Below are 72,089 nucleotides of genomic sequence, written 5' to 3'. Positions count from 1 at the left end.
TCTCACTCCATGAGTGAGGGTCGAGAGCAAGAAAATTTACTGAACCGAAATGCCTGTGGTTGCAGCTATCTCTGAAAGGAACAAAGGGTTTGAAAGTCAGTCCATGAGGATGGACTCTGACTCTGAATTTTGATTGAAGGAGATGAAGAAGCCAGACTTGTAGAAGCATTCATTGAGTGGAGCAGCAGTTAACAGACGCTGTCTCTCTCTTTCTTCTTCTCAATGACGGCCTTGGTTTCCTCAGATTGCCTTCACACTGCCATTCCAGTGTGAGGAAATGCAGGCTAAGATGTAGGCACAGTTTGCTTCTAGACCTTTCTCTAGCCAAGCGGAAGGGGTCTCTCGCTCACTGAGTTTCTCTGCTGGGGTCAGGGCCAAAGCCACTGCTGGCTGTGGTAGAGAGCTCCTTGTCTAAAGAGAACGCGGCTCTGGAAGCAGACACAGCAAAACACCATTGTAGTTGCATAACCACTTAGCCGGATTCGCAATATGCACAGTCAGTCTTGGCGCATTCCTGCCGGTGTAAGCAACTAACACATGCCATAAAAGCCCTAAGAGTTCACCTGTTTCCTCGGCTAAGACTAGGGGTTTGTGTGTCAGAGACAACTCTCAAAATACGCAATCTAGATGGTCATTGCCACCCTCCCAACATCTGAGGAGGCTGGAATTTCTCTCCATTGACCATAGGTCCTATCTGTCTGGGCGAAAGAAACTTTGTCTCTGGGGATCTCTTCACTGGGGTATCAGTATGTCGCCAGTGAAATGCACTGCCTTCATCTATGTCATGCTAACGTTTCCAAGAGCCCAAACATGTTAGGATTGTTGCCTCATTCATGTTCTTTTCTGCGATGACTGCAGAGCAGCTCACGCCTGGCTGGGAGTGCGAGGCTTCGTCTTACACCTTGCAACAGTACGTGCCACAGATACAGGGTGATTGCCGACCCCGCTGAGCTGCTGAGACCTGCTGGGATCAGAGCAGAAGGGGACATGGCTGGGAGCTTAATGAAAGGAATGGTTCTGTCCAATCCAGGCTCATCTTCTCCCCCTTCTCCCAGCGATGCTCACACATGCCAAGAAAATCACATCGAGGGTGAGATTATGACCTGGTGATCTCATTCGGGATGTGACATTATCTCATTTCAACTGCCTGGGAAGGGCAATGTCATTGTCAGCTCTGGGAGAAATTTGACCAGTGACAGAGCAAAATCTAGCCCAGATTTTTCTCTTTCCTGTTGATCTCCTAAGCAAGGGATCCCCAGCCAGTTGTGTCAGGGAATCCAATCTCTAGCAAATAAATCTAATAAATCTTCCTAATCTCTAATAAACAGCTTGCTGGCAATGGAGCTTTCCCCCATCTCCCTCTTCCCACAAGTTAGTGGAATCGCGTGTGTCCTAGACGTGAGACATACACAATCAGGAAAGGAGAAAATTCTGTAGTCTTCCCAGTCTGATATCTTTTCTTCCCTCCCCCTAAACAAGGAAAGCATTTCTGCCTTCTTCACAAAAAGGTAGCGATTTCAATCCCTTAAACCTATTACTCAATATTAAAAGGATTTGGCTTCTGAATAGCCTCCTTAAAAATACTTTCCTCAGCTTTCTATTCCGATCTGCTTTGGGTCAGTTTCATTCATCTGCTCATGGCTGGCTGCCTGGATTAATTTTCCGGACTGAATACATTTCCTTGCATTACCAACATATGTGACAAATAACTAATCGGACTCATCAAAATGCATTAGAATGCAGTGTTCCAGTTCCTGAAGGACGTTTGAAATTCAGCAAGTTGTCTTCTCACTCTTACTGCCAGAGATAGTCAGAAGTTACGAAGGGGCAGAGATGGCGCTGGAGCCCACCTTGCGCCCAGAATTTCTATCAGAGTCTCTGTCATCGCTGCTCCAGCAATCCAAGAAAACTTGACCCACCTCTGTTTGTTTTGTACTTCTTAAATTATTTTTCAAATCAAAATTTGAAGTATAACCGGACTCATTTCTAGGAAGCATAGCATAGCCCAGACTGTAAATCACCCAAAACAACATCTAGTGGATGTGCTAAATATGCCTAATACTATTCAAAGCATCCAACATATATCATTCCTTTTCTAGAACCATTTCCATATTCTCCATTTCAATACAGACCTAAATCAGGTGATATTTGGGCCATATGAGTAATAAGTCTGAATGAGATGCAAAAGATACATTGCAAAGAATGTAGTATAAGTCCCAGGGTTTAATTGGATGGAATGGGCATCTTTCAAGAATCTCCTAATATTTCCAAGAAAGACTTGGGAAACAGATTTACCCAGTGTCTCTTTGAAAGAAAAAAAGAGTGATTTTTACATCTCTGCTTTAACTGTATTAGCACAAAGAGCTGCTGTGGGGTCAGAATTCCAAGAATATTAAACGTGATTGCCGTAATTAAAACATTTTTACCAACGTACTGGTAATGACTTGAATTTCTTCTCCATCATTATTATGTTGTTCTTTTTTTTTAATTGAGATTTTCATTTTATTTTTTATTTTATGTATTTATTTATTTTTGGAGGAAGATTACCCTGAGCTAACATCTACTACCAATCCTCTTCTTTTTGCTGAGGAAGACCGGCCCTGAGCTAACATCTGTGCCCACCTTCCTCTACTTGGTATGTCGGTTGCTGCCATACCATGGCTTGACAAGCAGGGCCATGTCCTCACCTGGCATCCGAAATGCCAAACCCTGGGCCACCAAAGTGGAATGTGAGAACTTAACCGCTAAGCCACTGGGCCGGCCACTATTACCTTGTTCTTTTTTTTCCTCATGGTTTTATCTCATTTCTTTTGGGGGCCTCATACCCCTATGTTTTCACCATTACATGACTAGGGGGCTTTTTTGAGGTGAATAAAAGCCTGGATTAAGACTGCTGAGAACCAGGGGGTGCAGGGGCGAATCTTGGCTTTCCCTCTTACTTTCTCCCTAGACTCTTCTTTCTCTGCCTTTTATTTATCTATAAAAGTAAGATTGTGAGTGATTTGCCTCCATGGATGACTGCGAGAGAAAAAAGCATATCTCACAAAAGTACCACAGAGCCAGCGCATTTCCAAGAGAACGTGTGAGACTGATGTAGCCTGACATTCAGCCGGTTGCACAGGGAGGCTGCAGATGTTCATGATCGCATCACACGAGCTCATTGTTGACGCCTCGCAAGCGTTCTTGGGGAGAAGGCTTCTCCTTCCACAAGCAGCATCGTGTGCCTGGGGCTCCGGTCAGCTCAGCCGCAGAGCGAGGCAGAAGACACGCGGCCTGGTGCTTCAGCCTGTGGGTTCTGGGGTCTGACTGCCTGGGCTCAAATCCTCAAGTTACCACTTTTTGACTTTCTGCCTTGGTGCAATTATTTTAACCTTTCTAAGCCTCAGTTTTCACATCTCCAAGGATAATTGTAAGGAATAAATGCAGTAATGCCTGTAAATTACTCAGCAGAGCGCCTGGCAAATAGTAAATACTCATTTACGTCCTTACCACTAAGAAATGTATGCTGAGAGTTTGGGGGTGCTTAGGAAGAGAGGAGTGTACAAAGGAATAAAAGAATGGAATCTTCCATCTCAGGGACCTGCAATCTAATTGGAGAAAAAGCACCTATATCCAATGCATAGAAATCACTGGAGGATTTGTGTAGGCAGAAGAGCAGTTTCTGGTTCTTGATTAAACTTCTGGGATTGTCTTATTCAGGGGCTTACGAGGATGAGAACATTGGCCACGTGTTGGATAGACCTAAATTGGATTTGGACTAACCAAGACTAGTGTTAGGTTAGGTCAAATTTCCTATTGTGTGGGGTCAGGTGTCAGAAATTCTTAAAAGGAAAAAGTCCCTTTAGAGAAAATTCATTTAAGACGGGGTCAATTTGTGCGCTTTCCCTGAGCACTTTAATGTATACAGTGTTAGAATCTTTTAAAAAATGTTCTTCACAATTAAGGTTAAGCCTTTCAGAAGAGGAGGGTGAATTTCCCACTGGAAATGGCTTTCAATCCTCTTGCAAACTCTCAGGGCTGAGCCACACCTTCCTTTCTCTGTGTGTCTAATTGTACCTGGGACAGTTTGAGTTGGAACTCAACAAATTTTAAGGCAATTGAATTAAATTGGGTTTCCTAATTTGGAGATTTTGGTTATTGTTGTCGTTGTTTTGAGGTTGCCTTAATGAAGGTAAAATAGGCACGCATGACGGCCGTGATCCCTCTGTCTCTCCTCGTCACCTTTGTGCCGGGACAGGGATCCCTGAGCACAGAAAGTGGCTGGTCAGATTTCACATCCTCTGACAACCAGAGCTGCCCAAGCAAACCTTAGCCTCCCGCAGACCTCATCCCTAGTCCTTGCCTTTGATTCATCTATGAAGGGCTTTTCATTTAGAGGGGAGTATATCAGAACTGAGGTGCATCAGAATCTTTGGGGGGCCATGGAGAGTTTGCAAAGTACCTGGGTGGTCCCCACATCTCTTCTACCCACACCCCTCGAAACACACACCAATTGGAAACGACTGCTCCAAAATAACATGACTTCTTTGTCAAAAACCCTGCTGCTGTGTGACTGGGGACAGTGAGAGCATCTTTAGTTCTATCGAAGAAACATCACTATCCCAGACCCTTATTGTGCCCAAAACACTTGGCGGAAAAAAATTCTGGGGATTGGATGAGAGAAAGACCAATGGAGGATGGAATAGACAACAACATGTAGATTAGAATGAATGTGTCACTGCCTGTTAGACTGAGATGTGTTTCAGACGTGGTTTGAGATTATGGGATAGAGAAATATGCAAGTGTATATTGTTCATAGGGAAAGCCAAGAATTCCCCCAGGGGCAGGGTCCTGGAGAAAGGAGGTCTGGAGGAATGAATGGAGGGGCTCACACTGCCTTCATTCTCCTCTGGCATGTTCACCTCTGTGACATAACCTGACTTAGGTAAAACTTAGGCTGGGTGTGCTTTCCCCTAGGATGACTCTCAGGTTGGGAGGGCAAAGCAGACCAGAGTGGCACCAGAGGAAAGAAAACACAGTGGTTGCTCAGTGGGGATGTGAACTTAAGGGAGAAGTTCGATGGGGCCATGGAGGCTTCCTCACGGTGCAGGAGAGCAGACCGGAAGCCAGGCAGAAATCAAGCAGGACCAAGCAGGGAGTCTGAGTCTGGTACCCACGTGGCCTGCAGAGACCCTGCATGTGGCCGAGCAGTGCCTGACCTACACAGCCACACCCAATGATCGCCCCGCTCATGTCCTCAAGAAGCTTAGGTCAAAGTAATAGGCAGCTGGATAGGAATACGGCTCCAGTAGAGGTGAGGGGACCCCAAGCTCTGCTTGATATGGGTGAGCACACTGCAGCAGAGCCGGAGAATTCAGGTTGAGAGAGTAGCTTCGATGTGAAGAGAAAGGATAGAACTGAAACCTACAGCAAGAAGAACGTTCAACAAGTCCTTAAGGGAGGAAGAGAAAAGAAAGATCAACTTGGGGCAAGAGATGAAATTACGGAAACAAGTAAGAAAGGACGAAGACTCAAGATAGAAAAGGAGCCTGACAACAGCCATATTAGCTGCTAATATTTATCGAGCATTTCTCTGTGCTGGACACTGTGACCCTCGGTTGACCCTTGTTGACCCCCGCCCCCACCCCCGCCGAGACCTCCCCGACAACAAGGGTTGGCAAACTTTTCCTGTAAGGAGCTGGATAGTCTTGTGGACCACGTGGTCTCCGTCCCCTCGGCTCTGCCTTTGTGGCCCCAACACTGCCATAGACAGTACGTAAACGCGCTGCGTGGCTGGATCTGCCCCACAGCTTGTGGTTTGCCAGCTCCTGTAAACGGTGGGGTGGGTGTGTGACGACTTACGTTGTAGACGTGAAGAATGAGGGCTAGAGGGGCTGAGAGAGAGTGAGTGGTGTGCTGTCCCCGTGGTGGGAACACCCACAAGGGGCGAGCAAGAGTTCACGCGGAGGGGCCTGGTGGAATGCCAGGCTAACTGTGCGGGTAAGCAGCATGCACCTAGCACTCTCCACATGGCCTTCACATCACTACTGAAAAACCCAAAACAAAAAACACACTGACCCATTCAACAGACTTCCCGAGTGCTGTGTTTCAGGAATGTGGTGGGGCTGAAGATGTTGGAGAAAATGGAGCACAGCCTGTCGACCCCCTTAGTTGCATTCTTTGGGGGAGCAGACTCTTGAGTCTGTGGCCCTTCCAACACTGGCAACACAATGTCATTCAGGGGAAGACACGCCCGGCTGGTGTCTTCAGAGCCAGGCAGCCCTGCCTTCAGGCTCCTGCTTGGCCCGCTAACGAGGGTACCATCTTGGGCAGTGGACAGATGGGCCTCTGCCTTGTAGGAGCTTGAAATTAAGAACAGAAGGCATGTAACAGATTTCACATCATCATGGTGTGATAGGAGCGATTCCTGAAGTGGTCGCGTGCTTTTGTACCTTCGAGAAAGACACACTGGATCACCCGTTTGCTACTGAGGTCTCGTGTTTGACACTCCTTGAAGGTGACGGTCTTCTGATCCATCACTTAGCGTATTTACAGCTCTGACCCTGATAAAATAAATATCACAGTGACAGGAATAGGGTCTGTATTTTAATTGCCAAAGGACTGCAAACCTTCACCAACAGAAAAGAAAATGCGGGAGAGAGCAAAGTCGTGACACGGCATGTACTTACGTCTGTTTCAGGAGAAACCTAAAATCACAACGATTTGACACTTTTTAGCTATTTTGTATGGCTGTGGGAATTTGCAGACACGTTCTGTGATCCAGAGAGACTCCTCTTTACCTTCTTCAGGCCCCGTATTATATTTGCTTCTTCAGGAAAAATAGGAAGTGACTTGCAAATTAAGACAGTGCAGGGAAGCCTGCTAATTTTCCTGAGAACTCAGCTCTGTGCAGGGGGGAGGAGGCAGGCACTGAAGACGGGGTGGGTGAGCAGGGAGACCAATGCTCTGGCCTGCACCCGAGCCAAGGGCTTTGCTTGAGGACAAAAAGGAGCCACTGCGGAAGCTTATTAAAGTGTCTGTTAATTAGGCTTTTCCAACCCCAGCCTTCGGTGATGTTTCTGTTATCCCTGGGGGGAGGGGGAGGGGTGACGTGTACTCATCTTTAACCTGCGGTTTCTGCTCATGTAATTTGCTGTGTAGACCCTGTGTGGGCCAATACAGCAGCCATTAGCCACATTTAAATTATTTAAATTTAAATATTTAAATTAATCAAGATTAAATAAAATTAAAACCTCATTTCCTCAGTGGCACTAGCCACATTTAAAGTGCTCAACAGCCACATGTGGTTAGTAGCTAGTGTATGGACAGTCGCAGAAAGTTTTCTCGGACAGTAGTGTCACCAAAGAAGGGCATCTGCAGAGTGTGAGCAGGCACTGCACACGTGCCCGCCTGGGAGCCCGCCTGCAAGGGCTGTGGGAGATATGTCAGCACACTGGGCACTTCCTGTGAGGAAGCTAAGGAAGATATGTCTCGTCTTCATCACACCTTCCAGGGTGCAATAACTAGCTCGGTTTAAAATTTACATATGAACAAGGGAAAATGCACGTGAAAAAGGGACAGGAAGAAAATACACCAAAATATCAAGCATGATTGTTTTGAGTGATGGGAAATAGGCTACCACTTTGTTTCTGGCTATTTGTTTTGTGTGTGTGTGTGAGGAAGATTGTGGCTGAGATATCATCTGTGCCGATCTTCATCTAGTTTATTTGGGACGCCACCACAGTGTGGCTTGATGAGTGGTGCTAGGTCTGCACCCGGGATCCAAACCTGCGAACCCCAGGCTGCTAAAGCAGAGTGCGTGAACTTAACCACTATGCCAGCAGGCGGGCCCCCATGTTTCTGGCTATTTGTAGTGGACTATGCAGCCAGAGTTTTTGTCTGCCTCTCTGACAACATACAACACAGGAGACATAGCTTGAATTCCTGGAACCAACCATGCCTGAAGTTATCCACTCCAGTTGGGTTTCATCCTTATATGAGTTAGTTAAGCTGATTTGAGTTGGGTTTTTGTTACTCCCAAATAATGACTAATTTTGCTGCTTTTATAAATTTATCTGTCTTCTACAATGTCTATTTCCCCTAATAGTGGAAAAAAATAACTTATGAAAAGTGCACGTGATAAACAGTGTTCTATTTTGTTTATCATCCATGTATTACTATTCATGAGCCCTTACAAAGCGGTTGATCTAAATAAGCTAGAATTGATTTCCAAAAATCCACGAGGAACACAGCATAAACATGCCAAAGTAACTTTGTTTATTAAAAGGAAATTTGAGGCAACTGTTATTGCTAAACCGTTTGGGGTCCTGGCAGAAACACTCCCCCAGTACATGTTTGGAACATCTTCAGTAACTCCTGTTGTCAGACTTGGTCGCAAAATACAGAGTAACATATCACTTGACCAATGAAACCCAAATTAGCACAATTTATCGTTAGAAAGCATTCTCATTTGCTGATCTGGCTAGTTCGGAGGCCACTAAATCACAATTTTCCATTTCAACAAAGGAGCATATTTGCAATCCTCTGACACCGTAGGTTCGGCTGATGGCAGCGTCTCCCAGACTCGGCTCTGACAGAGGCCAGAGGGAATCCGCCCTGAGACGGTGTTTCAGCTTGCGACGCTGCTGCAAAGATCTCGAACTACCCCTTCTGCCGATCCTCTTCCCCTCCTAACTGAGTGGCCGGCAATGGAGCCTCACAGGTGTCTATATCGCCCCTTCTGCCGCTCCACTAAGCATTGACCGTCAGTGTCTCCTTGACTCTAATTGTTGAGACACCTGGTGAAAGGCCAAAAGAATGTGCTCCTTGCTGAGGCCGCGCATCATGGGTTCTCTTTGAGCCATTCCTCTGTGTTCTCTCGGCTCTTTTTCAAGTCTTCTGGTGGTGGGCTCGACTGGGCCTTTAAACACATTAATCCCCTTCTTGAAGCCACACATGCCACGGTTTGCTTAGAGGTGGCCCCAGTGGCAGGATAACCTTGGTTGGAATGTCCTGCCTGCTGACCTTACCCCCCCAGAGATTTCTCACTTGCCTGCTGGAGCAGCCGCCCTTGTAGTGGTGCTCTCCTTCCAGGGGAAGGCCCAGCAGCCCGGCCGGCCACTTGAGGACAGGTCCGTCGGCAGCTGTGCGGGAGGAAGTCATGGCACAAACGCACCGGGCCCTCGGTACCTGCTACCTACGCAGTCGCTTCCCTTCCAACTATTGTTATTACACGGATTTTCCCTTTCGGTCTCCAAAAGAGCACAACTTCTCTTCTTCCCTCCCCCAAACTGGCTCCCTTCTGTCAGCAGCCTCTCGTTTCATGTCTGAGGCTCCCAGCACAGCGTGCGGTGCCTACAGCGTCCGTGACCTGTATAAACCTGGGAATTTCTCTGGGCTTGTCTCATACAGATGCTGCTGGGGTTGGGTGCACGTTTTTCAAAGGGTCTGCGTGCTTCCTGTCTCATTCAAGCTGCATCCCCTCTCCAAGAACTAGACGAGGTGGGATTATCATCTGTACTTTAGAGATGAAGAGGCCACTACATTTTTTTCCTACTTAAAATCTAATAGAACTTCCTCATTCTTTTTCATTTGACTTTTTTGGCTCGGAGGCTTGCCATGAATGAGCATTCCAAAGGAGAGAAATGGTTGCAATGCTCCACAGTCCCAGGGAGAATGGCGGATAATAGAGAGAGTTTATCAACATTCCTCCTCATCAGAAAAAGGTTTTATTAACTACCCTTGGCTGGGCACTGTCGTACAACTGTGTTAGGGAAGATAAAATATGTCCTTCTCATTCTGCTTACCACTGGGAAAAAGTAATGCAGCCTGAATATCGTTATGATGAATGATAACAGGAACCGACATTTACCGTGGTGTTTCACCGTGTGCCAGGAACTGGGCTAAGTTCACAGAGTGTATCGTGAATCCTAACAACAGCCCTATGAAACATTCATTAAGAATAAAGACTGAAATGACAATATTAAAGGCTATATCAGAAGCAATTTAGCATCCTGACTAAGAGGATAGAATTTGGGAGCCAGCCCCGATGACCTAGTGGTTAAAGTTCAGCATGCTCTGCTTTGGTGGACTGGGTTTGGTTCCCGGGTGTGGAAGCACACCACTCATCTGTCAGTAGCCATGCTGTGGTGGCAGCTCACGTAGAAGAACTAGAATAATTTACAACTATATACAACTATGTACTGGGGCTTTGGCAAGGAGAAAACAGGAGGAAGATTGGTCACTGATGTTAGTGAAGGGCAAATCTTCCCCTGCAAAAAAAAAAAGTATAGAATTTGGAACCAGACTGTCTAGGTTCAAATCTCTGCCTCACACTTTGGGCATGTGGCAACTCTGTGCCTCAATTTTCTCATCGGTGAAATGAGATAACAATAGTACCCACCTCCAGGATTGCTGTGAGAATGAGTAAGTTAACATATTTATTCACATGAAGTGCTTTCCAGCACTCAGAACAGTGCCTGGCCCAAAGTAAATGCTATATGAATGTTGCTATGATTACCACACAGCTGTGTGATGCTCTACAAGTTAGTAAACCTCTCTGTGCCCTCACTTCTTAGTTTCTTCACTTGTAAAATGGAGATCACAGCACTGCCTACCTGATAGGGCTGGTCTGAGAACGAGGGAGACACCCTCGGGCTCCTGGTGGCTGGCGCACTGTAAATGCTCAATGAATGTTAGTCATCGTCACCCTAGAGCCTAACTTGTTGGATTTGGGGCTTAAGTTGTCCCAAAGATTCCATACTCCACAGCACAGTTGCGGGGGCCAGACTCGTGGTAATTAGAACTAAATTGCTGGGTCCATTCGATTTTAGATATAGTTGCCCTCAGACTGAATTTTAGAAAAAGTGAACAACACCGTTTATAAAAATTACTTGTGAACGAAAAGAGGTGGAAATCACCCTGAATATGCTCACTGTCCTTTAGATCAGTCCTGTTGCTTCTCCTCCACGAGGCAGCTCAGCCCACCTAGTTTATCTTCTAGGGACGGAAGGCGGTCCTCAAAGCTGCTGCCTGATGGGGTCCTGGGGCTCTCTGAAAGGTCACAGCCTTCGCAGAAGTGACAGGACAGCATAGAGAGCATCTCAGGGATTTTGAGAACTTAGGTACCAAATGAAAGCAAAGATGCCACGTCAACCTCCTATCAGAAGACGCGACTGTGGGAGCAGAATACGGGCGTGGAGAACAGAGGGGAATCGGAACAGCCACAGAACTCCAAGCCGCCCCTGGGTGGAGAGGCTCCGTGCGTGGCAAAGCGGCTGCGTGTGGGCGGCCGACCAGCAGCAGCAGCAGCAGCCTCGAGCCGAGGCAGCAGGTGTCTGGCGCTGCCGGATCTGGAGCCGGTTTCTACCTCGGCTGACATTTCGAAGGCATAATGGCAGCCCGTGTGCCTGCCAAGGATTGCGGGATGAGATTTACACAGCCTCTGCCACCTCCTTGCTCCATGTGAAAATGTGCGCTCCCGCCCATCTAATTAAGAAGCTAGGGTACAGCACCCAGAGGACAGATTGTTCCTCAACTGTGGCTAGTTTGGGTCACAAAGTTTGTTTTGTAGCAGAATTCTGGATTGCCACCCTCCTGGAAAACAAAACAAAAACCACCTCAGCACGAATCCTCAGCCTTCTTTCCCTCCAAAGCTTCATGAATCAGGACTCTTCACTGACCCCACCTACAAAGTCACCGGAGTGACCTCTGGCTGGTCAGAAATCCAGTGCCATGACAGCCGCAACAAAGGAGATGGGTCCGTGCTCTTTCTTGAGATCCGGTGCGAATGAATCAGTCGGAGGCAGAGACTGGCTCTTCTGTTGAAAGCCGTGTCAGGGCACGCTCTGACAGGGCCCGGCTTCCCGCTTGACGGAGTTTGCTCCGAGCCCCGGCTCTAGGATGGTTTGGTACTCGCCGGCCTGCGTGGAATTTCATTACTGAAATTCTTCAGGTCATTTCCCACGGAAGCCATCGCCCTAACACTGTGCACCATTCACACTGTAGGGAGCCGCTTTCCCCCTCCCCGGGGGTTCCAGCAGCTCTTCCCAGGCTGCAGTGGGGAGCATCTGCTGGAAGGGAAGAGGTGCGATTCTTCCTGAAATAGGATTTGTCCCCCTGGAGATGCGAGTGCCAGCCGCCTGCGTGGGTCCCACGCCTGGAACATAATTCCCATCAACAAAGACTCCGTGGGACATAATGGGGACACCCAAATGTGTCCCCGAAGTTGAGGTTTAGAAGAGCCCTTGGTTCTTTTCACCCCGCTTAGCAAGTCCTGCGGCCTCTTCACTGCCACAAGGAAAGTTCACGGAAAACACGCTGGCAGAACCACTTCCTGAAAGCATCATGGAGTCACAGGGCAGCAACATTTCTAAATACATACAGAACGCTTCCGTAACTTACACTTAACAGGGGCACAGAAGTCGCTGCGTCCAAAAGCTTCGTCCTCTAAGCGCAGTGGCGCCACCATGCTTCCCGATGGGCGCGGCCCGGGCTGCAGTTTTTGGCGTTCACCCCCAGACACGTAATTGGCTTTACTTCAGTTTTTACTGCTTTAGTGAATTCAGTAGCTTTTGCACTAACAGAACCATTAATAAGTCAGCCTCCGAAGGCCCGAGCAAATGAACCCAGGCCGAGTGGGCAGGCTCCTGACACCTCCGCCCGGCAGCCCTAGTCTGCTTGTTTTCTCACCATCGGAGAGAGTGACTTGGGATTTGGTGCCGGTGGTTGACTTTTCAAACCAATTTAACATTCAGAAGTAACCGTGGCTTTTTAGGGGCAGAAGTGCATCCACCAGAGCTGGCATTTGGGTTTGAGCTGTGACTTCAAAGCTCCTTTGATCCAAGCCCTCACCAGGCCCTGCCGTCCGCGACCGGCATGCTGAGGCTCAGCCGTGCTGTTTGTCCACAGAAGACATGTGCGGCACAGGCCCCAGGACAGTCCCCATGGTGATAAAAATGTCCCGTGCTTAAAAGCCTGGATCAGTTAATGTGGCTGCAATTAAGAAATCACTTTGTGATTTTTGCGAGTCTTAATGGAGAAAAATTAAGAGAAGCAAAGAAAGCTTCAGATGGATCTAAAAGGGAAGCATGTTTTAAGGCTTCCAGTAAGTAATTTTTGCGCCGCTTCTTGTAAAATTATACAGAGACCGTGAGCTCCTTGAGAACAAGAGTGGTAGTGCCCTGCTCCCTGAGGCCTAACACAGTCCTGCAGCTGCCGGGGCTGTGTTCACGACGTATTTGCTGAATGCGGAATTCGCGCCTTAAAAGTCTCATGCTGTGAAGTCCTAAGACCTGGGGTCTTTTCGACGCATGTTTAAGACCTCTGGGTGTCTCGTCTTGTTGGCGACCTGTTTAAGTCACTGAGTAAACTTCAGCATACGAAGGCAGCATTTTGCTCAGACAGACCCCTGGTCCCTCTTCTGAACCCCTCGAGGCGTGTATGTGTTGAAATCCAGGACTTCTCAGATTTTAGAAAGGGAATAAAGAAGGCGAGTATGCCACCTCTTACCTGCACCCCAGGGGCATCTGCAGCGCCCTGTGATCAGACATGAGTATCCCCATGGAAGAGTATGAATAGCCGGGATAAACGCAAACAAAGGCTCTGAGCAGCCCTGGTCCGTTCCAGTCGGGTTTCCTGCCAGAGGAGTTATGACAAACTTGTGTGTATCACACACTTCCATCCTGGAATTGCGAGTAAGGAACTGTGGACCTGCACTCTACATGGGGTCTGCCTTCCCCTCCAAAGGCAGGACTGCCCAAGTCAGGAATGCTTTGCTGTGCTAGTTTCGCTTATGACCCTCTGTTGAAATATTTTAAAGCACGAGTTAAATCAAAATCCCCTTTATCAGTTCCTCAGAGGAAGTGAGGTGGCACTTTAGGAAGTTATGTTTTAAGCTGCTTTCTTTCATCTGCAAATAGGTGAAACCAAATTGCTATTTTCTAAGGCAGAACAACACTTCTATTCATTCATTCATTTATCCATCCGTCCACTCATTCATTCATTCACAGCAAAATATTTATTTAACATTTGATGTTTGCAAAATAGCATGCTAGGCTCTGACACAATCTCTGAGTGGTATGGAAGTGGTGGTGACTAAAAAACACTAGAATGCATGAATTTAAACTGTCAAGCATAATATTCACAAAAAAATAATACTTATGAGGCAACCGCTTTGAATCAAGGAAGCCAATGTAACTGACACAGAACAAGGGTACCCGGCCTCTTGCGTCCCCCACATCACAAGCTGGAAGCTGCTGGTGATTCTAGCCATGGTCAGAGGCGGCAGTATTCCTGAGGGGCAGCCTGCGCCGCCCTGAAGAGGAAGCAAGAGAGAGAGACTTCAATGCCATCCTCTCGTGGAGGCTCAGTGCTGGAGGAGTTGACGCCAGTGTACACCAGCAGCTGTTATTTGGGGAGAGAAAGGGATAAAAACCAGCAGGAAAAAATCGCTCATCTCTAACACCTGGGAAGCTTTGCAAGCCGCTCAGAGTAGCCAGAAAGCTCAGGTCCTGTCTTTGGGAGATAAAATCCTCTCAGCCATTCATTCTTGCCTGATCTTCGCCTCCAATATATCATAAATAATATCTATGTCTTCTTGAAAATTCATTGAAAGAGAGAAGGAGAGAGAGAAAGAAAGCTTACTTTCCCTGAGGTTAAAAAAAAATAATGGTGAAATAAAGATTTCACAGATAGCATGTGTGACAAAGAAAACTCTGGAAAGATCGGAGGAAAACATAAGAAAAGGCTGCTGGGGTGAGAAGAAATAAATGTTGACCTTGAGTGGACACGCTCACCAAAAGATGAGTTAAGCACGCCCACGTCCTGGCTCTTCCAGCAATGTCCCGGTCACCAACGTGCCACAGGACACAGAGGCTTGTCCTCAGGCCCTGGAGGTCGCACAGAAGCGAGCAGAAATGGCCACAAGGGGGGCTGGCTGTGGGAGGAACTCTTCGATCCCCCTTTCAGGAGCCACACAGTTCTCTGGGTTTTATTTTCAATTAAATTTCCACTAATCCTAAACTAGAGAAAAACAGAGCTGCTGGCAGAAGCTATACAGTCCACAGAGAAGCTGTCACGGGACCAGGTCCGCCTTGCACAGGCTATAAGGGACAGACGCAGGTGCCACCAGTCCACCCACGAGTGCTGTGAAAAGGCGCTTTCCGGCCTCACCCACTGCCCAGCGGCTGGATGCGCCTGGTCAGGGGGCGGCTTCAGCGTTACCACCGCCCAGTAAAGAAGACTCTACGCAAGGTGGGGGGAGATGGTCACCTTAAATTGCCTACTCTTTATTTGGTCCAAAAGGGGCCTTTTTAGGCTATGAGTAACGGAGCAGAGCACCTGCTTCAGCTTATTTGGATTCTAACTTTCCCTCCTCGCGAGGTGCTGAGGTTTAGTGCATGGAAATACTCAGAGCGTCCAGGGCCGTCCCACCCCGAACGTGCCTGATCCCCTCTAAATACCTGGAGCGACGTGACCATCAGATTTTATTAACATTTAAAAAAGTAACATTTTACACGAATGCTTCCCCGATCTGTCTGGAATGAGGTCTAAAGGGAAGCCGCCTTTCTCCTCACCAACAGACCCTCCAAGCTCTGCATTCCGTGGCGTTGAGGAGAGGTTTGGTCACATTTAAGGAACTTCGGGGAGAAAACTGTAGCACCAGAGACAGAAAATGTGGTCCAGCTCAGCACTGACATCACGTGATAAAGAGCTGACAGCTCTGGGAATTTCTGATTGTTCTGGAAACATAGAAAAATGAGAATGAACAGGAAGAAATCAGAGGATGGGAAAGCCCCCCCACCCTCCTAATACATAGCTAGGGGTCAGGAATGGTCACTTCTGGGGAATGAGAATAAAAGCAGCGTGGAGGTTAATAAAACGGGGACATATTCCTCTCTCCAGATACAGGGAGGCGAAAATTACTTATCACCTGCTGGAGTGGATGTGAGAACGGGCCAGGGACCAAGTGTGTGGCAGGGAGCATTCTGGGCCAGGTCACAATCTACAAGAGGCCCTGCAACAGGCTTCCTCCGGCTTCCCAGCCGAGAGCATCTTGCGGCTCTGTCTCCTCATTAGAGGACAGCAGCTGTTTCTTGCTATAATTAGCTCACAGGCCGATAGTTAGCTCCAGTCTCTTACACCTGTACCGCACGCAACATGGAAATTACAGAAGCACGTGTTGTTTTCTTCTTAAATCACCTCCACTTACACACATTGTTAAGCATCTAATAGAAAACAACAGTACCTTCCCTAGCTCCCTTCCTTCTCGGAATGCTTTTGAAAAGCAAGTTGGGAAAGTCTTTGTTTTTATGGGTCCCAGTTCCCATTTGTAGTCTTACCTCCATGCTCCATGGCCCCCTCGAATTAAAGAAGGTCTCCAGCGCTGTCAACCAACCCACCACGCGTCAGGCCATAAAATCTTATTTTCAGCCACCTGCAGGATGATGGAGGGAAGAGGAAACTGAGCTGAGAAAGGGGTGGGGGGAGAGCTCCAGCTGGCTGCTGAAGATGGTTTCCACAGAATTCTTTTGGGGGTGGAAGGGTGCAGAGTCTCGGGTCATTTCCTGCCAGGTCTGTGCTGCGAGGGGGGAGAATCCATAATCACACTGTCTCGCAGTTCCATTAGTGTCAAAGCTCATTATGAGCCACATCCACTCGGCAGCCGTGGGCACACAAAAGGACCAGCCGAAGGCTGTGGAGTGCAGAGTCCTCGGTCCAACTTGGGGGCGGGCGGGAAGGAGGGATGTGCGATTCCCGGCTGGGTAATTAGAGTCAGCAGGGAGGCAGCTTGGCCCTAGCAGGCCCCTCATTTCTCTGCCGGCTGTTTTAAAGGATTGGCAGGGACTGCTTTCTTCCAGGGGTGAGGCGATGTGCCTGTGTCATAATTCACAAAGAAAAATGATCATCAGTTTGTGCCCTGTTCCTGGGTTAAGCCGAGGAGGCGGACTGGGGCTCCTATTGTTATTAGCGTTGGGCAGGGCAAGGAGAGGATGGCATGAAGGGGTGGCCTTGGGTGCAGTTAACCAAGGAAGCTTAGGTAATTGACTAGCTGACTTCTAGTAGGTTAGTATGAACAGGTTCCCATTCCCGACTCACTGGGTAAGGAAACTTATCAGGGCTGTGGAGGCATGACAAAAATATGGTGGTATTATTACCTAGACCTACTTGCTTTGCCCTTATGGTGCGCCATTCTGATTTTCTCCAACTTCAACCACAGCAACAAAGCTCACGTGATTTAGGCAAAACGGACACACACCAGCTCACTCTTTTGGTTTTTGTGACTGTGCGCAATGTGCTTAAGTCTGAAATCAGTGAAAGAAAGCGCCTGTAAGTTGCAAAACCATAATGCTCCATTAAGCACACAACTTTCTTTTGGTGGCTTATAATCTAGAAAGTCTAGCAGTTATAAGATGAAACATGATATCCAACAGAAGTACAAACAATGAGGAGAAACAAATCCAAAGTACTTCCCTGGTGCCTCATTAAAGAAAACCCTGGCAGTGGCCTGCTGTACACCGATTAGAAAGCACGGAGATGAGGACCGCGTTCAAGTCAAAGTACAGGATGGTCCGTACTTGTCTTCCGTTTGCTGTCAAAATACAACAGCAAACTGCCCTGCTTAGCTGAACTTGACTCTTAAAAGTCAAATGATGTTCTCGAGGCTTCGCACAGCAGCCAGGTGAAGAACTGGACCGTCACTGTGACGCACGAAGTCACTGTGCCAGGGAGGAGAAGGGAAGACTTCTTTCCTGTCCTCCTCTGCTCTGGGCTGGCCCACTAGGTGGCCATCATACAAACTGCCTTTTTGCCAACAGAAATAATTTCCTTCATTCCCAAAAAGAGCAGAAGTGTACTGAAATAAGAAACCATTTTAAGCATCAGTTTTTAAGCTGAGGCTTCGTTTTCAAGAACACCTGAAACCACAATGACTCTGATTGCGTCCGTTTTCCTAGCTCCTTTGCGGAGGGCCTGACCTTAACTTTGCTATTATGCATTTTGGGATTTCTGGAGCCCAGCTTTACCCTGAGGGAAAATAAGGAAACAAATAAGCTTAAAAAAAATTTTTTTTGACCTAACCCTACATCCTAAGGTCACCATTGAAATACATCAGATTCAAAATCTGCAAGGTCTTAAGGCCAAGCTCACAGGAAAGTCAGGAAAACTAGAAGCTGTGAAGGATGTGGATCTGCTGAATATATTAAGCTTGCATATGTGTGTTTGTGTGTTTTCCAATCCTCCAGGGTGAATTTATACCGTCCATACAGATGTACTCTTTTCTGTTTATTATTCCCAATCGCGTAATGGAGGTTAATGTCGTGCAAAGGAAAAAACTCTCGAGTTTGACAGCATTCCACCTATTTTATTTTAAGGCAAAACAAAGAAAATGAAAGCTTGTTCCTTCAGCCAGCATTTCTCGCTCCCTAATTCTACCCAGACTGGATCGTCTTAAATCTGATTTGGGATTTGAGCATTATTTGGATTAGCTCATTAGTGGGGCACTGTTCTGACAAGCCACTAATCTGGGGCACTGGTGCACAACGCCATGACAGTATTATGCTGAAAATGAGAAATCTAATGAGATTAGACAGATCCTGGTGACATGGTCTGAAGGTGCTCTGTGTGGAGATCCATGAGCTCGGGAATGCAGGAGGAGGACAGGTTGGGGAGCGTCAGACTCAGCTGAGCTGGAACTCAGGCGCTCGGGCGTCCAGAGCGGTTTCACTGAGAAAGGCAGCAACCTCCCACCTTTTTGAAGTAGGTGCTGTGGAATGTTAAGCTATGACCCAGATTAAAAAGTCATAATAATAAAAGGTAATTACTTGGGGCGACGGAGTGTCGGAGGGAGGGACTGTGAGCAGAGATGAAGTTTTAAGGTAACACTGACTCAATTTCAAGTCTCTGTCTTAGAGGCAGAACAAGTTACAGGTGAGGATCAATTGGCACGTGGAGCCAGGAGCCTGCTATGTTCTAAAGTGACTTGCCCAGGACTGGCTCCAAATAAACTGCACTGATGTTTACCCCTCTGTTAGAATGCTCTTATTTCTCCCCTTTACTTGTGGTTTTCGTTGTTTTTAAGCTAAACAGAACACACTGGTTCCTTTTTGCTTAGAATGGGGCTGTTGCTAAGATCAGAAAATGCTGGACCCCAACCGTGCGTGATTTATAATGTCCAGATGTGGCTATGGGGCAGCACACAGCACTCAGTGGAAGGGGGCTTCGTTCCTCCCCAGCCCTTCCCCTCCTCCTCCACCTGAAGAGGAAAACAAAAGTTTCCATGGCATTTTCTTGCTTGTAAGTGGAAAATCAAGCCATTAACAGAGGCTAGGAGTCGGCCCCCTGGGACGGCATCCCTTTTTCAGATTATGCTGCTGTGCCACCTGGCGGTGACGTTTAGGACTCTGTGAAAGACCTGCTGGTTAAGATAGCTGACCCCAACTTAGCATCCTTCCTTAAGCCTAGAAAAAAGTTCAGTGTCAATCCATTCTGTGAATCATCGTTAAAATGAGTGCGTGCAAGACAAAAGCAAGTGTATTTTCAGCACGTTAATAACACATGAAACCCGCACAGCACGTGCCTTCTTTTGAATTCTTCCTTGCCAAGCAATGAATAACCCTTTTGACTTACACGTCAGGAATTATTGTTTAAGTATTTAGAACTGAACATATGACAGAACTGGTTCCACTTTCTTATTTTACCTTTCCAAAAGTATTTAGGAGAACTTGGAGGAGAAAGTCAGCCAGAAACTAGTGGATGACACATTTTCATGGAGTACCTCTGTTTGTTTTAAATATCCTAATGAAATGTGGATGAGGACTTTAGGTATATAAGAAGAAATCTAGAATTCTGGTCCCAACACAAAAGGGTAAAGAGGAGATACAGACAAATTGGTGGTTTCGTAGCATTATAAGAACTTTCTAAGGCTGAACAAAGGATTCCAAAGGAGAAAAAGAAAAAAATATTACCTGAGAAATATATCTTCAAAAGCACATTTTAACCTTTCCTGCCAGAAAACAAAAAGGCACAGTCCAAAATAGTTGTCAGAATCTCAAAAAGCAGAGCTCTCAGTATCTCTGGGAGATGACACCGGACGCTGTGACATGCTACTCTGTGAGCCAAGCGTGGGCTGTGTTTGTACAGTTTCAAGTATTCTAAGCAGAAAAAAAAGCTGGAAAGTGTGGATTACCCCAAAGTCTTGGTGAGATAACGGGAATGGTTCATCATTCAAAAGATCACTTTTCTAAACATAATTGTTTATACAAGAAAGCAGGCAGCAAGAAAAAGAGAGGTTTTTAAGTTTTTCCTTTTCAACAAAATCATTGTGGTTTTTTTTTTTTTTGTCTTTTCTTCTTGAGAGTCATCAAAAGCCTCTGTCATTCAACTGCAGTTGAGCAGTAATCTATTATTTCACTTAAACACACACTGAAAGATGTGATGTTGATTAATCAGAGCAGGAGGAGATGCTCTCTGGAAAGAAAAACCGTTACAGCTTCAGAAGAAGCATCCCCTGGCCATCGGGCCTCTGTCACCAGGGAGACGGTTACCAGGCACAGGTGCGTTGTGGCAGCCCCCGATAGCTTGTTTGATCCCCTTTGGACTGATGTCATCAGTGAAGGGTTTTCAAATATTTAATTTTTCCTGTGTGTCTTAGAAAGAAGGGACTGTGCTGCTTTACAAGGGCAAAATGAGGAAAGGAGGAGTGGTGAGATGGGAGAAGGGATCAGAGAGCCGTGCTGCGTGGAGGAGTGTGGGGAGGCGTGGACATGCACTGAGCCCAGAGACAAGCCACCCTGGTCTTCACTGACTGAGGCCTGAGCCGGTAGCAAGGCTGACCCACGAGGACAAAGACGCCGACATGATGTGACTTGTACTAACCATATTCTATTGAGGGTGACCATGTGCCAGCCACTCTGCCTGCTCCTTACACACTGCATCCTATTAATTCCCACACCCCCGATGCAAGGCCTTATTATCACCATTTAACATGCAAGAATACTGTGTGTCAGAATGGCTACAGGACCTGCCAAATGCTAATGCCCTCTTTTTATTTATTTATTTTTTTGGTCTGATTTCAAATTCCTGTCTGCCTCCAAATATCTCGTTCCAGGGGCTCTCATAGGACTTGGAATTGCTAAGATTTAATAGCAAAAATTTACAAAACACCAGCTCAGCGCAGTGAATCATTTTGGACGGAGTGTGTGTGTGTGTGTGTGTGTGTGTTTGTGTGTGTGTATGTGCGTGCATTCAGTGTAACAGCAGACCGAGGTCTTGCCTTCAGCGAAGCTTAGAACCTGGCTGGGAAAAATAAGCAGATGGAAAAATAAGAAAACATTTTTGTCTGAAAAATTGAAAAGTGAAGAAGTATTGAGGGCAGGTGCTGGGGGGTGGCTCCCCCAGGCTAGAGCACGGGAGATCGAGTCTGGACGGATTTCAGGCGGCTGGACACAGAGTCTTTCCTGGTCTCGGGGTTGGAAAGCAGATATAACCAAAGAGGTGGTTGAGTTGACTTTTAGTGGGTGAGAAAAATCGAGTGAAGTCTCTCTGTGTTGTCCTGGAAAGGTGGGCAGACCTCAGTGAGCTAATAGAGGGGACCGTTTTATGAAAGCAGTAATGGGTGATGGACAGGGGTGCGGGGGGGGGGAAGTGGTTGTTTGCCAGCATGCGTATGTGTGTATATGTATGTGTGCACACGAAGGGGTGAGCCTGGATTGGACGTAAGGAGAGAGCAGAACGGAAGGTAAAAAAGACAGAGGGAAAAGCAATTGATCATCAATTTAGCATTTCTCACTATTTTGCCCAGAACCAGTTCAGGTTAATACGTAGTGCATATATTCTGTTGTGGAAGTTTCTGTCCTTTAACTAAGAAAGGAAAACAAAAGCTGTAGCATATTTGCATGTTATTATTAACTCATGAGAAAGAAAGTCCCTGTAGGTATTTGGAGGCATCACAGATGGAAAGAATATACATCTATATTTCAAGGTCCAGGAGGAGGCAAATGTCATCAGAGCTGGTCAAGCCCTTCTTCAGCCCACAGTGCAAGCCAAGCTGCACAGCCTCCGCAGAGGCCACGCAGCTGCAGCTGCAGAGGGTAGACAGGCAAGCACCAGCCGTGAACCCCATTAGGAAAAGATGAGGCAGTGAATTATTTTTATAGCCTGGAAATGACATCTCTCATTCATTCAGTGAGTTATTTACCCTCTGGATTGAGTTCATGGACCTATGAGTCATAGGAACACGTTTGTTTCTTTATCTTGGGGACAGGAGGAGGGGAGAAGGTTGTGCCCTGAGCAGAGAGGGAGGCGAAGGTGTGGGATGGGTGGATAGACGTTGCAGGGCACACGGAGCAGGTCTGGGTCAAGGCTGGGCTACCGCATCCTGGTAGGTTCTACCTGACATGAGGCTCAGAAGCCAGGCCTGCTTCCTCTCGGTTGTGAACACCTGCCAATTGCCAAAACCCAGGATGAGGTGAATTCCAGAAGAGAGAAATTTCCTCCTCTGCAACGTGACCATTCTTCCATCTGAGGAAGGTGGGTGTGTGACAGAGAGGGAGGGAGAGAGGAAGAGGAAAAGGAAGAGACCATCTGTTGGCGATGACATGACTCTTGTACTTTTATCCAAATCACACAAACTGGACAAGTACTTTCCTGGCCACCATAAGGTGCCTGCCTCTCTGACAGCTATCTCCTGGCCATCTCGCTGTGTAAAACCATCTAGGGAAGGTAATGGCTTACATGCCAATACTTCCCTGCTCTGCTTTGGTATCTCAGTGAAAAATCAAACCTCTGCCTTCAGTCCCATTTAAATAAACACATCACTTGCCTCCAACCAGTAGAATACATTTTCCCAGCTGATTGATGCTTTTCTATTTATTTTATAATGTATTTTTTCCTCAGCAAGGGATTGTTCTCCGGAATGTCAAGGACGAAATATTTCCCAAATCCTGGGCTGTGATTGGCTGGCTAGAGTCTAATCAGATGGGAGGGGGGTGGGGAGAGAGCAGGGGTGACTCATGGGGCTCCAGGTCTGGATAAAGAGCTACTTTGTAAGGCCAGCCCCCCTAATCTCAAGGCCACAGTTAAATTATCCTCCCCTTTCTTCCCACTCTCCTCCCGCCATCTCTCCCTCTCTCCCTCTTACACCCACACACCCTACCTCTTCTGATCTATCACTGACAAAACAGTTATTAAACAAAATCTCAGCCCAGGGAATTAATAATGTCAAGGATTCATTTCTTTATCAAATGTTGTGGCCTGAAGGAAGAGTGCTCTGTGCTCGCAGAAAGGCCGAAGTCCATTCATCACCCGAGGGGAAGGGATGGGTTTGTGATTTTAATACTCCTCAATCGAGCAGCACAGAGAGGGAGAGAGATCTCTGGAAATGTTTGCAAACACAGTGTGGTGACAAACCTGTTTTGTGAAGGATTCGTAGTCCCATCGGGGCTAAAGAGGTTTTCTAGGGAGGTGGAGGTATAGATGGGGAATGAGGTGGGGGTGTAGATGGGGAGTGAGGTGGGAGCATAGACGGGGAGTGAGGTGGGGGTATAGATGAGGACTGAGGTGTGGGTGTAGATGGGGACTGATGTGGGGGTGTAGATGGGGAGTGAGGTGGGGTGTAGATGGGGACTGATGTGGGGGTGTAGATGGGGAGTGAGGTGGGGTGTAGATGGAGACTGATGTGGGGGTGTAGATGGGGACTGGTGTGGGGGTGTAGAGGGGGAGTGAGGTGGGGTGTAGATGGGGAGTGAGGTGGGGTGTAGATGGGGACTGGTGTTGGGGTGTAGATGGGGAGTGAGGTGGGGTGTAGATGGGGAGCGGAGTGGGGTGTAGATGGGGAGTGAGGTGGGGTGTAGATGGGGAGTGAGGTGGGGTGTAGATGGGGACTGGTGTTGGGGTGTAGATGGGGAGTGAGGTGGGGTGTAGATGGGGACTGGTGTGGGGGTGTAGATGGGGAGTGAGGTGGGGTGTAGATGGGGAGTGAGGTGGGGTGTAGATGGGGAGCGAGGTGGGGTGTGGATGGGGAGCGAGGTGGGGTGTAGATGGGGAGTGAGGTGGGGTGTAGATGGGGAGTGAGGTGGGGTGTAGATGGGGACTGATGTGGGGGTGTAGATGGGGAGTGAGGTGGGGTGTAGATGGGGAGTGAGGTGGGGTGTAGATGGGGAGCGGAGTGGGGTGTAGATGGGGAGTGAGGTGGGGTGTAGATGGGGAGTGAGGTGGGGTGTAGATGGGGACTGGTGTTGGGGTGTAGATGGGGAGTGAGGTGGGGTGTAGATGGGGACTGGTGTGGGGGTGTAGATGGGGAGTGAGGTGGGGTGTAGATGGGGACTGGTGTGGGGGTGTAGATGGGGAGTGAGGTGGGGTGTAGATGGGGAGCGAGGTGGGGTGTGGATGGGGAGTGAGGTGGGGTGTAGATGGGGAGTGAGGTGGGGTGTAGATGGGGACTGATGTGGGGGTGTAGATGGGGAGTGAGGTGGGGTGTAGATGGGGAGCGAGGTGGGGTGTAGATGGGGAGTGAGGTGGGGTGTAGATGGGGAGTGAGGTGGGGTGTAGATGGGGACTGGTGTGGGGGTGTAGATGGGGAGTGAGGTGGGGTGAAGATGGGGACTGATGTGGGGGTGTAGATGGGGAGCGAGGTGGGGTGTAGATGGGGAGCGAGGTGGGGTGTAGATGGGGAGTGAGGTGGGGTGTAGATGAGGACTGGTGTGGGGGTGTGGATGGGGAGTGAGTGTGGTGATCGCACTTACGGGTGGTGGCCAGCTTAGCCACAGATTAAAAGGAAGGACCTGGAAGTGTCAGCAGCAGTTCTTTAAATCTGAGAGCTGTGGAGTTGTGCTGCCCTCGCGTTAGACAGTGAGGAGACAGTGGTGCGAGGAGGGCGCGGGAGGAGCAGCTGCAGATGTGAGCAATAGGGCGTTCAACCACATTACAAGCTGTGTGATTCTTAAAGCTCAGGTCCCTGCTTGCATACGTTTTGGCAGTAGCTGTCATCCAGCCGCGTGCAATCGCACATAAAGGATATGAAGTTTGGGCAGGAAATAGCCTCTCTTTTTTCCTCTTGACCTCATTCACTGGACGTTTGTGATTGTCACTCCCCTTGATACAGGCGGAAAAAGAAGTCAAGAGGCTCATGGGAGAACTAAAATCAATGCATCCTGGGGAGAAATGCAGGACAGCCTGCTCTGTAGTTATCAGCATCGCCAACTTAAATTGTCAATTTGAGCAAAACCATGATCATCATCACAGACAAAGAGTGTCTTCATCTAGTGTCTGCATTTCCTCTGCTGACTTTCTGATTATTGTATGAAACGTGCTGCCCCGGAAGTCTCCTTCCTGGTGGCTGGGCTGCAATTACAAATCAGAGCCACTTGTTCACCACCACTCCCATTACCATCTCGTTGTACGTCTGTGGGTGGCACTCGGGTTGATGTCTGAGAAGTTGTTCAGCCTGGAAGTGCAGGGGAGTTAATGCCCATGGGGTGGCTCTTAACCAGGAGAGGAGGGGAGCCCATGGATAAATGCCCTGGTCTCCGTCTTTTGATAGATGTTTCTGGGAGGCTCTTCATACTTCCCAGAAGTCCCATGGAACCCCAATTATTATAGCAATGACCTTGATGATGCATCTTTATGTTGGCTTTTCCTTCTTCCTTGTCTTACTCTGCGTGCCCCTTGCTCCTACTTCTGTGGTTATCTCCCAAAGAAACTACTTTCACTCAAGTGCCTGTCTTGGGCTCTGCTTTTAGGGGAAAACCGACTAAGGCAGCACCTATTGAGCTAGTGTATTTTTCCAGAGCGCTCATGCATTCGTGAAGTCAGCTTTCCTTTCTCCAATCCCAAAGACCCAAGCTGCCAAAGTTGACTCTTGTCTTGCCACCTCAATCCATGGCATGAGGAGTAGGAGGAAGCCGGCCCTGAAGGTGGCACAGTAGCCAGCCAACATCCAGGGACCCGTGAGAGTCTGCAAATGCCTCCTCAGGTATCATGGGAGGGGAGCTGATTAGGAATGTCTTGTTGACCCTTTCGTGTCCAGGCTGGCACCACAAAATGGGAGTGAATTCATTCCATCGTGAATTCATCAAGTATTTATTGGAAATCTACCATGTGCTCAAGCACTGTGCTAGAGCCTGAAGACACAGTGGTGAACAAAACAGATGGTTCTTGCCTGTTGGAACTTAGCATTTTGTGGGAAAGACAACTATTAGCAAGCAATCTTCACATTCACGTCTAACCATAACCTGTGATGAGTGAAGGAGCCACGACAGGGTTCCAATCCCTCCTGGCAGGCCGAGGGAGGCTTTCCTGCAGGAGCGATGAGTCTGCGGGATGGGGAAGAGTTGGGGTAAGTGTGGGTGTTGGGGAGAAGAAGCTTCCAGAGAAAAGAGCATATGTGAAGCCCTTAAAACTGGGAGGAGGTGGAGAACTCAGTTGTTGAAGGAGCAGGAAGCCACTGTGGATGAAATGCAGAGCACAAAGGGTCGACGGTGCCGGTGGGGACGAGCCGGCCATCAGGGGCAGGTGTGCAGTAGCTCTGTCTTTATCTGAAAAGTGACAGGAACCAGCTGAAGGTTGGGTTTTTAAAAAATATTCCCTAATTATATCAATAATAAATGAATACACTCTTATTTTTAAAACATCCAAATAACATATGTAAATCAAAAGTTGTCTTTATCAACTTCCCCAATCCAGTTATTTTCACGGATGTTACACGCTGTGTCAAAAGAAACTGAACTTGTGACGGAGCCAGTGGTGGTCTGAGGCTGTGTCCACGCTGTGCATTGAGAACGTCAGAAGACATGTTCGGTCACATTACTTGTACTAATTCAGAGAGGGCTAAAGGGGTATTTTTGGCCACTAGTAAAATAAAATTTATTTGAAAATCTTGTTAATTCATCTTTATCTTTTCCTTTAAATATTTCTATCTTTTATTTGTTTTATAATAAACAAATAACAAAGAAATTTGTGCCTATAATTTAAAAATAAACAATATACATATATTGAGAGTGATTGCTCAATCTTTTTACTCATGGGATCCATGAATAAAAAGCATGGAGGGGTCCAGCCCGGTGGCGTAATGGGTTAAGTTCACACGCTCTGCTTTGGCGGCCTGGAGTTCGCAGGTTTGGATCCCAGGCATGGACCTACACACCACTCATCAAGCCATGCTTTGGCAGTAGAGGAAGATTAGCACAGATGCTAGCTCAGAGACAATCTTCCTCACCAAAAAAGAGAAAAATATGAAAAGAAAAAGTGTGAAGGCCATCCTAACAGTGGTTAAGAGCCTGATTTCTGATGTTGGTTTGCTTGGGTCCGAATCTCGGACTCATCATGGACAAGCCAGTGTTCTTGGCACTTGCCTCAGTCTCGCTGTGTGTCGCCTGTTAAATAGGGAAGATAAGAGCACTTCCTTCGAAGATTATTGTGGGTATGGGAGGAAATCAAACCTGCGGAGCACTGAGAACGGCCAGCACACTGCAAGCACTCAATGAAGGTTAACAGTTGCTCTTAATGTCGTTGGTATTGGCTTGAGCTTGTGTCCAATCGCCCTACTAAATTTTCTTTTTAGTTCTAACAGTTTGTAAGTTGATTCTTCTGGATTTTCTTAGTCAACAACCATTTCCTGGCAAATCAGGACAATTTCAGTACGTATTTCTTGTTTCCTTATTGCCCAGCATTACCTTTCCCACTGCAACAGTAGCGGTGAGGGCAGCCACCTTGCGTCTGCCTGTCTAGAGATGCCACCACTGTCTCACCATTAAGGGTGATGCTCGCTATAGGTCTAGCACATTTCTTTCATCAAGCTAAGGAAGGTGACCCGTGTTCTTAGGTTGCTGAAAGACGTTATTTTGTATTGTGGAGGGAAGGTATCAGCGCTCAACAACTGAAATGAAAAGCTGAATTCATTACTTAAGTAAGAGAGTATACTGGTCAGCCACAATCTCGCTGAGCAAAGCTGCCTGCTGATCTCAGATGGGTTTGGGGTTAGGGATTGACTTGGGGATTATGTTGGTGACAGAAGCAGTAGTTGGTTGACATCAAACCTAAAAGTGTGTTTTTGGGAAGCAAGACTTGTTGGTTGGCTCAATTTCAGAATTGTCACTGGATGACTCCGCTACTAATTATGGGACTGTCGCCGACCGGTTGGCCTTGGATGTGGCTTCAGTGGCGTAGGTGCTATTGATCAAGGAGATGGTGGTGAGTTGTCATGGATTGATTGAATAGCAGGGAGGACATGATCTCTGGAAAATATGAAAAAAATAGGTATTTGTCCTATGCACCTCCATCTTTGGAGATGCACGGATAAACGTTAGCAAGATGGCACACATGGGAGACTCCTGGTCCTGGGAGGTGGATCTGGGGCTGGAAGTCCAGTGAAGCAGACAGTACATGCTCTCTGAGGAATATGTCAAAAACAATAGGAGGTTGTCCTGGTTGACATTATAGATATACAATCAATAGTGATAAGACACGGCAGAAGGGAAGAAAAGGCAGGTACTGTTCAGCTATCTAATGAGGTGAGTGAAAATTGAGAAGTTTCAGCAGGAATTCAGGTGCCAGGATTTGGGGCTGGGGAAGTTATCACGATGAAAGTAGGGTTCAAGCTCTAGAGGGTTGGGGATACGAGACAGGAGTCCAGGCCAGGAACAGGCCTAAGATCGCAACACACATCTAGTTAACAGTAGGGCCACTGCATGATCTCAGGGGAACGCAGAAATGATTCATTAGGCAGCAACCCAAGGAGAGACCAGACCAGCAGGAAGAGGGACTTGAGGCAGAGCTGTCTGAGTATTAAAGCTAGAGTTCCATGGCGGGGCCGGCCCTCGGCCCAGACAGGTGGTTCTGTCCGCGTCAGGGGGAAGCAGAGTGCCCACCGAGGTTCAGATGAAGAGCCGTTAGTGGAGGGACTGTCTCCACAGGTGTGGGCAGAATTAAGGGACAATTAAAGGAAGGTGAGGTGCCCACAGCCTAGGAGTGAGGCACACCTAGGAGCAAAGGGGCCAGGAGAGGAGATAGTGGTGTAAGAACTAAGTAAGAGCTGGAGCGAGAAGAAGGGATTTTCTGGTGGGTATTTTTAGCTCTGGAGGGTCACAGGGACTCCAAGATACTGGTCGCTAAAGCTGAGAGGGAATGAGGGAAGAACAGCCCAACCTGGCTGCCCCCCTGCCCCCCAACCTCCTGCAGGGGCTTCCTGTAAGCAGAAACCAATTGTCAAGGAGCCTGCGCAGTGCCACCCACAAGGGCTCAGTCTGCTGAACAAGGGAGGACAGAGAACAGTGCAGAGTGACTAGGGGATGGTAATTAACAGAAAATCACCACCACACTCCCGAGTGGCACGGATGGGTCCAGCGATGTCAAGACAGTGGGGTTTCTGAAATGCTTTTTGGGATCTAGGCGCATGGCGTAGATTCCCAACGAAGGATGCATTGGCTGCCGGTTGGGGCATGTACGTTTGTGCTAAACTGTGAGTGGAGCCTTCCTAAGGCTTCTGTAACATGGAGAAATGGTGGGGAGTAGAAATCTCAATGGAGTCGCCATGTTTTTGTCACTGTGTCAAATTATGATACTCAGGGAAGGCAAGAAAATGAACAAACTGGTGAGTGTTGTGATGTGGATTCTGGAGCAGAGGAGCCCAGTGCGGAATCACACGGAGCCTCACTCAGACCCAGCCAGTGCGGGTTTTGCCCCTTTACAAACAACCGGCTCGAGTCTGCCTCAGACAGAGCCAGCGTTTGTGAGTTAATGGTGTGTGACGCAGAAAAGGAGCTATGAAGGGAGCAAATCTCTCTTTAAAGTGAACATTTTATAGAAATCCCATTTTTTCTGGGGCTCAAAGCCAGGCCGATTTAGTGGATTAAGCTCTGAGGTTTCACTGCGAGGATGGATTTCAGGTCAACGCCAGCCTACAAACCTAGGTGGGGGCTGGGGAGAGAACCTAAAAGAAATTAGCCTGTGATATCTGGAATACTCCTCTGCATGTCCGGAGGCTGTCACCCAGACGTGTTGACTGGACCTGGGAGGTGCTGTGAGATGATGCTCATTCAAGACCATATCTGTTGAATTTTTAACCTGGGGCAATTGCCCGGTGCCACCTTGGAAGAGCACAGCCTTAATTGGTTTGTGCCAGTCAAATGCATTTTTTGTCAGTTCTAGACAAACTTACATAATTACTTCTGTCACCTCAGGATGATTTTTCCCTCCAAGTCACTTCAGTTTCCCTCCTAACCTCACCAGTTTCAAGCACCCACAGCCTCTAACACAGCCAGCGGCCATGGTCCATATGTACACACATCGCATTTTCTGTGTGAGAGTATATTATGGACAGTGCCTGGGGTGTCCTGAAATCGGAGGACTCCAGTTAAGACTGTACAATGGGCCTGGTGTGATTAAACGGCAGCCTGGTGTGATGGACTGCAACTCCTTTGTTCCGCTCCCTCACCTCTTGGCTCAGAAGCTGTGTCTGGGTCTGGCAATGGGGACATGGTATCAGGAGCTACAATCCTCTTATTACTCCGTCAAAGGTGTAATGAATGCTTCGAGCTATCTCTTTAATTAACAGAGCTCCTATTTTCCGTCTGGGATCTATAACGCCCCAACCTCATAGGTATAGGTATTAGAGAAAAGTCTCCAGATTTGTTTTTTCTGTTGTGGTCGGGGTCAGGGTTGGGACTGTGAAGGTCTCTTTAGGTTATGATTACTTTCCTGGGTGTTTGCGGTTAAGGTACTGGACATTGGGCTGTTTTCTTACACCTCCTTCTTGGGAGCTCGAAGCTCCCCGTGTACGACTAGAAGAGTAGCTCGGATAGACACGTTGAGCACTGTCTGTTCTCCATGCTGCTTTTCAACTGTGCTCTGTCTGAGCTTGACTAAAACACCTCATACTCTATCACTCGAGGAGCAGAAGCTGGTGAGAACTGATGTTTTTCAGGGCCTGAAAAAAAGAAGTGATTCTCCTTCAAAGGGTCTGGATTTCCATCTCTCATAGATATTATTATTATTCCCACAACAATATGCTAATTGATTCCATCACAAACATTGATTGAGTGCTGGGCGAGAGGTGAAGCAAGAAGACCCGCCGGGAGGGTGTTGCATTGGTCCAAGGAGAAGGTGATGGTGGCTTGGACTAGGATGATGACGTGGGAAGAGAGTGTGCAATTGAGATGTGTTTTGGAGGTAGAATTGACAAGATGAGCTGTATGCCAGGTACTGGGCTTGGCCCTGAGGGTACAGTGGTAAATAACACAAATGAGACTCCCGCTCTCATGGCGGTTATATTGCAATGAGGAATAAAGACAATAAATAACTACGTACATTTAGAATATATATAGATTGTGACAATCTCTAGGAAAGAAATAAACAGAATGATGCGGGAAGTAGGTGGTTACTTAAATTGGGTTGTCATGTAGTGGCCTCCCATGAGGATGAGATTTGAAGGTTGAGAAGGAACCAGACAGGCAAGGAGCTGGGGAAGTGCAATCTAGGCAGATGGAAGAGCCTGCATGATGATCGTGAGGCAGCACGAGCTTGGCACATCCTAGGAACTGTCAGAAGGCTGGTGTACCTGGAGCTGTCAATGCAGGGAGGATGAGTGACCTTGGTGGAGCTGCCAAGATCATGCAGAGCCTAAGTCCAGTGTTTCGATTTTACCCTGAATGAAACTAGAGGCCAATGAAGAATTTGACACAGGGGAAAAACAAGATATGCTCTGGGTTTAAAAAGATTACTCTGGGCAGTCTTTTAAGTATAGACTGTACATAGGTAGGCTGGCACTGGAGCAGGGAGACCAATTGGAAAGCTTTTGCCGTAGGCTAAGTGATAGATACTGGTGGCTTGGACTAAGGCGGTGACAGGGAAGACAAGGAAGAGAGAACATATTCAAGGTGTATTTTGGAGGTAAGTTGACAGAACTTAGTGATTTATGGGATATTGTTGGTGGGCGGATGGAGGAAAAGAGAAACATTTCTGGCTCAAATAATTCAGTGGAGAGTGGTCCGTTTAATAGAACAAAGATTGGTGGATCAGAAGTTCAAACATTCCTTTCCTTTCCCTCTTCCTGCTCTGTCTTTCAATAGCACGTTAGCTGTTCAGTAATGGAGTACTGGGAAGAGAGCTTACTGGGCTGAGAGTTCGGAGATGTGCATTTTTGTCCAGCTGCTGCCCATAAGCAGTGGCGTGACCTCAGCAGTCCACGGTGCCTCAGTTTTCTCATCGCTGCTGTGCACTTCAGAAGACCTACACACTTTGAGGGATTGATTTGTTCTCATGGGCCTGGAATTTCTTCCCACTTCCAACGCCACCTCTAAGGCACTAAATCCAGAGGAAAGGACGTGGGTCTTTGTGGCCTAATAGCAATTTCTGTAGTAAAAACGGCACTTGAAGAGGCAAATTCTTTGGCCTCCAAACTAATCATAGTTGTCACTCACCACAGAAGCACTAGAAGAGTCATTAAAGGTAGAGAACTAAGGAAGTCGATAGATTTTATCATTTTGTTAAGCACCTAAAACTGTGACGACTTGTTGTGGAGCATTGTTTAGATATAGTCATCCATACACTTTCTTATCGATTTATTTGCATAAAATATGGCTATAAAGTATTTACATTTGTAAAGTATGTTTATACATACCTGCTGTCTCTGAAACCGCCTTGGAATAACATTTCACAAAGACATTTGAAAAGTTTAAAATGCCATGCAAATGCAAGGTGTTGTCAGTACTGACCTAGGGACTGATTAGATGCTGGCGTAGAGGGAACTTTTCTTCCCTGGGAGGTACTCCTTAAAATTCCAGGGACCATTTAGAGTTTGAATCCTGACAGTTTGACACAGAGGGTTACATTGTGGACATAGTACACTAGACAGGTCACTTTCGGTGCTGATGTCACCCTAGCTCCTGCTGAAGGGATAGCCCCACACTGGTGACGGGTGCCAGCCCCCTGGTCACAGACAGGTGGACCAGAAGAAGCACCTGGCCCAAGGGCACTAATCCGTGGGCTGCTAGCCACCTGGGAGGCCTGCCCGGACCCACAACAAACTCCTAGAGTTGGTGGACTCCCCTCTTGGGTGTTCAAATTGGAAAATTAGCAGGGGGAACTGAAAGTTGCACCCAGGGATGTCATGAGGTGAAGTCGAAGCCACTGCAAACTCAAGTTATGAATGAACAGGCAGTGCGTTAGGGAAAACCCACCTCCGCTAAAGTCCCCAGTGGCCTGCTTATCACCCATCCCAACAGCGCCGCCATCCTCCTCCTCCTCTTGTAGCTTTGGACACCGGTGCTTTTTTGGAAGCTATCTCTTCCCCCCGTGTTTTATCCCTTTTCCCTTTCTGTCTCTATCCTTGTTGTTGTTGCTGTTGTTTGTTCAAGGACCTCATCTTCGTCCTTGTGAGTCCCTGTGTGGAGATGATTTGAGCTAGGTGCTCTCTTAGAGTGAACTCAGGGCCCTATTCTTCCAGTGTCTTGATTGTCGGTATCTGCACCTACATCCATCTCCCAGCACCTGAACACTTCCTGCCCAAACCAACACTTAGTGTTTCATAACTCTCCTTGCCTCCCTTTTCTGATACCGATGCCCTGCTCTCTCACTGACGCAGGCTCTGAACCACGCCACAGTCTTGGGTGTATCTTTCCCCCTCGCTCCCTGTAGCCAGTTCAATACGTAGATATTTCACCTCTGCAAAAAGTGTCTGTCGAATATCTTCTCCTCTTTCCGTGCTCCCTGATGGCCACCCTTCCTCACATCCAGATGATAGTTTCTCACTATTCAAAATCTATCTTAACTTCTTTGTGTTGCTTTATGGTTCGTTGGCTAATCCCTCCGGTTACGTGGTCACTTCCTTGAAAGAAGAAATTGTTTTACGTATCTTTGTACTCCCATCTCCACCTCCCCCCATAACTGAGCCTGGTGCAGTTTCTTTCGCACAGGAGGTGCTGGGTAAGTATTGGTTGATCTGTATTAAGGGACTTTACTGAATGCCTTTCTCAAATATTGGCATTTGAATCTAACTCCATTGGCAATTTAGCTGAAATTTCAAGTTAGTGACTATTTTTCCTCTGCCAAATGCCTTTGTACTTGGCTCATTTTGGAGGCCTGCTCTCTTAACACCTACTTGCAATACTCACGCCTCTGTTAAAACTTTTACTGTGTGCGAGTTCGTTCCAGCGGGGAGAATCGCCGATTGTAGCACAGGAGAAACAGATCCTGTGAGGGTTGTGCTATCTTGGGCATGTCAGATGGCTAAGAAATAAACAGGCTTAAGGAAAAGAACATATCCTCAGATTAGAAGAAAGTAGTTTGGTAAAGAAAAAAATCTCGCAGAGGGAGGAGGGGAAGGAGGCAAGGATGTTCTTCAGATGTTGGTCCGCTTCTCCAGGAAGATGAGGCCGTTCGTATACAGTGGAGCTGGCCTGACACTTATCCTTTCTTTGGAGGCCTTAATTGGGCCTAAAAGCATTCTCAAAAATGGTAAGATGTCAACACTAATGAAAACAGAACCATTTATCCCGGAAACTTCTATATTGGATATTTCTTAATGGTGTTCTTGCAAAGGTTCACAGAAAGAAGAAAGGAGTTACGTGTTCCTATTGGAAGGAGCAGCTGAACTTAAGTTGGTTATTGCTGAATATTCCCAGAACTACCAAAAAGGACAGAATTGGCCTGGATGTTATCTAAAGTCTCTCATGATGTAAATATTTGGCAATTCCACCATTTAAGGAATAAAGTTAGTTTATGGAGGCCCAGCCTGAGTCAAACTCTCCACGGACAAGAACTTGAACTCCTCTGGACCAGAGGCCGCTTCGGTCCAACGCACTCTTAAGCCGACTCCATACTTATCTCTTGCAGCTGCTCAGAAATCGTTCCCTGGATGTGCTCGGGGCCACCAGAGGACGGGCCTGCGGGAGACGACACCCGGGGCTGGGAAGCAGACTGGGGGCACTTCTGAGTCCCCCTCCCCCACCTCAGCCACGGCAGCTCCACTTTCATCTGTTTGATATAAATTTTTGTTAGAGGAGAGAGCTCTGCTGCTTTTTTAAAAAGACCAGAAAAAGATAAAGGGGAAGAACGAACTTTAAAAATCACAGCTCTAGCAGCTTATGAAGTCACCGTGCTTTTTCACTGCTCCAGCAAGCCTTCCAGGGTGACAGGGAGCTAGTGAATGCTGCCCTGGAAATGTGACCTAGAGACTTGGTTTTGGAGCTATCTCTGGTCCCACCAATAAATGAAAATTCTCTAACATTTTTTTTTTTAGAACCTGGAGATCCAGACAGATGCTCTGCCACCAGGGTGTTAAGAGCTGGGAGAGGTTGGGAGGATTTGTCACCGGCCATTGTACTCAGTTGTATGGTCGTTGCAGGCACGATTCATGGGGAAAAAAAAAAAATTTAGGTTTACTGGAATAGATATTTTGCTTAAAGTTTTGTCTACGGGGGATTTGGGAAGAGGATAGGGAGGAAAGTGGAGGTATATGGTAAGAGCCTACCTGGGATACAAGAATTAAGTAGAGGGAGGAGTGAGCAGAGCAAATGAAAACTACCCTCCTTATTTTTAATGCTTTCCAGTTTACAAGATGACTTCACGTTTATGATCTCACTCAGATAACAGACATCTCTCTTCTGCAGCTGGACGTGGGAAAGGGCAGATCTCTTGTCTCCTCAGCCCTCTGTGAAGCCCACCTATAAACACCCTAATTCCGAGTCACTCCCGCTGCCTGCCTGCTGGGCTGCGGCTTCCAGGCTGCCAGAAGCTGCTGGAGAGTCATGCAGTCTGGGCCTATGAAAATTCATGTGTCCAACTCCGACTTGGCCATCGTCTCTTTCCAGTAATTCCATCTATTCTTCCAGTGCCTGCTCCAAAGCTGCCTGTCTATGTCGGTTAATCCAGACCTTTCCTCTCCCATTATAGTGGGTTGGATGGTGGTCCCCCAAAAAGATATGTGTACCTCTAATCCCTGAGTCTGAAGGGTGTAATTAAATTAAGGATCTTGAGATGAGATCATCCTGGATCATCTGGGTGGGCCCTAAATCCAGTGACAAGTGAGACAGAGGGAGGTTTGACACGCACAGAGAAGGCTATGTGAAGACGGAGGCAGAGATTGGAATAACGCAGCAACAAGCAAGGAAGGCCAGCAGTCCTGGCAGCGGGAGAGGTGAGGATGGATTCTGCCCTGGGCCTTCAGAGGGAGCGCACCCTGACGGCGCTTCGCTGTCAGACATCAGCCTCCAGGACGGGGAGAGAGTAAATTTACGTGGTTTTAAGCTACCCAGTGTGTAGTCATTGGTAGCAGCCCTAGGGAACTAACACACTCCTCGTGCCCTTGCACTTTGCATCCTTCCCAGCAGTAGATGACCTTGACTTCGACTGTTCTGAAGAGACTGAGGTCATCCCCCCAGAAATCCTTGTTCACCTTTTGCTTTACTGTAACCCGTCTGTTTCCCTCCCCCAAATCTGTCTTTGCAGAACTGTAGCCACTTGTTTCTTCCTTCTAATTTGTCTAAGAGAAAGATACCCATTCTCCCTTCTTTGCAAAAGCTGGACTCTCCGTCTGTGCTCCTGACCCCACCTCTGCCTGGGTCCAGAGAGACAGACCCACTGTCTCCCACCCAGCCTTCCCAGCCCCGGCTGGCGGGGAGGCAGGGCCCAGGGCTGTCCACCATTGCTGGATGTGCAGAGCCACGGGGAGCCTTCACAGAAAGAGGGGTCTGCTGAGGGGCGGATCGGAAGGGGAGTGGATGCCCTCTGGACTAGGGCTGAAGCAGGAGGGCTAGTCAACGGGCTCGCCACGCTGGAAGAGTAGGGGCAAGGACTAAGACTAAGTAGGAAGGACCACCCCAAGCTGCTTGTGAGTGTCGGGCCGTGTTGGTTCTTTTCTCACTCGGTGGGCACTGGCTTTGGTGTTCTCACCTTCTTCCACCTCTCTGCCCCTCATTTTTATCTCTTCTTCTCCCCAACTTCATCTTTGCCTCTCTGCCTTTGGACATATTCTCCTCTTTTTTAACCTTAAAAGCATTTACGTTTCCTAACTGCTGGCAGTGGAGGTATCATTTTGCCTGCCCCCAAACTCTTCTTCTGTTTTCTGGGAACCAGTAATCTCCTACCTTTCGGAGAGTGGCTTGTCCTCTTGTGCGTTCTTACAAGGTCTGACCTCATTGACACTAGTGACTGGCTAGTCAGCCCTGCCCTTGGATTTTTAAAGTTAGAGTTAAAGAAACTTGTTTGGTGGCAAAGCTATCAGACATGATTTCCTCTGCCAATTGCAAGAAGCTAGGCACAGCAGGAGAAAATGAAGCTAAAACTCAAAGAAGCAGAGATGGAAAAGGGAAATAGTCCCGGCAATATTCCAGTCCCTGGTTACAGTCAGCTAGAAATTCCTACCCCTGTGCCCACCTGCACTCTGAACAGGTGAGCCCATCAGTTCTCCCCAAGCCTCTGCTTGCTCAAGCTCTGTTACTGTTATCAGGAAACTGCAAAGCTCTGACCAAGAGGCCTGCCCTTCAAGCTCTAGTGTTCTCTTGTTCTCAATGACTGCCTCCTCCCAGGATGTCCCAACACCATTGCTTCCATCTCAATGTTGGCCTTCCAGACAAATTCAAGAGCCTTCTTTTTGTTCCTGACATTCTCTGCCAATCGCACTTGATTGTCTGCTTTCAATATGCTCAGACCCTCAGGCCCTCTCACATTGCACCATTCTATTCTCTGATTTATTTGCAACTTCTTTGCCTCTTTTTCCAGTGATTTGTCATCTTCCTGTCCCCTAAATATTGGTAGCCCCTAAAGGTCAGCCCATGCTATCCTGTTTCTCATGTTTTCTGCTCCGGTGCTCAATAATACATGCTTGCTCTTGATCAGCTCTTGTAGTTGACTTTAGTCTAAATCTGTAGCTCAGACTCTTTGAAAATGTCCAAGACCCAGAGTACCTGAGTAACTTTCCCAAGGCCGGTGAGCTGATGAGTGGCTGCCCTGCTGTCTGAGGAGACTCCTCTGACAATTTACAATGATACCTTTTATTCTTAGCACATTATACACTCCTCTATAGAATGGTTGTTTGTGATTCACAATTTGGTGGTCTGTTGTTTATATCGTTCTAAAGCTGTATATATGGCCAGATTATAGGAAGTTGTTATCCCACCATTTTCACCATAAGAATATATTGATTCCGTATTTATGAACACAACCATTTTAATCAGAATTACATCAATACAAGGTTGACATAAGGGAAGCCATATTGTAGAAAAGAAACCATATTGTAACTTTGAATGACTTCTGACTAACTAACCCCGACTCACAGCCGCTTTGAACCTTTGCTTTAGTTTGCCTAGATAAGTAAGCGTCTGTCTCCGAGGGATTTGCAGGCTCTGGAGATTTTATGGACCCTCCCAACTGCGATAAGATGATAACTTTGTTCTTTTGAGTTCCTTAGAAATGTGATGACCCCCAGGCAGAGAGTCTATGCTGATGGCCCTGATCAGTGACAACTGAAAGATCAGAGTATAGGGCGTTGTTCTGGTTTCTGATGCACATCCAGTAAAACAAAAGACTATCAGAAACTAAGACCAGCTGCCTGCCCCAACCTGGAGATCAGATGGAAGCCCCACCCGGAAAGACCAGCCCTGTATATAACTGGCTTGTAGTCTTTGTAAGATGGTTCTTTCCAACATTAGTTGGCCATCTTCCCTCTTGCTAACAAGCTGTAATAAAACACCCTTTCTCTCCTATCACCTTCCCTCCTGACTCTTGGCATGTCTTGCAGCAGGCAGACAACCCCCCTTGGGTGGTAACATGGCCACTGCCAAGAAAGTTTTTTTTTGTTTTTTTTGGGTAAGGAAGATTGGCCCTGAGCTAACATCTGTTGCCAATCTTCCTCTTTTTGCTTAAGGAAGATTATCCCTGAACTAACATCTGCCACTAATCCTCCTCTTTTTGCCGAGGAAAATTGGCTCTGAGCTAACATCCATGCCAATCTTCCTCTATTTTGTATGTGGAACACCACCACAGCATGGCTTGATGAGTGGTATGTAGGTCTGCGCCCAGGGTCCAAACCCGTGAACCCTGGGCGGCTGAAGCAAAGCACATGAACTTAACCACTACAGCACTGGGCTGGCCCCAAGAAAGAACTTTTGAATTGAACTACATTAAGCCAATCTCATTATTTGATCAATTTTTCTATATAAGCCATTTGAACAGTTTCCATTTTTTCCATTTTCATTTAACTGAAATTTTCTCAAAATCAATTCTTTCTCATAAGTTTTCTGATAAAGACTTGATTTATCCATCAGGTTTTTCTCCCTAAACATATCAAATGTTACCTATTATATCTTCTGCTATTCTGAGTTTTCTCTAATGACCCTCACTTCCACCACGTATAATTGTATAGTTGTCCAGGGTCAAATTTTACAGATATAAATTTTGTTTAGAAGATTTGGTCCTTCTGTCACTTTTTAGTCAAGGGCAAATTTTTTCCTTATGCAGTTTTAACCATTGTCTGTTTTATTTTTGCCAATTATTCAGCCAAGTGTATTTTTTCTCAGATCAATTTTTGCATTTTCAATGTTACCAACAAGATTGATTCTTTAGCCAATTTTTCATTCATAATAAATTTTACCATATACAAGTTTTAGTCCATGTCAGTTTTGTTTTGTGTTTTTCTTTTTTCAGTGAGTAATGTTAATTAATTATGAGTTAGACAGAAGACTGATAATTCGTGCTTCATTAATCCAGTCCTGAGTATCAGAGAGGTCACACTACAAGCCAGGAGCTGCTCTGGACACTTGGGGTGTCGCTGTGAAGGTGGATAAGCTTCCTGCTCTGTGCAGTTTATCCCTAACGTGGCTAGAAGAGAACACACACGCAAACGAATCAATGGGAAAAAAGAATTCCATATTGAAACAAGGACCGTGAAGAAAATTAAACAGTATCATGTGACCATGACAAGTTAGAGTTTTACATTCGATGAGGTTATCAAGGAAGGTGTCTCTGAAGAGGCGACATTTAAGCTGAGACTTGAATGACAAGGTGACAAACATAGAAAGATAGGAGACTGTTTCTCAACTGCTATGCTGCTAAAATTATAAAAATGTGCTCATAAACTTCTAGACATATTGTGGACCGCTTTCTGACACCACATAAGGAACAAAGAACAAACTGTGGGGTCACGATGGCGGACGGGAACACGCTGTGAAAACAGCATGATGCTTTCTCGCTCGTGGCTGCACATGGCAAGTAAGAAATATGCAAACGACAAGGGTTGTGCCAAGGTGGTAGGAGAATAAGTGTATTTTTTATTCCAGAAAGGATTTAATATTCTCCATATATCTTTTCAATAAAAATACGTAATACATGTGCCTCATACACTGATTTCTCACTAGTGTGGGTGATTTCCTATCTCCTCACCGAGGCTGAAGTGCTATTGTGGGAGCGTGCTGCATTTTATTCTCCTTTGGTCTCACCATTGAGGACTAGGCATTCAAAAATACTTGCAGATTGATGGTTCCTACAGATTTTCTAGCTGGACAATATAAACGAAATTTTACATATGGGTTTCCTGATGAAAAGCAGAATTGAACCTCTACAGTCGTAAGCTCTTCAAACAGTCACGGCGGCATCGATCCGTGCGAATTAAAACCCGTCCCTGTGATGGACATTGGGAGACTTTTCTCTCTCAGTGAAACTTGCTTTAAAATAGTCAAACTCTTCTTACAAAACGACATGAAGCCAATCCCTCTCTTTTTCAAATAGGATAACTTTTGGATGAAGGAACTTGCCAAACAACAGAACGAGCTGTCCTGGAAGAGCGAGAGGACAACAGCAGCTGCTCACAGAAAGGCTGCAGCAGCCCCGGCCATCTGCGGCTTCCATGGGGTCACGTGCACGCTGTCTGCCAGGCTCAAAAAGGGGCCCTTGTTCCCATCAAGGCCTGCACAGAACCACGGTGAGGAGCAGAGAGATCCATGTACCTTGACTCTGGAAGGGAGGGGTGGTCTCTCCTCCGCCCCCCAAGCCCCTCTCCATTCTGTGATGTGAAAATAGACACATTCACACACTGACACTGGCAACTTTCGGCAAAGTGCAGGTTTTGTTTAGAGAGCCCATTTTACACAAACAGATGAACTGCACATAATATTTTTACTGCTCAAAATCTGGCCTACTTAGCATTAAATTGAACCATTGAAGGAGCTCCAAGTAAAACTGTGTACTATAATGTACTCTGCCAACACTTGAGTGGTTTTTTTTCCTATGGAATCCCAAGAACTATGCTTAAATAAATAAATAAAAGCCATCTCTACCTGCGAGTCTAGGTTTGTGTAGCGTGGTTTCATGTGAAGTGATGGGGACAATACTTTAACCTTTTTGGTGTTGCGCTCTTGGTGAAAACATTGGTCACAAAAAAGTACCACGTCCCAGAGAAAGCGCAGCATTTAGGCAACATTTCTATTACTATGAAGCTTTAGGCATCACTATGAAGCTGACATTATCTTTGAAAAACAAGATTTATTCATCTACTCATTCATTCAACAAATATCTTTTGAGTATCAACTGTGCTCCAAGAATTATAACTGAGAATATAAAGATAAAATATATGGTGCTTGCCATCAAGAAGTTCATTGGCGAGGCCGGCCCGGTGGCACAGCGGTTAAGTGTGCATGTTCCGCTTCAGCGGCCCAGGGTTTGCTGGTTCAGATCCCAGGTGCACACGTGGCACTGCTTGGCAAGCCATGCTGTGGTGGGTGTCCCACATAGAAAGCAGAGGAAGATGGGCATGGATGTTAGCTCAGGGCCAGGCTTCCTCAGCAAGAAGAGGAGGATTGGCAGCAGTTAGCTCAGGGCTGATCTTCCTCAAAAAAAAAAAAGTTCATTGGCTAGCAAGAAGACAATCAGTCATACAAATAAATAGTTATAATATGGTACACTATATCATATATCATAGCCATGTATTGGTTTCTGATTGCTGCTGTGACAAATTACCACAAACTTAATAGCTTAAAACAACATGAATTTTTTTGTTTTAGTGAGGAAGATTCACCATGAGCTAACATCCATTGCCAACCTTCCTCTTTTATTCTCTTGAGGAAGGTCAGCCCTGAGCTAACATCTGTGCCAGTCTTCCTCCAGCCTTTGTGTGTGAGATGCCCCCACAGCATGGCAATGAGCAGAGCAGGTCCACACCCAGGATCCAAAACCCTGAACCCCGGGCCACCAAAGCGGAGCACATGGAACTTGAACCACTCGGCCTTGGGGTCGGCCCCTAAAACAACACAAATCTATTCTCCTACAGTTCTGGAGGTCAGAAGTCTAAAATTAAGGTGTTGACACAGCTGTGTTCTCTGGAGACTTCAGAGGATTATTATTATTATTATTATTTACCTTTCCCAGCTCCTAGACGCCTATGTTCCTTGGCTTGTGGCCCCTTCCTCCATCTTCAAATTGCATCATTCCCGTGTCACATTTCCTTTTTCTAACTTTGACCCTCCTGCCTCCCACTTATACAAAACCATTGTGATTACATTGGCCGCATCTAAATAATCCAGGATAATCTCCCTGTGTCAGCGTATTTAACCTGATAACATCTGCAAAGTCCCTTTTGCCATGTCCGGTAACACATTCACAGGCTCCTCGGATGAGGACATGGACATCGTTGGAGGGCTCTTATCCTATCTCACACAGTATTTGTTATAGCATGAAGAGCAGCCTCTTTATAGAATAAAGTGTGAGCTCAGGGGAAGGCATCCTGAGTCTAATGAGAACCAAAGAAGAGGCAACGTTTGAGCTGGGACTTGAAGGCTGAATAGGACCTTGCCTGATAGAGACATGGAAGAAAGCTGTGCAGGGAGAACGATGATATCCTATCTGCCTGAAGAAAGGGAGTCGTTCTAGAAGACAAGAAAGTTACAAAATAGGAAAGTCCCTTAGAGAAACTCTGGATTCAACTACCACATTTAGCAGTCGAGGAAACCAGAAGCCCAAAGAGGTATGAGGACTTGATCGAAGGCCGACAGCTGGAGAGTGGCAGGCCACAAAGGAACTAGAATCTTGGCCTCTCCCCACCCCATCCCATCCCATCCCTTATGAAACCTTCCAGTGCTAAGGTCCGTGCGTAAGGACAGACGGCAGGGACCTCTGCCTACTTTCCAATTTCAGTAAAATTAATGAAAAGTTCATGCAGAAACCAACTCACTGTGAACTGGCAAAGTACAGTGTTTGATTTTGACTGCAAAACAATTTTTTTCCCAAAAAGCTTCAGAGGTCTTCTTGATTGATAGTTTGGAGAAGTCAGAAAGATATAAATAAAGATAATGAGACATATTCATTCTTAAAATGACAACTCTATAAGCTCAGTGATTTCTTCTTAGACTATGAATTGGCAGGTGTCAGTGGCAAAAGTTGTCTGGCTACAAAATGGATGTTTGTTGAATAAAACCCATTAATGCTTACAGAATTCACTGTCTCAGGAAGAGTTCGTGACAATGTGACGTTCACAGAGACACACTAAATGGGCTTTTATGCATTATTTTAGTCGCTGGCAGGAAAAAGGCCAGATTTGGCTCATAATCTGCAGCCTGAGCCTTCATCAATACTATCTAAGTGATAGGCCATAAGGAGGCCCAATTGACCTCAGCACAACGACATTACTCACGTGTGACTGCAGGAACGCCCTGACAGCTCGTGAGCACTAGTGTCCTTTCATGGAAATTCAGAGGATTAATTCTCATCTCTTCCCCAGATTTCCCTTTGGGAAAATTACATGCTTAGCTATAAGGTTTTGTTTTGTTTAACGTGTGGCAAGGAAGCACTGGATAGTTTTGCCTGATTCTCCATTATTAGAGGCCCACTGACTTCCCTTCAAACTGCCGGTACACTCCTGTGTTTGGTGTCTTGTGTGGAGGAATCCACAATGACCAGCTTCTCTCTAATTTCATATTTTATATTTTGGATAACAGTGTATATGTGACATGAATGCCTGGGGATTTAAAATAAGAGACACTTATTGAGTCAAAGGTAAGTTATAAATTTGAAAAGAAATCATCTTCTCCACCGAATTACTGTGAATTGAAACTTAATCCTATTTTACTAGAAACCCGGAAGATAATCGCTCAAAAATGTTTTTTGAGAATGCTAATGTTGCAGACAGTTAAGAAAGAAAGGCAGTCTTTCATGAGCGCAGAAAAATCATTGGATCTAGATTAGGGAACTTGTAGGTTTGTCTGAAGGGAGCGCACAGGCTGAGAAATTAGTTAGAAATGGGGACCAACAGTTCAGGAAATTTGTCGAGGCAAAGAGAAATAGCCTAGAGAATATGAGAAGCTGGGAATGGGGATTTGGGGACCTTACCTGGCTGTGTGCCCAAGAGCACAATGGATTAAGCTTTTAAAGACAATGTCCCAGACTGGGTGATGAAGAAGAAGACAGGCAGATTCCAGTGGTGGCCAGGCAAGAGACATAAGAATATGGGGACAGGGGAATCGGGGTGTCATGGGACTGGGAGGCATGCATTTTGCTCCTAAAGCCCTGGTGTGGTTGAGCCCAAGGCCTCAGACCAGACACGGCTGGATCTTGCTTTCTCTCTGTTGACGGGTAGGTGAGGGAGACCGGTCTTTTGAGCGCATCTGGAAGGGATCATCTGTAAGCAATGTTCACATTACTATTAATAGCAGTAACAGAATAATTTGGGCTAGATTGTGCAGGTGGACAGATAGGGTTCAAAGCTGCCCTTTCTAGCCAGGAATCTGTGGCTGTACTTAATCTCTCCGGAATTCAGTTTCATTGTCAATAAAATGGAAATCATGTCATCTCATGGTTTGTTGCTGAGGATGGAATGAAATAACGTCTGTAAAGTGCTTGACCCACAGTTGGACTCAGCATCCACTGAGTCCAAGATCTCTCCCACTCTCGCTAGGCACAATCTGAAGAGGGCTTCGGTGCCCACTGTCTCCCTGTTCTTGGTTCTTTTACGTCTTCTTTGACATCTCCTGCCTCTTCTTCTTACGCTGTAAAGAAGCATTACAGAAAGCTAAGTGATGGACATGGATCTTAACCACAAAGTCAGGGGAACAAATAAAAATATAATTTTCTTAATTTTTCCATAGATGAGCTTAATTTTTATCACAAGCCCCTATGTGCCTGTAACACATTATTGCTGAAATTTTAGAGGCTTAACACTGCAAAGCTTGCCAGAAGGCTGTGTTCCACATGGCCTGAGTAACTGGGTTGGTGCAGGCTCTGCCATCTTCTAGCCACACTACCTTGTAGGCGTGGCCTCTAAGTCTCCAAAAAAGAGAGAAGAGAGAGCTGGAGGAGGAGCACCATCTCTCGAAGACGTCCGCTTTTGATCACTTCTGCTGACAGTCTGTTGGCAAGAGCTAGCCACGTAGCCCCAACCCAGGTGATAAGGAAGGCTGCTGGTAAACTAGACGATGTAGATTGTCTTCTCATAAACTTCAAGTGTGTTAGCGTTTTTTTGGGTGGCAAATAATATAAGAAACCCAACCAAAACTGCATTAAGCAAAAAAAGGAAGTTTATTAGCTCATAAAACTGAAAAGGGAGTTTATTACTGCAATCAAGCACGACTAGATTCAGAGACATATTGGGTAATGAGTTTGGTTTCTTAGCTTGGCTTCAGTTTGGGGATGTTTTTCTCCAACTGCTTAATAAAAATGGCTGCCAGCAGTCGGCCCTTACAGGGAACTAGTGCTCCCTTAAAGAGCTCATGGAAAAGTCCTGAGGAGGATTCTGATTGGCCCAACTTGGGTCACATGACAACTCTGTGGTAGAACAGATTCCACTCAAACCACATGACAGAGATTTCCAGTTGGAACACTGAGTTCTGTTAGGACAAGGAGGAAGAGCTGCAGAACGGTCAGCAACACCAGCTGCCCATCACAGCAAGGAGCACTAATGCTCTCCTTTCTCTTTCACTGCTTGGGGCCCATAAGTGGCTTCTGTAAAGCACGCCCAAGGGACTTCTCTTGTAAGTGATAGGAGCTACAGGCAAACGGTCACTCAATCTTCCAATGTTTTGTGGAAATAACGGCTGTGTCTTTTGTAAATTTGACACAGAACACACTGGGAGACATTTGAGATAGAAAAGCACCATGATCAATGATCTATGCCAAATCATAAGATAGTTCTTCTTTTAAAAGTAAAAAATAAGGATGCATCATACGGGCAGGAGGAATTTCTCATACTGGCTTTATGGCGAGCTTCGTGGCCAGCCTGGATTACTGTGCAGCTGTATCTCAGTCTTTTCCAGGAAGCCGTCACTCCATCTCCCATGCCCTTCAGCCCGAATTCAATCCTGCGCCTGCCAGGCCTCCATCCGAGTGGCCATCTAGCAAAATAACCAATGACATTAGTGACTGTGGCCTCCCGACGACTTCCCCAGTTCTGCTTCCAAAGCCCATTTAAAATACATTTCTCGTTTTACTCCACATTCAGATTTGATTCCTCTGGTTATAGAGCCATAAATGTCTGCATTTCATATAGGCTCAAAATGAAGGGTGTATAAGCATGTATAAATCACACTGCAAAACTTGCATTTTCTTCATTGTACTTGATATTTGGCTGCATGAAAATTATATTATCTGGCAACTGCTCACATTCTTCCAGATGTAAATATGCAAAAGAGGCCCACACACAATGCATTTTCTTCACAATTAGGCTACTATAGACCATATTTTAAGGTGAAATAAAATTTCTTCCTGAAATCTAACAATGCTCTGGTGGGTATGCATATTTTTTATGCCCATATGAGTGGAGTTAAGTTTCATCGTATAAAAATTAGGGAAGCTCAGTCGTTGGGAATTGAAAATTGATCTACTGTGGAAAATGTGCAAAATGGGAGTAATAATATTGACCCTGCCTCAGGAAGGTGACTTATAAAACAAGGACACAACCTCCGAAGACGTAGCGGGGGGCTCTTCAAGCTTGGGATGTGACAGCTCTAGGTGGGGAAAGGCCTCTGGAGCTTTACGAAAATACTCACCCCCTCACCCTGCCCCCCGCCGAGGGAGTAGAGAGCCTGTTTCTTTCTTCCCTCAAACAAATAATAAACAAGAAATGACCAGGCACCGGGGCCATATCAGAGAAGAGAGTGACACGAGTTGTGCAGGGCTCCATCCTCTACAGCTGTGAATAGCACGTGGTGGAGTTGACCTGACAATCTCTTTATTCTGCAACAAAGAAAACAAGTCTCATTTCAAATTTTCTTGCGGAGCAGACTTAGGATCCCTGAACTTAACCTTATGCTCACCCCACCACTGTGTCTATCTGAGATGTCCTTATATCACTCCCGTATCCCTAGGGCCCTCGAACCATCCATCAATGCACCAAGGTTTGTGCACAAACTAGCAGGATCACCTGGAATAAAGATGTGTAAGCACCCACAGGGAGCACTTAAAAGGACAAGAAATCATTTTGAAAATTATCTCCCTTTTCCATTTACTTCAACTTCCGGAAAAGACAGAACTTTCCAACCCAGTCTGCAGGTGTGCAGTTTCTGGCAGACACCAGAAGGCTGGCTCTGGAACCTACAACTCCCCGTTTCCTGAATAAGCGACATCTTCAAGGATCCCGTTGTTATGTGTTTTATTCAGTATAATCAGTCCATCTGAGCACTCGAGAAATACGATGCACACACACGAAGAGACAAACTAGGGGACGAGTGGGGCATCTCCTTGGCTGTCTCACAGCTGAAGAGACTACAAGTTTCTCAGACTTGCCTTCTTTCCTTCAACCTGGACAAGCCAAATGAGAGATTTTCAGAAAATTATAGAGTTTTAATTGTTTAAGAGGGGTTTTATGTTTCCAGGAAAAGACATATGTGGTCATTGCCAGCTACACTGAAGTTAAGCACTTAGAAAATCTACATGGCGAAACGTTGCATAAACAGTGTGGAGACAGCGCATGCTCTCGGCGAGTCCACCCCGCTGTGCTTGAGGAGCGAAGGTAGACACCTTTTGAAAAGAATTTAACCTCGCAGTCTTAAAATAACATTGGCTTTGTGCATATGATAATCCCAGTCCCCACCAGCCCCTACCCTCTTTCTCTCTTCTCTTTGGCTGTTTTCTTTTTTTCAGTACTTCTGTTTCTTTCCTCACTCCACTGTGGCCTTCAGCTTCTCCAACCGTATGCTGGTCTAAGACATAATCTGTTTATTTTTTGTGCATTTGCATTGTGACTTCCCCCATTCCACTCCTTCCTCTCTGATCAGCAAAGTCCTAACTTTAAGGTCCAGCCCTGGGCCCACCTCTAAGTGGACACCTCCCCAGCTACTCCAGCCTCCCACCTGGTTGCTTCTCAGAGGCGCCATGGCACATATCATCTGCACTATTATTTTGCACCGAGCGTCTGCTCAACCTATACTGTCTTTTTGTTTTTCGTATGTGTTCCCTCTTCCCAACTGGATGGAGATCTTGAGGGCAGGAGAGTTGAAAGGTTACCTTTCAGTGTTCCCAGCACCTGGAATTCGCACCTCTTATAAAGACACTTCAGAGACACTAAGTGCCCCTTCCTCCTGTCCAAAGGAGAAGGTCATCTGAGACTGCTCATCCTCCTCCCTCCCCCAGGACAGAATGTCCCAGGACACCATCCGAGAGGGAGCGTCCGTTGCCTCCAGTGCCACGCAGAGGCCAGCTCTGCAGCACACCTTCTTACTGGCTGGCCTTCCTTTCTTGCCTCCCTGTCACCCCTTTTCTGCTTCCCTGGGTTGCACTCCCTAATAAAACCATGCATAGAAGCTTTTGCCTTGGGTTCTGCTTTCTGAAGAATTCAGGCTAAGATGTGGGGCACAGTGACCCTACAATGGAGACCTCGCTCCCTGCACTGAGGCGGCAAGTCTTTGGATAGGTCACTGTCAGCTCCTTCAGGGTCCCCTCAGCTACAGAGAGCTGTCATACTCAAAGCCACACCGTCCCTGCAGCTGCCCCATCCGGAGACGAACGAGTTGGAATATAAAGACCTGGCCACCTTGATCCGACACAGGAGACCTCAGACAAGCAAGATTCATTCAGTCCAGAGCTCGCTGCCAGGTTGGCAGAAGCTTTGCTGGGCCTGCAAGAGGCAGAAGTGTGACCTCTTCCTCGGCCTGGTCCTGCTTCCGTCCGCCCCCTTCCCGTCACAGATGTTGATCCCCAGTGAACATCCTGCACCCCCGGCCCTGTCTCAGAAACTGCTCTGGAGAAGCCAGTCTGGGACAGCATTAGCTTGAACTCTTCGGTTTGCACAAACATTCAGTCCAAACTGACTTAGGGAAAAATAAAGGGGTAATTGCATAGACCCAGGGACTCCAGTGTTTTAATCAAGACTCTCTCTCTCTCTCTCTTAGCTCTGCTTTTCTCCAGCTTCATTCTCAGGAAGATTCTGCACCTGGCAGCCCCCGGAAGCGCCAGGTTATCCCTTTATCCCTCCAATGAAGGGTCCACTTTCTCAAAACATCCAGCACAGTCCTGGAATAGGGTCTCATCCGTATGGGCTGTTGTTTCATGTGTCCGGTCCTAGACCAATCACCAGGACCAAGTACACAATTTGTCGGGCCCAATGCAAAGTAAAACCAAGGTCCCTTGTTCAAAAATTATTAAGAATTTCAAGACATTGACCACTAAGCATTAAATCGAGGGTGGGACCTTTCTGAGGTTGGGGCCTGGTGCGACTACACAGGTCGCAGGCCCATGAAGGCAGCCCCACTAATTGCTGTGGCCCAAAAAAGAAATGCTCTACCTGGCAAGACTTGGTCATGTGCCCACCCCTGAGGGTGGAGTTAGTACGCCAACAAGAAATCAGAGGAATTGATGCTGGGGACGGCAAACCCACAGATGCAGCTTCATACATTTATACTAGTCAGTAGCTAAAAGGTCCCATAGTGTGATGGGAAGAATAAGCTCCAGCTTTACAAAGTCTTGGTTTGGAATCCTGGGTTTGACATTTTGGGAGGTGTTGTTTAGGCAAGTCATTTAACTTCACTGAAACTCAGTTTTCTCTCCTGTAAAGTGGGCATAAAAATACCTGCTTGCCTTGCAAGGTTGTTGTGATGCATAGAGGAGACAATATATTCCACTGATTAACCTGGAGACAGGCAGAGAGCAGGGCCTCCACAAATGGTGGTCATGATGGTGGTGATGTTGATGCCGACGGCCATGTTGGTGGCAAACAGCACAGAACAGGGTGTGGAATGGAGTGAACAGAATTGCTGGAATGGAGGCTCCAGCCCTGGGCAAGCTACTTCAACTTTCTGAGCCGTAGGTTCCTCACCAGTCAGAGAAGGATTTCATTCTTCCGGACTCACAGGTTGCCCTGAGGATGGTCGGCTTGGATGTAAAAAGCCTGGCATCAGTGTTTGCTGCCCTCTGCTAATAGGGGATGCCCTCTAGTATCTTGTTCCCTTTGGGCCTCAAACTCAGAGACAAATTGTAATATTCAGCGAACATTCAAGTTGTCACATTTGCATTAAAACATGTGCCTTTTGAAGAAAATACCGTAACCAAAAAGAGCGGATGGACTCTTAGACCAGAAGTTCCTTGTTATTGCTGGGCCATCAGAAAGATGCTCTGATCTTGAGAAGGCGCCTCAGAATGTCACGGTCGTTCTACTAGAACATAGAGAAGGTGGACTAACCAGAGCATCCGCTAGGGGCACTCATTTAGGACCAACGGCTTTGGAATTAAATGAGAAAATATTGTTGTACCGTGCTGGGATGTAACAAGCATGTCATCTTTGCTATTCCTATTTAAAAATTAGAAGAATAAAAATAGTTGGAAATATTTACCAAATGATTGAGAAACCTAGTGATGGATAGCTAATGTGTAGTACTTGTCTTGTTGGAGGTATTTGTAAGGCTCAAAAGGAGGAAATTGACAGTGCTTCTTTAAAAGTCACTGTTTTTTTCAGAGTATCGCGTCCTTCTCCTGTATTCCCTTGATGAATATCACACCTCTCCCTGGGGAATGAGCACGAGACTGATGCCAGCTTCCAGGGGTACTTCAGGAAACCCTGAATTTGCTCACCAGCACTGTGGATTTCCATAATCAGTTTGTAGAAAACCCAGTGTTACCTGTGAGTTCAAATTTGCAAAGAGAAGACAAGTGGACACCTGGGAATGAATATCTGGCCAGTCATGATTCCCAAATTCCCAAATACAGGCTCCCCCTCTGACTTGAGAACTCACACACTGAGAGAACAAGGAGAAAGTTGTCCTCCTGTGCGGAAATCTCTAAATTCAACTGTAAATCTTTAAAAATAAGCAAAATCGTGCAAGGCACCAGTGAAGAAACCTCAAAGTAGAATTTTGTCTGGATTAGAATTCATAATCCAGATCCTGAGTGAATTACAAAATAGTGGCTGTTTCCCCTGATTGTAGATTTACTGGGAGCGCTGTAGACTGGGTCCCCTCCAGGCTTAACCCGGTGCCCAGTGCCCGACCTCGGAGGACCCCTCCCTAGCCCCGAAGCCCCATCTCTGCATCATTGGCGGCACTCTAATCCGTGTAATTGCATTAGTCTCAACAGCGGGTTAGCCCTAAGTGCCCCACACAAAGGGAGCTGTCAGCCCCGCTATTGTTTTCCACTTAATGTGATTCCAGGCAGCAGAGAAGAAAGGCAGCCAGAGCCATCGTCTCACATTACACACCACAGTTTCTAAACCAGTTAAGGAAAAGGGATTTGCAGCCCTCAGGATTAGAGACTCTGTTTATATTAGCCTATATTTCTTCTCCTAACACCCTCCATGTTGGTCTCCTCACAGCCTGGTCCACCTCCAGCGCTCCCTCGCACCCGCTCCCACATTTCACCATTTACTTCCCAGCCTTCACCAGCGAGCACAGTCACCGAGCTGGCTAATGCGGGCTGATTGTTTTAATTATGTCTCAGAACGCTCCTGCGTGTGCTGTCACCAGAGCTCAGGAACGAAGAGGCCGGTCCGGCCCAGGCTGATAGTCAAGCAGACCTTGATAAAGTGGTCCATTTCTGTGCAAGCAATTATTCCAATTAATTGAATAAAAACATCCTGCAGGATGTTTGTCAGAGAAATAAAGCTTGGCTCTCAGGAGGCAAATTGGTCAGTATCCTGATATTGCAGCAAAAAGGTGCCAATTTTTTTTTAGAATTACATCTGATGGGGAAGGTGAAATGAGGTTTCACGGAAGCGAGGGAGCAAACGAGCAGAGGCTATTAGAGAAAGAGTGCCAGACCATTTTCAACAAACCGTGGCCTAAAGGGAGGCCTCTCTTCTCTCTTGCTTTTCTAGGCGAAGCTCCTGCCACAAGAAGTCCAGCTGATTTCCTCCTGCCCAAATGTATGTATCATTTTTCCCTTGGCTGGTGCTGTGACAATGAAACCTCACTCGATGGGTTTCTATTAGAACCAAATGGGTTTGGAGAAGCATTTTTACTCTTAATGGAGCTTTGCTATTGAATTCCATTTTTCAGAATTTTATTTTAGTTTCAGTTGAATATTTAAAGAGGTTTAAATTTTAAATATCTGTGCTGAACAAGCCCCAATATATATTTTTTAAATTGCTGTAATACTTCACTGGTTTCATTTTTAACCCGATACAACATGCATAATCCATTATGTTAGCATTACATAAGTCGGGTGTGTCCAGACACCAGGCAGGGCTCTCCTTTACATGGTTAAGCCACACCACTGCAACGGACTGTCTTATCAAATTATTTTTATAACAGCTTTGTTACTAACAAAGCATAAAGAGGGTTCTAAAATTCAACCCAGGGCTCATTATTATAGGAATACCCATTCAGATTAATGAAACTTTTATTTAAGGTTGTCCTTCGACTAAATTATCATATTCTAGTCTTCAAACATTGTCAGGGAGAAAAGCTGAGTCTCCTTTGGGAGCATCATCTTTCTAGGCCTACTGGTTTTACAGGTTCTGGTTATTATCCTAGCTTCTCCTAAGATTGTTCTGGCCCTTTGAAAGTGACAAATATTTGAGTGTTCCGGGCATTTAGGGGGAAACAAAGGCACACAATTGACACCCAGCTCTCAGGGCACTACGTGCAATGCAAAGCCCAGACAGAAATGTGAAAGTTCTGGACAGACTGAGGCTGTCTGAGTGTGGGTCTCGGCTCTAGCATGTACCAGTTCTGTGACTTTGGGCAAGTTGTTTCACTTCAGCTTTAGTTTCTGCATCTATAAAATGGGGATAATAATTGTACCTCTCTCATAGAAGTATAAATATTAAATAAGATAATCTGAGTAAACCTCTTAGCACGGTGTCCAGTGGAAAGAGCTCAACACCTATTTGGTGGATAGAGGATCTCATGGAAATAAAAAATATTTCCAAATATAGAGCACAACTCATGGATAAATGTGCAGCCAATAATAGTTTGAGTTGACCCAAAGATGGAGACCTAAAGATGGAATGGACCTAAAGATGGAGATGGAGTTTCAATGAGCAGAGAGATGAGGGTCGAGACTCTGCCCTGGTGTTTGGGGACGAGCTCTGGCAGCCACTCCCGTCAGTATGAAGCTGAATCCAGGTGAGATTCTGCGGGCAGCCTCCGTCCAAGAAGAGTGAAACTGGCACAGGTAACGAGGGCAACGCATGAAACGGCTGGGACCTTTTACTCCTTCGCGATATTTAAACTCAAGACTCAGTGCACATTCCAGGGCGTTACAGAAATGACCCCTGCTCCATCCATCCAGCACAAAACCCACACTCACAATTCACTTGTTGGCTTAGAAGAGTCTCTGGTTAAAGCAAATTGGAGAAATCGACGTTTACCCTGAAAGTTTGTACACTGTACATTACCCTGAAAGCTTGTACCTTATGCTATTTGTAGCTGCTGTTGCCTTGGTATACGTACGTCTGCCAGCGAGCCCGGACTTAAATCCCTGGGTGATAACCTTTAACTCTTTGCTAGGGGGCAAAATCAATCCAAGGTAGAACTAAGGGGGAGGACAGAGGAGAGAGAAGTTGCTGCAGAGACCCGGGGGACTCGCACCACATCTGTCTATAGACTTGAACATACTCCGGGCACAGGTGAGAGAAGCCAGTTGTGTGAAATAGTGACATTCTCTAAAGTCCTTCCTGTGCTGACACATCTACAGAGTTTCTGGTCAGTGTAAGAGAAAAAGCATTTCTGGGAAATAAGGCTGATCACCTCGGGAAAAGATTAAAAAGCTGGAGTAAGAGTATTTCTGACAAATGCAGAATGCAGTATTCCTGTGTGAGCCCTGCAGGATGCTCAACTGTGGGTCCAAGAGGCCACCATCACTGTCGTGTTCGCTGTCTCTCCCATGTGGAGGTCCCGTTGATTAATGCCTCAGAGAGCTCAGGAGCGTTCTGCGTCCTCCTCTTGGCTGCAGGTGTTTCACTGGCTGTAGGGACGGTGTGAGACATTTTGATGTATGTAAATTATGTTCATACTTTGAGCCTAATCATTACTATAAAATTTATAGAGGATAAAACACAGGCAGCCATAAAAATAGAATTTTTGCTTTGATCACGCAAAGTTATAGGTTCCCTTGGTGATTAATCTTTTATGGGTCTTAAAGGTCACCGCCAATCTGAAGACTTAACGTTTTTCCTAGTTCTGTCCAAATCTCCCCAAACGGTAGAGGAGTAAACAAAAGCCACCCAGGACAGCAAGGATGGGAACAAACGTGCCTGTGCAGGGCTTTCAGGCCCAACATTAAGGCAGGCATAAAACAAATGTACGTTTCATAAAACAGAGAGAAAATGAAAAATTGCGATGATTTGGCTAGTGGGTAGCGGATAGTGGAGAGCGTTTCTTACAGCTCTGCTACAAGCTCACGGGGGCACCGTAGGTGGAATATTGAGCCTTCTTGTACCTCAGTTTCTTCAACCATAAAATGAAGAGATTGCCTTAAAGAAATCGCCAGGCTCCATTCCACTTCCACCGTTAATAAAGTATTGTAATACACTTTCCATTGTTTTAGATGTGTACAGTTGTCCCTTGGTAGCCATGGGGAATTGGTTCCAGAACCCCCGTGGATACCAAAATCCATAGATACTCAAGTCCCTTACTTAAAATGGCATAGTATTTGCACATAACGTATGCACGTCCTCCCATATACATACTTTGTCATCTCTAGATGACTTATCACACCCAATACAATGTAAATGCTATGTAAATAGTTGTTATACTGTATTGTTTAGGGAATAAAGACAAAGAAAAAACGTCTGCACATGTTCAGTACAGATGCAAGCAGCGTAGGCCTTTCAATCCGCACTTGGTTGAATCAGCAGATGTGGAACCTTCTGGATAGGGAGGGCCAGATGTATGTGAAAAAACAAAATCTACCATGTTGGGAGGTTGAGAATGACACAGCATCATGAAGTAGGTGGGGAGAACAGACCCTGAGCTGAGGGAAACCTGAAGATAAACAGCGCAATGGACGGAGCGTTCACCTGACTCCCTAGGATCATGTGCTCGCCTGCTCCGTGGGGCTAAGAGCACCTCCTGCATCCGTGCGGTTATCAGCGAGTAAGATGCAAGCTATGAATGCACTTCGGAACAAACACAGCAGGACGTGGTAAGACTGGGCTGTCATTGTCATTGTTTGTGTTACTTCTCTCAGTAGCAATACTGTCACAAGAACAGGAACCTCTTAATGGTCTGCGGCATTGTGCAGCATCTAACACTAGGCTAAGCACATCCTATGTCTTCAACAAATAATGGTTGAATCAAATGAGTATTAAACAGAGATTACGTTTTCACCATTGAATCCTGGTTACTAAGCTTAAAACTTCAAGGACCAGAAATGGCCGACTCTTGAAGTTAGAAGGGAGGTAGGCGACACGGGCAGAGGGCTGAGCAAGGGCCATGGCAGTGTTTCCCAGGAAAGCTCCAGGAAGCTAGGGCTCTCTGGTGGAGGAGCAGGGGGCGTGGGCTTCCTCTTCTTGGAGAGCCTGTTCACACTGGCCCCAGCAGGCTCTGAGCAGCCCAAGAGCACATTGGCAATAACAGCAGCCACTTCTGCAATCCTGCCTTCTCCAAATTTACTTATGTCCCCCAATTCTTGCACTAACATTTATGAACTTCCTGCAGCACAAGAGTTTCAGCGAGCACAGCTAGGGAAGGAGGGTGAGCTGAGAGGTAGGACAGACGGCTTCACTCTGTCCCTCACCTTGGACTTCAGACCAGTCCTGTAACCCTTCTGCCACCCAGATTCCTCCTCAGTAAAACCATCGTCTTTACACGGCCATTGTGAGGATTAAATAAGATCACTCAGAGTTCCCCTGCCTCAGTCCTTGCTGCAGACTGTCCCTGGAAGGCTGAGCCTGCACCCCGAGTGCCCCCTCTCCCAGCACAAGGGTCGTTTACGCATGCGTCCGCTGCTCCACTGTCCCTCCAACCCCAGGAAGTGACCCTGCTTCTGATGCCAGCTCCCTGTTCCGTCCACTTATCTCTACAAGGAATACTTATTGAGTTCCTGCCTTGTGACAATGAGGACAGTGCTGGAGACATAGTTGTGAACAAGACGGACAGAAGACTGCTGCCCTCATGGAACTTTCTGTCAAGATGGGAGACAGACGATTAAATACGCAGTTATAATTTGGTATGATACTTACTATAAACAACAATATTAACAGCTGATATTTATTGAGTGCTTACTAAGTACTTTGCATATATTAAGTCTTTTAAGTCTCTACCGTCACACAAAGTGGACACTATTATTATATTCAATTTATAGATGTGGAAACTGAGGCAAAGGGAAGTTACAAGAAGTATATGGTAGTCGAGAGCATATAGCAGACGCCTCAAGGATGTGTATTCTGAGACATGAAGGAGGGTAGGCGTCGTCTTCGGTGAAGAAGTGCTGGGTGAGTGCTCCAGGCCGAGAGGGTATTCGGGAGGTGGGGAGAGGAGAGAGAGAATGAGAATGGTGCATTGCAGGACCAGGGAAGCCCCACGGCCAGAGTAGGGTGCTCAAGGTCTGTGTGTGAGTGTGTGGGTGGGTGGGGACTTGGAGTCAGTGGTGGTGATGGGTTACGAGGCAGAGAGGTGAAAACAACAGCTAGATCAAAAGAGCATTTCAACCACTGTAAAGACTTAACTTTGTACTTTAGGCAAACAGAAATCAACAAAGGATTCTGCAAAACAGTGTCAGGATCAGCGGCTCCTGCAGCATTTTAGAGAGCTCCCCTGGCCTCAGTGTGGAGAAGGGATTAGAGGCAGGCAACACTGAAGAATTAGTTTGGATACTGCCACAGTAACCAAGGCAAGAGAAGACGGTGTCTAGACACAGAATAGAGGCAGTGGCAATGAAGAGACAGATGGGCTTGAAAAGCACTTGGAACAAAAAAGACAACTGACTGCTTGTGGTGGGTGTACAGCATCAGAGGTGACACGTGGCTTCTGGCGTGGACAGTGCCATTCACACTGCCAGTAGGGAGGGAGCAGGTCTTGGAGGAAGATGACTTCAGTTTGGGACATGATGCATTTGAGAAATCTGTGGGACATCCAACTGGATGTACCCAGCAGACACTTGGAAATGTGGCTGTGAAGCTTGGGGAGCAATCTAAGCTAAATATGGCCTTTCATTGGGCATAGAACACCATAGACAGCTTTTAGGAAGCAGAAGAAACAGAGAAAACTGCCCACTTGGACACTTCTGGATCCAGACTTAGTTGGCATTCAAGGTGGCAGAGACCAGGGGTCAAGAAACAAAGGTAAGGAACAGAACATTTACAGTCAAGGATCCACCAACTTTCTCTCCCAGTAGAGTAGGGGCTCTCAACGCCTTGCCCACACCTTCTTATGGCTCCTCCGTAACCTTAGCACTCTGATGACCTCTTCCTTGAGCACTTGAGTTCTGCTTCTCCACCTCAGGGCTTTCTCCAGCTCAAGAGTTAATGTTCCCAGGGGAGCCCTCAACCAAGGAGAAAATTCCACTGATAAATATCTCAGCTTCCCATTTCCTCAGTGGACTGCTCTGAAGAAATGAAGGATCTGTCCTACACGATTCAGGCCCCTGAGGGTGAGCCGTTGCCCCCAGTGGTAACCAGGTCACTAACACACGTGTGTTTTGCTTTTTCTCCTTTCATACCCCACTTTCCCCATCCCCTCTCTTTGGCTTCCTGGGATCAATTCCCAAATAATTTACCTGTTCTGATGTCATTGTCTCAGGATTTGCTTTTGGGAAAACCCAAACTAAGATCAAGACACTAGGTTACAATCACTTATTTGCTTCTCTATTTCACGTTTCTTGGATAATATAAAGATGAAAAAGAGTGGAAGGAAAACAATAAAAACTAAACTGATGTTAAGCAGGTGAACCCAGAACATCCTTCTGTGTGAAGAAGCAAGAAAAGAGTGAAAGAATAATTAGGTCTTGTCAAAGGACATCGAAGACAGCTTGAAAGAGCTCCCACTGGCAATGTCTGTGACAATTTGAGGATAAAAAAAAAGATAAACTAAAATTGAAATAAAAAATTTGTATGTCTATGATGACACTAAAAAAATAGGGGAAAATAATGGCATTGACCAGCACTGGAAGTGACTTTCACATTGACTTCTTGATATAAAAACGGTTAACAAAAGACAAAGAATAAAGCACGTGTTGGGAAGTTCTGGATAACGAGTTAATGAGGGCAAGTTCTTCTTTACACAGAATTTCGAGCTAATAAATGAAGCAACTCTAAATGAAAAATAATTCCACTTTGTGTCCCCTAATGGCATAAGTTAATTCAATCAAATCACACTAGATGCTAAACCCATCAGGTGAAAAGTTCAATAAGGAACTGGACATTCACATGGCGCCAGCGTATCGCGTCCCAAATTACCTGTTAATGGTGAACAGGATTTAGAGATATAACAATCAAAGGCAATGCCTGCTGCTTGATTAGATCCTGGTTTAAAGAAAACAGCTATAAAGGGTATTTTGGGGCAAATTAGAGAAATCTAAATATGAGCTTGGTAGCAGGTTCTATCAGGGCACTACTGCTAACTTTGTTAAGGTGTGGTAATGTTTCAGTAATGTTTAGGAGAGAGTCCTGATTTGGGGAGATTCATACAGTAGTATCTAGCAGTGAAGTATCAACCTTCAAATTATTAAGAAAAAACTTATGTAAATATTAACTATTTTGTAAAATATGTTTTATGTTAAAGTTTATTGCAATATTCTTTTTACTTCTCTGTATGTTTGAACATACTCATAGTAAGGTTTTTGGGTTTTATTTCTGCTTTTTCTCCCCAAATCACCCCCGTACATAGTTGTATATCTTAGTTGCAGGTCCTTCTAGTTATGGCATGTGGGACGCCGCCTCAGCATGGCCTGATGAGCCGTGCCATGTCCACACCCAGGATCTGAACTGGCGAAACCCTGGGCCGCCGCAGCGGAGTACGCGAACTCAACCTTTCAACCACAGGGCCGGCCCCCATAGTAAGGTTTTTAAGTTCTGTTTTAAATTACTTTATCATTAAAAAATTACTTAACTTTTGTGAAATCTGAATTTTCAGTTTTCGCTTTCTCTTTCAACTTGATTTGCTTAATTTTATGTTCCTTTGAAGATTTTTTTTTTCCTATGCACGTGGGGTATTGGGCTGACGTTTTGTTTACATGTGTGTTTTAATTTTTCGGTCTAAATTTCGAATTCCTCTTCTGTTTTGGCCCGCTGTGGTCCTGGTGTTCTCTGTTACCGCACTTCTCATTTCAGTTGCTGAGGTTTGTTGACGTGGGGAGGCTGACATGTACTTTTCCCAACTTGCCCTCTCTTCTATTTCCAGGAGGACAACTGCGTGTGTGTTGGGGGAAAAGGCAGCTGAAGGTGCAGGGATGGTGGGGAGTAACCAGGCTTGAATGATATCTGAAAACAAAATAAGTCTTATACGGCAAGTGGACATGTAAATTGCTATAACCTTTCTGGAGGGCAATTTTGAAATATGTCTCAAAAGCTTTACTATTCCACATACTCTTTGATATTCCAATTTATATGAATTTACATTAAGGAAATAATAATGGATAGTGTTCACTGAGGCATGAACATCTTTGTAGTAAGAACCAGAAATCAACCTAAATGTCTAACAATAACTAAATTAGCATACATGTCCTGCTACAGACTGAGTTGTGTCCCCCCAAAACTCAGAGGTTGAATCCCTAACCCCCAATGTGCCTGTGTTTGGAGGCAGGGCCTATAAGGAGGTAATTAAGGTTAAGGGGGGTCATTAGGGTGGGGCCCTAATCCAGTAGGACTGGTGTCCTTCTAAGAAGAAGAAGAGATACCCGGAGTGTGCACGCACAGAGAGAAGGCCATGTGAGGACACAGCAAGCAGGCAGCTGTCTGCAAGCCAAGGAGCGAGGCCCGGCCAGAAACCAACCCTGCCAGCACCTTGATCTTGGACTTCCACCTTCAGAACTGTGAGAAAATAAATTTCTGTTGTCTAAACTGCCCAGCCTGTGGTATTCTGTTATGGCAGCCCTAGCAGACTAGCACATCCCCAGATGGAAGAATGATGATGAGGATGATGCAAACAGATGCCTCCATAGTGCTTACTATGCGCCAGGCAGAGCTCTAAATGTTTGCACATATTAATTGATGTAATCGACGCAGGAACCTCATGAGGAGGGTACTTCTGTTATTTCCATTTTAGAAATGAGGAAAGTGAGTTACACCGAGGTTAGGGTCGTGCAGCTAGGAAGTGGTGGAACCAGGACTTGAACCCAGGTGGTCTGGGTTCAGAGGCAGTGCTCTAAATCACAGATGCCACCCCTCTAAGAAGACATTAAAATTATGAAAAAATGGTTATTTAATTGAAGGTAAAGATGGTATTACATATTACTTTTTTAAGTAGGTTAAAATATGCACAGTGATATATATAATTTCTTATCATCAATACTCATATATATCACTAGTATTTCATATATATGCATATATATACGATATAGGAATATATATATGATATAGGAATATATAAATATATGAAATATTTCCAAAAATTACCTGTAGTTATCTCTGAGTGTCAGAAATAATACTTTTTTCTTTTTTTGGCTATTATGTAGTTTGTACAATAAAGATGTGTTTAGTTTCATTTGAAATGTATTATAACACAGTTGCTTAAAGTTAGAGTGGGATGTTTAAGTAACTAAGGAGCAGCGTAAGGAATAATGTGAAAGAAATTAATCCCTCTAGACGGATGGGAGTAAACATTGAGGACAGTGCTTTGAGGAGCGGGTAGCATTTGAGCGATGATCAAGAAGGCTTAGTCGGAGAGACCAAATGTTGGAATATTGAGCATCAAGGTGGGAACTGAGGCGGGCAACTTGCAGATCTTGGACTTAAATGCGTGTGGTTAATCCTTAATTTGTCACTATTTCTATTGACCAGTTTAGGACTTATGGTTTGGCTAAATCCCTTTACTAAAATCACAAATGCTGCGTGAATTGATGGACAAGGAGACAAGAAAGAATCCTGTAGCCCATGCTCATACTCCCAGACACAGCAAGTAGAGGGACATTTTTATGTGACCCAGGTGAGACACCACGTTAATAACGTTTTTCCACAGCTCAGGAGCTGGCAACCACAGTGGGCAGAGGGACCCTCAGGGCCCAGGAAACCTTTACTGGGGCTGGAGGTTGGGGGGTTGGTGGTGGGAGGGGAGGTTGTCTTGCCTGGGGGCATTTGAGTATTAGAAAATGAAAGAGGAATTTTCCCTGTCAAGGATTAGATGATCGGAGAGAACTAGTCCAGCTGTGCAAGTCACATATCCCCTTGATGCTCAGTTATGGCTATCCGTGAAAATATTACGGGTCAAATCCCACCATGAGGAACTTGAAGGAAGGCACAAGATCTCTCACTGGGCTGGAATTTACTGTAATCAACATCTTCCCAATCTCATTGCCTGTGCTTCTAGGTCATTTCCCTAAGGGCAAGGACTGGACACACAAACACAGCGGGAGCCGCCTTCCATCAAGACAAGGTGGTCGAGGTGGTCCGTCAAAGCCGCCAGGCGCAGCCCCAGGCAGGAACGCACTCTCCTGGAAGCCAGTTCTCTTCCCCACTGACCTTTCCCCTTTAGGTTTTGCTTATTACCTGGGGAGTTGGGCCAATTATAACTCCTTGTAATTTCTTTTAGGAGAATCATATTTTACTCTTTATTTGGGCTACACTAGCGAAAGCCGCTGTGTTACGTTTCCTTTCCAGTTTGCATTATGTCACAGAGTCAGGTGCTAGGTGTTTTCATCATCACCAGCCATAGGACTGCTTAAAGAACACTGATTGTACTGCGATTGTATATCTCTCTCACATACATACATAATATATATGAAAACATTTCAGGATAACAACACCAACAAAGTGCTATTACCACGGGCCATTGGGCAGAGCATAGAGATATTTTCATTGGACTAAATTTTGGGTTTCAGTGGCATTCGTAATAATAGTATTTGTCTTGTAATAATAATGTACAACCCCCCATGGCGTAACAGAAAGTCACATTTCCCTTTGTAGGAACTGAATTGAAAAGACAAATGTGAGGCTCCGGAACTTCCAGAAAACCAAACGCTGCCTGTGTGCATGTCAGTCACCCAAGAAAGTCAGTTCTTGATGGTGAATGTTTAACAGAATTCCAGAGAAGATCAGGGGAGTGTCACCTATTTATTCATTCAACACACTTATTTAGCAGCTACTCTGGGCACGGTGTCATTTTAGGGTCTAGAGATAGAATAATGAATGCAAAAGAGACAAATTGCCACCTGTGTGGGGTTTACATTCTAGTAAATGTACTCTATGCCATGTTAGAGAGATCATAAAGCAAGCAGGGTTAAAGGGAGTTTTTTGGTGGGGTGGGTGAAGTTGTAATTTTAGATGGAATGGAAATTAAAGGATGCCCTCAGAATGTAACTTTTAAACAAACAGCTGAAAAAAAAAAGAGGGGATTAGTAATGAGATTCTCTGGGGGAAGAGAATCCCGGGTAGAGGGAACAGCGAGGGAGGCAGCTCAGTGGTATGAGCACGCCTGATGTATTTACAGAGAAATCAGACCAGTACGGCTGGAGCAGATGACCAAAAAAGAGTCGTAGAAGGGAAGTGAGAGAGGTGACGGGAGCCAGATCACGTGGGGCACTGTAGGTCATCGCTGGAGCTGAGAAGTCTCTGAAGGGCTTTGAGCAAAAGGAGCATGAGGAGCCGTAGTCATTTCCAGGTACAGTGATGGGCAACGCCACACACTATCGGTAGCACTAACCAAGTTCCTTTCTTCTCTGATTACAGTTTGGTGGTGTCTATAAAAGTTCTTTCTAAATAACAAAATATAAAGCTTTTACTAAGGAATTTAGGAGATTATTGTGTCCCAATTCTATTTGAGGCTGAGAACAACCCCTATGTATGCTGCAGTTTTCCTTAAATTGTTGTCAAACCTCAATTGATCAGGTTATCAGAATTCAAACTAGCTAATCCCAGATGTTAAATGGAAACCAGAGGATGTATGGGAGGCACTCATAGTGCATTCATGGAACTGCTTCTTTCCTTTCGGGAACATACCTCATCTTCAGATTATCAGCAAGTGAACCGGGTAATGGTGGAGTGGGGAGGTGAAACCAACCCACAAAAAACAGTTCAAAATCTGGAAAACAATATTTGAACACACACACAACTCTTTGAAGGCTCAGGAGAGTGAGCAAATGCAATCGGAAACTGGAGAGGAGTCTTCCCTTGAAAGAGGAACTATGAAAGATGAGATTAGCAAATTGGTAATGTTTTGTCTCAAAGTACCATGAAATCCACAAGAGGCTCAGGTGACAAAACCACAGCCTTATGGGTTTGTGGGTGGAAGAATAACCAGAGTCAGGGGGAAGTCATGGAAGGGAGGGAGCCACAGACAGACTGGGACCCCAAATCCACAGAGAACACCTAACCAGACCCTAGGCTGTAGACTAAAGGCTGAGACCCTAAACCTACGAGACCATCTAACCAGGCTGTAGGCTGCAGACTAAGGGCTGAGACCCTAAATCTATGAGACCATCTAACCAGGCCCTAGGCTTTAGACTGAAGGCTGAGACCTTAAATCTATGAGACCATCTAACCAGGCCCTAGGCTGTAGACTAAGGGCTGAGACCCTAAATCTATGAGACCATCTAACCAGGTCCTAGGCTGTAGACTGAAGGCTGAGACCTCAAATCTACAGAGAACACCTAACCAGTCCCCAGGCTGCAGACTAAAGCAATCATTTTTAGGGGACACCCTAAGGGGATCCAGAAAGAATAACTAGCATCTAGAAGCCGAAAAACTGAGCAGAGATTTCAGTTGCTGTTCTACACAAAGAAGAAAGAATTTGGAGTGTGAGTCCAGCCAAATTAACTGCATTATAGAACACATTTCACTTTCCTGAGGAAGAAAATAGAATCCAGGGTCTCTACAACATATCATTTATGATGTTCAGTTTCACTAAATATGTGAAGTCACTAAACGTGAAGAAGCAGGCAAATGTGACTCTCAGGTTCTTTGTGACACCAAATGAGGTATTTTTTTTCCCCAACACCAAATATATGATGCCTTTTCCCACAGCAGTTCTCCAGTTCTCAGACCCTAACCATCCGGAGTTACTGCAGACTCCACAGTTAAGGGGCTCAGTCTCACCAGCCGACCCCAACTTCAGATGCCAGCAGCAAGTCCGCATCACCCATACTTCTGACTCGCCAGCTCTCAATCAGTTGGATCATTCTTCAAAATGACTTATAGTACTCAGGAAAACACTTTACTTCCTATTACCAATTTATGGTAAAGGGTACAACATGGAAATAGCTACGTGGAAGAGATACACAGGATGAGTTATTAGGGGTCGGGGCACAGAGTTTCCCCAGGCTCTCTGGATGTACCACCCTCCCAGCACTTTCATGTGCTCACCCACTCAGGAGCTCTCCGAACCCTATGGTTTAGGCTTTTTATGGAGATTTCATTACACAGGCATGACTGATTAAATCACTGGCTATTGTTGATTGAACTCAATCTCTAGCCCTCTCCATTCCCCAGAGGCCAGAGGGCGGGGCTGAAAGTCCCAATCCTGTAATCATGGCTTGTCTCTCTGGTGATGGGTCCCTATTCTGGAGCTCTCAAGGAGGCCACAGGCAAGAGTCATCTCATTAGCCATCTCACTCTTACCGCTCACCAGATTCCAACCGTTTTAGGAGCTCTGTGCCAGGAACTGAGGACGAAGACCAAATTTTTTTTATTATATCTCAGTAACCTATACCAAGAAAAAAAGCATTTACCGGAAACCAACCTTAAAATGGTCCAAATTTTGTAATTAAATAGACAAAGATTTTGATGTAGACACAATAAATATGGTCAAGGAGTTAAAGGGAGATATATGCAAATGAAGTGAACAGATGGAAATCTCATGAGAAACAGAAACTATTAAACAGAGCCAAAGGGAACATTTAGAGCTCAAAAGTACAATGACTGAAATTTCAAAATTATAGTGTGGACTTAAGAGAACAATTGGAGATAGCAGAAGAAAAGAGCTGGGAAACTTGAATGTGGATCCAAAAAATGATGCAATCTAAGGAACAGAGGAAAAAACAAGTTTGAAGAAAAATGAAAAAAAGCCTTAACGACCTGTGGGACAATATCAAAAAATTCATCATATGTGTAACTGGAGTTCCAAAGAGAGAGAAGAGAGAATGGGACAGAAAAAGTGCCTGAGGAATTAATGGCCTAAAACTTCCCAAATTTGATTAAAGACCTTAACTTACAGATCCAAGAAGTTCAACAAACTCAAAGCAGGATAAATGCAAAGGAAATCAGACAAGGGTACATCATAGTCAAACTTCTGAAAATCTGATGACCATGACATGATCTTGAAAGCAGGCCAAAAGAAATGGTGCATTACATACAAGAGAACAATAGTAAGAATAATTTCAGACTTCTCAAAAGAAACAATGGAGGCCAGAAGACAACAGTACAACATTGTTAAAGTACTGGAAAGCAAAAACTGTTAACCCAGAATTCTATACCCAGTGAAAATATCTTTCAAAATTAAAAGCTAAAATAAAACACTTTAAAATGAATAAAAACTGAGCGCATTTGTTGCCAGCAGACTTGCACTGGAAGATACACTGAAGAAAGTTCTACTGGCTGAAGAGAAATGACATGTGAATCTAAATGAAAAATGAAGATTTCTAGAAGCAGAAAATATGTAGATCAATCTAAAATTATATATATATGTATCAGCATATATAGTACTTTCAGACAAAACACCATATATGTATTATGCATATGTATTTTGCCTGTGTCTATATATATACACACACACACTCTCTCTATATATATAGTGGATTATTGTTATTTACTGTAGTTACGTTCTATACAGTAGCCGTGAACACTGAATTAGCGAATACTGAATCATTGCTCCTAGCAGAAATAGAGGATTAGCTTCCTGTGAGCCTCTGGTCGCAACTTTTTCATCAAGCAATCAATACATAACTTTCTTTAATGTATGTTTCTGTTTAAAGACAGAATATTTAATATACATTGTTGATTCGTTAACGTTGATCTCAGCCAACAGCTTTATAACTCATGCGTGAATGAGGTTTATTTAACATATTTTTTTCTTACAGCCTTCTTGTGCTTAAGAACACTACACAGAACTTTAGTCCTACACTTGGGGTCATTTTAAACAGCAAAAAGCCAAAAATGTGGCACCACATACTGTAAAAAGGCCACTTGTTTACTGTGTGAGAGCTGAAACAAGAACGCAAAGCAGCTCCTTTCCCCTTTCAGCTGAGAACGTTCATGTCAAGTGATTCAACTGTCTCGCCTCTCCGAGTATGTCTGCAAATGACCGTGAAAGAGCCGCGATCCTGATTTGGGGGTTACAAATAAATTCCAGTGAGTAGAGCTAAGTCCAACCATATCAATATGCACATTAAATCTAAGTGACTAAGCACTTCGCTAGAAGCCAGAGATTGACAAAACGATTCTTTATAAAAGCAAGCTCTACCTCTATACTGTCTACGAAAGACACACTTTAATACACAAAAATACAAATAAGTTGAATGTAAAATGATGAAAAAAGTTCTATCATGCAAATACTGCTCAACTGACAGCTCGAGTGGCTATATTAATATGAGACACAATAAACTTCAAGACAAGGAGTATTATTTAGAGATAAAGTGTAATATTTCATATATAATAAAAGGGTTCATTCATCAGGAAGATACAACAATTTTAAATGTGTATGGGCTTAATTTGACTTCAAAATACATAAAGCCAAAACTTATAGAACTAAAGGGAGTGACAGACAAATGCACAATGATTTCTCAGTAATTGTTAGAACAACTAGACCAAAGATTCAGTAAAGATGAAGAAGACTGGATCACTGTTAACCATCCTGACTTCAGTACCTTTGTGGAAGACTACCCCTACCAACTGCAGGATGCACGTCCGTTTCCAAGAGACATGAGACGTTCACCAGAATACACCATAGGCTGGGCTCATAAAAGGTCTCAATATACTTCAAATGATTGAAATCTTATAGATAGGTTCTCTGATCACAAGGACTTTACATTAGAAATCAATAACAATAAGCTATCTAGAAAAGCCATAAATATTTGGAAATATAAGAATAAATTTCTATACAACGCATGGATCAAAGAAGAAACCACAAGAAAAGTATAAATAATTTTTATTTGAATGATAATGAAAATACGACATACCAAAAAGTTGTGTGATGCAGCTAAAGTACCACTTAGAGTGATACGTGAGATTTTAAATGCTACGTTAGAAGAGAAGAAAGATCTGATTTCAATGATCTTTAAGATGCTAGGAAAAGATGGGCAAAATATATCCTCAGTGAGCAGAAGAAGGAAATTAATAAAGAGCAGATATCAGCAAAATAGAAAGAAGAAAAATAGAAAAAATGAAAAGGCAAAGACAATTCCTTGAAAATATCAATAAAATCAACAGTCCCATAATAAAACTGATTAAGGGTGACAAATTGAAATGGCAAGCAATAGGATATATTGAAGTATATGAGGAAGTCATTTGGTATAAACCTAATTCGGCCTGACTTTGTTTTTTCCAAAAGGGCCTGACTGTGGCCATTGAGCACGCATTGTATATCTGCTTAGACATTTTGAGATAAAGGTGCAACTTCCCTCCCCCTCCCAATGTTGGCATCTCCTTAAAGATTAAGCATCTTTCCTTAGGCTGGGAACTGATTGCAGCGCTCATCTGTGACCGCCCAGCTCAAGGCAACAGACCTGCCACCCTGTGGGTTCACCGAGAAGCAGCTGTTTCCATCAATCGCTGTGCTGACAGAGCAGCCTCGTAACTATTGTAAAAGGGACATTTCAGTCATATGTGAAACATACTCTTTGAGGGTATATAACCACCCTGTACACCCCCACTTCTTTGGAGTGCTCTGTTCCTTTGTGGAAAGACTCTCCCGGGTTATAATCCTCCGATTTCAGCTCAGAATAAACTCACCCAAATTTTCATTTATAGATTGGTTATGGATTATTTTCATCGACAAGGGGGAAAAAGAGAAAACACAAATTACCAATATCAGGAATAAGTAAAGTCTTGTAGCACAAGGTCAGTACATAAAAATCAATTATATTTCTATACACTAGAAACAAACAATTGGACTTTCAAAATTAATTTCATTTATAATAGCATCAGAAAACGTAAAATACTTAGAGATAAATATAACACAAGGTGAGCAAAACCTCTGTACTGAAAACTACTAAATCGTTGAGAGAAATTAAAGAAGACCTAAATAATTGGAGATACATCAATTTATAGATTGAAAAACTCAGTATTGTTAAGATACCGCTTCTCCTCAAATTAATCTATAGATTCATTTAGGACGGCCCTGTGGCCGAGTGGTTAAGTTCACATGCTCTGCTTTGGTGGCCCAGGGTTTCGCCGGCTCAGATCCTGGGTGCAGACATGGCACCACTCCTCAGGCTGTGCTGAGGTGGCATCCCACATGCCACAACTAGAAGGACCCACAACTAAAAATATACAGCTATGTACCGGGGGGCTTTGGGAGAGGAGAAGAAGAAGAAAAAAAGAAGAATGGCAACAGATGTTAGCTCAGGTGCCAATCTTTAAAAAACAAACCTATAGATTCAATGCAATCAAAATCATAATGTCACCAGACTTTTTCATAGAAATTGAAAAGCTGATCTCCAAATTTGTACAAAATGCAAATGGCTTAGAATAGCTAAACAATTTTGAAAAAGAGAACCAAGGACTTACATATACTATCTACCTTCAAAAGTCACTACAAAGCTACAGTAATCAATGCAATGAGGAACTGGCATAAGGATAAACAGACAGATCAATAGATAGGAATGGAGGATCACAAATAGACCCACGCTTATGTGGTCAATTAATTTTTGACAAAAATGTCAAAGCAATTCAGTGGGGGCATGGAAGTGTTTCCACCAATGGTGCTGGGACAAATGGACATCCATGTGGAAAGATAAAAAGAATCTCAATGCTTTCCTCATCGCATACCAAAAGATTAATTTTAGATGACATTAGACCCTAGCACGCCTCTTAGGAAAGCTCTCAAAGATGTGGGTGTCCCTGGGAATGGAGCCCCAGCAAGTTTTCTCGGGAAAGGCATTAAAGTGTTGGGATTAAGTCACTTAGGGACTTCAAAGTGTCTGCTTTCTGAGGAATTTCATCCGAAATAAGGGCACTCATGGAGTGGGGCAACCCAGGACATGACCTGCCCCAGCTGTTGCTTTCTTTGAATTTCCTCTGTGGCAGCTGCCACCACAACCTACTCACCTGAGGGCCAGGGTGTGGGGTTGATTTCTGGTCTTGGACCTCTACAGGCTCCTGTGTTCTTTACCAGGATCCTGGGATGATAGAAAGGGATTTTGTCTTGTCAAAGCAATTTCTTAACATTCTTCGGGCTTCCCCTAAGAGATTTTTCCGGGAAAATGAAGGATGAGGATTCTTCTGTTGACACGACTTGAGGGCACAGTTAGTAGCTGCTTCCAAGCTCAGGGTTCTTGCCTGTCCTCTGCCCCCAGACCCCAGACCTGGTCCTCTGGAAATGGAATGCCACCTGCAGCCCCCACCCTTCCATCTTTCCATGTAGTCCTTGCATGGTAATAATGTGACTAGAACTAGATAAGGGGACATAAATGGCTAATGTCACAATGTGTGATGCACAGTTTGGGGACAAAATCAGCTATTGCCAAAGCCACTCCCCTTAGGGTCCCTGGAGACAGTGAGAGGGAGAGGGAGGGAACGAAGAAGTAGAGAGAGATCGGAGGGTAAAAGGACAGAGAAAGACTCCATCCAGCAGTCTGGCAAAGCGAGTCTTAATTATATTCGTTCACAGTACGAAAGGTTTAGACACGCACTCAGAGTTAGCAGAGCAGAGAAACTGTCCCTCCCCCCACAGTGGGAGGAACTCTTAGCTTTCCAGGGGCCCTCGCTTCTCTCTGAAACAGTGTGGTAAGAAGAGTCTGCAATGCAGGAGGGGAAAGCCGAAAAGCAATTCTTTCATGGACACATTCCTCGCAACGCTCACAAGTCCCTAAAAGCAGGGAAGCCTCCCCAGTTACGAGGACGGAGATTTGCCTTTTTCTTAACACATTCATCTGTCTTTTCACATCGTATCAGCAAGTAGGACTTGTGTAGTTTCATTTGGCTCGAAACCATAATTCGCTTTTTAAAGCAAGACGTCTTTGAGTTCATCCCTTTGCCGTCTGCTCCTCCCCCACCCCCATTAAAACCCCAAAGACCTCAGTTAAAATTAAGTTTTCTTTTCTAAGAAGGCTGAGGGAACCAGAGAAAGAAAGGACCTAGGAGGAGGGGCTAGACACCAGAAAAAGCAAAGAAGATTGCTTAAAACCAGATCGAAATCTGTCTATCTCGCTTCCTCTCTTTTCGTCCCCCTGCCAAGTAAACCTTCTCCTGATTACAGTAAACACCTTCTTAACAGATCAAAAGGAGCGGTTTCCCAGGGAGTTGCTTACTCACAAACTTCATTATGGTAGTGCCTCATCATGCGTAGCTGAGCCTGCCCCCTCGCCGCCTCGCTTTGATCTGCCACTGTGGCCTTGCGTCTGTTCCCGCAGTTCGTCTACATTTTGTTGGCGTCACACTTTTTCAGGATTTATCCCTCAGGTTTGTGAACAGCCCAGTAGAATTAGAAGAGCCAGCCTAGAGACAGATTTTTCTCCCAACACTCTTAAAAAATGTATATTTTGAAATGTCAGTAACAATGCAGATATTTAACTCTTTCTTCCCCCCTGCCCCCATGAAGTCATCCTTTCTACTCCCCTCCATGAGACTTGCCCCGTGGTAGATCTCTTTTTCACTGTAGCTCTCATGTCTGCAATGCAGGTTTCTTGCAGAGCATTATTTATTGTTAATGGTATAATAATTTATAGTGTGCCAGCCTCCTAAACTTCACAGTGCTGTACAGATGCATCACAAGGAGAGTCGGGCCACCTGACTCTGCAGTGAATGAAGCCACCAGACCTGTAAGAAACCACCTCCAAAAAGAGAGTCATTCTGCCAGTGTGGTCCCCCAGGACTCCCCGGGCTGGCATCAGTACCAGTGGTAGAGACTGAGGACAAGTGACTGAGACTCTAATTTGTGATGATATAACTTGACCTTTGGGAAGGCAGTGTTTGATCTGATTTCTGCAAATGACTTACCTGGGAGTACCTCTCTGCGGTTCAGTGTCCTACTCAATAAAATGGATGGTTTCGTTTTACCATCTGCCTGCATCCCCCAGTCACCAATTGCCCAGCTCAGCCTCCTAAATGCCTTTTCTCAACTCTCAGTCTCCTTGATCTCTCTGCCGCCTTTGGAACTACTGACGGTCCTCTCCTCGAAACCTTCAAAACTCTGTCCCCTCCTGGCTTCTCTAATGCTAGCCTCCCCGTCTCCTCCCCTCTTGGCCATCCATTTATTCTGTCAACACTTCAAGTTAGGCTGTCCATTTTCTGGTCCTCTTTCCTGTTCCTCCATGACTGTTAGCAGAATTCAATCCTCTGCTAATAATAAGGATGAGCAGGTAAATTCCTATATATATGCTCGCTGTTCTATAATTCCAATGTTTTCATATTATCTTCTCATACCTCACAGAACCCACGACAAAGGCGGGACGCCTCACCACATCTCATTGTCATGACTTATTTCACGTTCTGCTTCTGTAGACAGTGTGTTCTTGGAGGGCAAGGACCG

General features: G+C 45.5%; 1 long non-coding RNA gene across 2 annotated transcripts; it reads right to left on the bottom strand.

Annotated features, from left to right (window-relative positions):
- Positions 1–15,452: 15,452 nt before the first annotated feature.
- On the bottom strand, positions 15,453–71,005 carry LOC139076853 (uncharacterized). 2 transcript variants are annotated; one of them, XR_011528870.1, is made up of 5 exons: positions 70,874–71,005; positions 69,668–69,738; positions 17,136–17,282; positions 16,320–16,414; positions 15,453–15,719 (listed from the first exon to the last, which is right to left on the bottom strand). It is a non-coding gene; the product is annotated as an uncharacterized lncRNA (long non-coding RNA). The 2 variants fall into 2 exon arrangements; XR_011528869.1 differs by lacking the exons at positions 15,453–15,719; positions 16,320–16,414; positions 17,136–17,282 and adding exons at positions 45,452–46,280; positions 46,935–47,121.
- Between the last annotated feature and the right edge of the window lie 1,084 nt (positions 71,006–72,089).

This window comes from Equus przewalskii, chromosome 17, assembly GCF_037783145.1.
Source record: "Equus przewalskii isolate Varuska chromosome 17, EquPr2, whole genome shotgun sequence".
Lineage (NCBI taxonomy): Eukaryota > Metazoa > Chordata > Mammalia > Perissodactyla > Equidae > Equus > Equus przewalskii.
The sequence above is the reverse complement of the archived record's forward strand: the minus strand, read 5'-3'. Positions and strand labels throughout refer to the sequence as shown.